This window comes from Eupeodes corollae, chromosome 3 (assembly GCF_945859685.1).
Source record: "Eupeodes corollae chromosome 3, idEupCoro1.1, whole genome shotgun sequence".
In the NCBI taxonomy this organism is placed as follows: Eukaryota; Metazoa; Arthropoda; class Insecta; order Diptera; family Syrphidae; genus Eupeodes; species Eupeodes corollae.
In genome coordinates this window covers 9,369,451-9,441,539 of record NC_079149.1, presented here as the reverse complement: position 1 = coordinate 9,441,539, position 72,089 = coordinate 9,369,451, and the positions used below count along the sequence as shown (strand labels likewise).

The following is a 72,089-nucleotide window of genomic DNA, read 5'->3' as shown; positions in this document are numbered from 1 at the left end:
CATTAGATGATGGATCCTGCCTTGAATCCTCTCTCTTGTCTTCACAACTGGAACTACCTTTCCTCGATAAAATCCTTCTTTCAGGCTTACAGCAAACGAGCTGTATTAAAAACTCTGAAATCGAATTCTCGATTTAGTATTTTCTTCTGACGCCTATTAGTCCCCTTATTCTAGAGTCTACATCAGGAATCGCTTATGTTGATAAATATCTCCTCCTTTTGGAAATAGTACTTGACTTAAGAAATCACCTTACTGAACACAGTAATTGTTTTTTTTGCTTACATAATTTTGACTTCAGAGGAGCTTACTTCCAGTTGTTGTATGAAAAATTTAACATTTCGGGAATTCCTGAAACAAACAACATTGGAAGAAAATTTATCTTTAACTATGAAGAAGGTGTCAACTACATTTTGTACAACCAATTTCCTTGAGTCATTTTTAAAAAGCCCTGAAGTAGTTGATGAAGTTTATATATTTATATATGGAAGACTACAAGCACATCAAAGACCAGACATTCAAATGTTAGAGCAAATCATAAAGGAATCTTACCCCCAACAGCAGCCTCGCGAAAAAGGATGGAATTGATTGAATTGAATTGGAAATGAGCCTTGGTTTCATCAAGAACGCCGAAAAGCTAGGAAGATTTCTTTTGCAAGGTTGAAAAATTTTCGGAGTTCCTCCCAAAGCTCATTTAGGATTAACGACTTAGAGGCCAATAGGAAATTCAAAGAGCTATGCCAAGCCAATGAAGAAAAGCAAGCATGCATATTTGTCTTGTAAGAACGCTATGGGGACTTTGGGAAACTAGCTTAGGAATTAAATGGAAAACAACAGTAATACACAAAAAACTGTGTGCAAATTCACTTTTCCTTCACTTCAAAGATCTACTTAATGCCGAAACAACATAAGCAAACTGGCATCCTTGTTGGATGCAGCGAACTATCGAGGAATCTCTTTTCTAAATGCAACATATAAGGTCTTCACGACAATGTTACAGAAACGACTTGCAAGATGGATTACAACGCAAAATGTGCTAAACGAGTGTCAAGCTGGTTTTAGATAAGGATACTCTACAATAGACAATATCTTTGTCCTCAGGAGCCTTGCTGAAAGCTTTTTCATGCAGGGTAAAAAATTGTATGTATTTTTCATTGATTTCAAAGCAGCTTTTGACACGATCAACACAGGTGCCTTATTTTACAAATTGTACAATCTGGGATTTTCGTTGAAGTTCGGCTTAATACTCGAAAAGTTGTACAGAGGAACACGGGCTGCAGTTTGGAATGGAGCGGAACTTTCGGATTGGTTTGCAACTTCGTCAGGAGTGAGGCAGGGATGCACACTGAGTCCTACCCTCTTTTCGCTCTTCATAAATGATCTTATTGATTTCGTTCCTGGAGGAGTTGACTTTTGCGGGAGAGCGTGTTAAAGCATTGGTGTTCGCGGATGATATAGTCTTGTTTGCTTACTCCCCAGAAACACTCCAACTTATGATAAACAAGATTTACAATTACTATTGTTAATGAAATTTGGTTGTCAACACTCGAAAATCCAAGGTGATGCTTTTTAAAGGAGGAGGTAGACGGAACGCATCGAATGAAAAGTGGGTGTTTAACGGAGAAGACATTGAATGTGTCAAGGAGTACTAATACCTAGGCGTCATCTTTTCGAGCAACTTAAACAAGGAAAATCACCTAGTAGAAAAACTGCAAAAAGCAAAAACAGCTATAAATATAGCATGGAAAAGAGCTTTTATGAACGTCAACATAGCACATAGTATAAAATATAAAGGATTTGAAGCTGCAGCGGAGTGTATTTTTTTACGCGGCCAAGTTTGGGGATGTAAAAAGTTTCCCACAGTGAAGAAACTACTAACTCGCTACGTGAAAAGAGTATTTCATCTGGAATTGAACACACCAAACTATGTTATTATGCTAGAGACAGGACTTTCACCTCTATTCGTCAAAACTCTTAAACTGCAAGCGGATTCCCGACTGGTCAAGTACTAGCAAAGTGTAGCTCTTAAAGAAGTACAAAATCAAAATAGCTGGTACAGGGAGTGGAATTGCCTCGCCGAAGGATGTAACGTGGAGTTCAATTTAAACGTTGGAAGCATATCAAGTTGCAAGGATATCTTATCTGATGTGATTGCGTAAGTAGATACAAATTTTAGAGAAAATAATGTAGCTGAAGCTTCCGAGTCCTTATTTAGAACTATTTATAGAAGGCTAAACCACAATCTTGCTGAAAGATACTACTTCAGTGATGCAAATAGTGTGAACGACATTTCAACAATGGTTAGACTCCGAAGCAAACTTATAAGCCTGAATTTCATACCACATAGACCCGAATTACCATTGGAGTGCAGTATGTGCAATCTTAGAGAAAGTGAGGACGTTATTCATTTCGTTGGAAAATGCACTACTTTAAACGAAACAAGAAGGAGCTTTTTTTGGAAGTGACTTCTTATCGGATGAACAAGTTGTTGCCTTGCTGAATGAGATGAATGTCGAATGTTTGTCGAATATTGCAAAATCCCGTTAAGTTATAGATCTAGAATTATGAACGAAGATTTCTGATTTATCAAACAATAATCCACTTAAATTAATTCAAACTTAAAGTTGAAAAAAAATGTAATCATCTTCTTTTTTAAATCCATATAAATAATTATAAAAGCTTATTACAATATTCGTATGATTTATGTTAAGTGTCAATCTTGCAGACGGCAATTGAAATGTCATAATGATTTTTTTGTATATATGTATTTTTAATATTCTAATAAAAAATCTATATAAATCTTATCTAAATCTATATTTTTATTTTATATTTAGAGAGCACTGAAAGGGTCAGAGACAAAACGGAGCCCTGGGGCACACCAACATTTATTTTTTGCATTTCAGACTTGAATCCGTCTAAAACAGCTCACTTTCTTTGAAACGATGTAAAGATGTGTTCCACTGTTCGGTGAGATGAGCCATTAGATCACCAGTGGAACTTTTGCTACGAAAGCCGTATTGCCGGTCATTAAGAAGCTTCAGTTACTGAAGATATTTCTTAAGCTGACAATTAATCAGAGTTTCCATGACCTTAGAAAGAAGGGACGTTATTGTTATCGGTCGATAATTTGAGAGAACAAATGCAGTTTTCCAAATAGGAAGGAATTTTAAGAATAGGATAGATTGAAAAGCTAACGCAGTGGTTTCCTAGCACGAAAGAACACCTCTTCAGAAATAGCGGGGATACCATCCGGACCAGTGGATTTATAAATGTTATCATAAAATCCTTTACGCGTTCAAGAACTGGGAAAAGCACGACACTATTTGGTATTCGACGAACTACCTTGCAAACAAGTTAGCTTTAACTAAAGGAGTGTCATTGACAACAAGCGTAGGAAGTGAGGTAGAGGAAGAATTCCTCATTTCGCTAATTAGCTGTAGTCAAATTTTGGTGCTTCATAGGGTACGGTTCTTTATCTTCCGTCCTTGTTGAATTATCAGTGAACCCCTTACGTTTATAGTCAAACTTTCCCTTCAAACACTAAAATGTCCCAGTTCACCAAAGAAGTAATTTCTTAAACCAATATTCAAGGAAGTTAACAATACGAATATATCAAACTACAGGCCCATTGCAAAACTTTCTTTCATTCGTAAAGCTTTTGAAAAGGTTGTTTGTGATATTGGTGTATTTTTTTAAGTAAAAATTTTCCTTATGAACAGCAGCACAGATTCGTGAAAAAAAGATCAACCGATTAAAATCTCCTCACATTCTCAAACATTTATTCAAACGCTTTCGAAAAATGTTATGGAGTTGACTTTTCCTTTTGACCAACTAAGCCACGGAGTAACTTCATTCAAACTCAAAGATTTTGGATGTTCACCATTTTTCTTAGCTTGGATCAAATTTTAACTTTAAATTAGAACCGACCAATACCAAGAAAAAATTTAGAAACTGTCTCTCAGAATCTTTTGTTGCTTAATCTGGTGTCCCTCAGGGCAGCCTTTTTGGCCCCTTTCTGTTCATCCTGTCTATTCACGACGACGAAATTTCATGTTTGCACTCAAGTGGAATTTTAATTTTTTGGTGATGACATGAAGATGAAGGTTTTTAAAAATAAAAAGGTATTCATAAAGAATCTGATATTGATAGTTTTACATTTTGGTGTAAGAAAAATAGCCTTTAACTTAAGGGGGTATTCTGGTCTAGAAATTAAAAAAAATCGATTTTTTTTTCTTTCCATATTTTCATAGTTTAACTATTTAAGAATATGTCTACGAGAGGATTTTCCCAAATTCAAATTATTTTCGGAGAAATAAGTATTTTGCTGAGCAGCCATCAAATCGGTTGGGCTGCAACTAATAGAACAAAAGCCATAATGGGGTACTTTAAACGCGTTTTTCTCAGAACTGTCTTTTTGAATCTGATACCCACGATTTCTCAGGTTCTGCCGAACCGATTTACTTGAAATTTTAAGAGAGTCTTCTACTCTTCTTTAGAGACTTGTCTACGTCCGGAACTACGGCCATCCCCCAATTTTCATTTTTACTATTTTTAACAAATCGAAGAATGTTCAAAAAATTGTAAATTTTTTTTATTTTTCTTTAGACAGTCGCCATTTTGTAAAAAAAAATGTTTGTAACTTTTCCGTAGTTCCAGACATTGCGACATTATTGTAGATTAATAATCTTTTTTAGTTTTTGATTTCAGATTTCTAGGAGAGTTAAAATCTTGGGTATGGTCACGCACCAAATTTTTGAGACGCACCGCTCCATCAGCTGATAACTAACGGAATTTGATTTTTTTTTACTTTTTTATTTTTTTTGTATGCTTCTAATGTGAATAAATAATGTATAAAAAAAAATTGATGGTAAAATTGTTGCTTGCTTTTTTCTACAGCACTTCAAAAATTACCTAAAATTCATGTCTCTAGACCAGAATACCCCCTTAATAATTCAAAATAGCAGACATTAAGTAACTTAATTTTAGAAAAAAAATCAAGCAAACTGAAAGAAGCAAAATATTATAAAAACGTATAATGCATTAAGAAAATTCGTTTTATTATGATCACATATTTGTCAACTTAGCTTCAAAACTTTGCTATTACGTAAATAAATAATAATCAACTAAAGATACGTCCGCCTTTTTTTCTATTTGCTTATCTCTCCGTTCCATAGCTCGAAATACGTCACCTCCTTCCTTCATACTTCATCAAGCATTACACATCAATTAAATAAAAACTGTTTTGCTAAACGTTATAAGTTAAGCAAAAAAAACAAAAAATAAATTTAAAAATATTTCATTCGTCCATGAAATGTGCGATGCTTATGTTTACGAACGATATGCTCTGTTTCAAATCCAACTAAACCGGCTGTTCATGTATATGTACATACGTAAACCTCCGTTCCGTACCATATTCGTACATTCACGTCATTTGCATGCATTGAAATTTATTATCTGAAGTTTCGTACTATGAAAATCTATCTGACCAAACGATAATAATAAATTCTATCTGTATCTATACAACGTATCTGCAGCTATACGAAACAGAAAAAACAATCTTATGCAGAATAATGACGGACGCGACGCAAGAAACGGCATCAAAATTCAAAAGCGTTGAATGAGTCAGCCATCATCGTCGCGAGACGCCAACAACGCAGAAAACTTATTGTGAAAATAGATCAGCACAGAAACTGTAACACATTTTATAGACGAGAGATTAGCTTCGAAATAATAAATAAAGCAAATAAAACATCTGTTTTTGTTTTCTTTTGGGTTTTCTATAATTTATGCGGATTCAGGATTTAATTCGAAAAGAATGCGTAAAACCATGTTCTCGTATTTTTGATTGATTTACGATCAACGGAAATATGCTCAAGTGTACTCTCGAATGCGATGTTTGTGCGGTGCGTTCTCAAAAACTTTTGAAACATGTTTTGTTTTTCAATTACTCGTATCGTAGTAAAATAGTTGCACTCATTTTCGCATTTAATTATTGTGTTTATTGTACGTATTATAATTTTGTCTGCGGTGTATCGTAACGTAAATATATAAAATTAAATACGTCGACGAACGTTTTGTGTTTTGTTTGCAAAAACAAGCGAAGATGTTTTTCATAGGAAATGAACAAACAGGAAATTATGGCTTGGTTTGTTTCCTGAAATAAAATGCCAAGGTTTTCAATTTTTTTTTCTACACTTCCTGCATCATGTTTGTGTGTTGTTTTTTTTTCTGCAATCACATAATATTTAGTTGATATTTAAATTTTAACGAGTTAGAGCCAGATTGCTTATCAGGTTTGTTTTTTCTTTTTTGTCAGTGACTTTTATTAGCCATGAGTTGAGATAGAAAATTTGTATGGTGCGATAAGCCGAAGTTTAAATATTTCTATCACGATTCTCTAGATCTTGAATAAATCCAAAATGGACACAACTTTTGAGATTAATAAATTGTGATCGCAATGCTTACAATCATCGCTCAAAAAATACAAACAGAAATGGTTGGGTTTTATAGTTCTTAAATTTTAAGGCCCGATGTTGATTTTGAATAAAATACTAATTTAATATCGGTAAGGTTAAATAAAGAATGGAATAAAATATCAGCCAAATAGACGCCGCGACCTCGGCGGCACACCTCCATCTGATGGTCCAAATTTTTGATGACGCTGAGGACAATTGAGATTATATGACGTTAATGTGCCGATTTATTTCATCATTTAGATCTTGCATTCTTGTTGGCTTATCAACGCACACCTTTTTCTTCCAAATAACCCCAAAGAAAAATGTCCAACATTATCAAATTACATGAACTTGGGGTCCAATTGGCATCGCCACAGCGTGAAAACATGGCCATTAAGTTTGTCACGCCAAAGAGCCATTGTTTTGTAAGCTGTGTGGTAAGTGGCCTCGTCCTGTTGAAACTACATATCGAACAAATCTATGGCTTCCAATCCTGGCCATAAACAGTTCGCTATCATCTCACGATATCGAACAACATTCACAGTTACTGCCTGACATGCCTCATTTCGGGAAAATACGGCACGATGATGCCACTAGCTCATAAACCACAGAAAACAGTCATTCTTTGAAGGTGCATTGGTTTTTCAACAATCACTTTTGGGTTTTCCTAATGTAAGCACATTTGGACGATTAAATTAAATTTGGACCGAACAAACCACGAAGTGCACGAGATGCATTTTCATTAGAACGCCCATTTATATCATAAGCCTGAATAACTTTAATGCGTTGCTCGATTGTTTAAATTTTCCTGATTCAAATTGAATGAGCCTGAAATTGAGAAATTTTAAACAAAATACAGAAAAAAAACCTGACGTTTAGGTTTGGTTCATCTTCATAATCAACGTCGGCCCTTAAAATTACATGTCTTTTATGAAAAACTAAAATTCTAATAATCCTTTTGATTAAAAATATAAGATACGAGTGTTTTTTTATTATTTGACACCAGAATAAACTTCCAAATTGTGAAAAAAAATTGAAAAAAGAAATAAATCTCTTCACAAAGTTCATAGAGGTCATTACTCAATACCCGTGTTTTGTTGGAAAATCTATCAATAGTAAGTAGGATCTAACACGAATAACAAAAACACTAACAGCAGTATGAATACTACCGATAAAAGTTGAAGTAGTTGCTTACTATGGATGGGTTTTTGACATTTATACATGCCTCGAATCTTATGTGATTTCGGTCTCAAATGTTGGTACGATTGATATTGTATCTCGATGGCTGTGTTCGTTGAGTAGTTGTGCATTTAGAATCATGTGTTTTCCATTGGGGAAAAAATCATTCTGTTACTGTTGTAAAATGGACTAACTGGGCTTATTTTGCAACAGAAAAAAAGATAATTAAGTTTTGCTGTGTTTCCAGCAAAGGTTTATTTCAGTTTAGATTAAATAAATCTTTTTGGTGTTTCCACCGAAAACTTTAAATTATGATTAACTTTAACAAGACGACTTTAAAATGATTAACTTTGACAGCACTTTCTAAAATGGTGTTTTGATGGCTCCTATGCAGTGCAAGTGAGATAGTATGATTCGTGTTAAACAATGAAGAACTGAATAGTTCAGCACCGTATAAGAATACGCTTCCTACTCCATGTGCTTTTTTTGTATTTGATTAAAACAAAACTATATTTTTGTGTACACAAACCTGTAAATAAACAGACCCTAACGCATTATCTGTAAAAACAACTCCTCCACACAGGTTTTTCCTCGCAAATTTTGACTCGACTCCGATGTCTGACCGGAATCGAGGTGAATCAATCTCATTTGAACTCTATTCATGTATTTAATTCAGGCGAGCTTCAAGCTTGCTTCAATACTACATGTTAATATAGTAGTCTACGAACAAACCCCCTCCTAAAAGTTTTTATTTTATGTCAAAGCTGCAATTGTTAAATTAATTTTTTGTATAGAATCTTAATTTTCACATGTTTTCTTATCATTTCTTCTTTAAAATTGTCCATTTTATTAGTTTAAGTTAGTTTTTTTTGCTAAGTTGAATTTAACATTTGATTTGCACAAAACTTTCTTCTATTTGTGTGTTTTGTTAACTTCCCATGGGTTTTGCCAAATTCAAAATTTTGACATTTCTCGACGTTTCAAGGTCCCTAGAGTCTAAATTAAAGATTTTTAGAAATATGTCTGTACGTGCGTGTGTACTTACGTTTGTACGTATGTACATCCGTACGTTTGCGACGTTTTTTTTCGTTGTCCATAGCTCAATAATCAGAAGAGATATCGACTTCAAATAAATTTAGTTATACAGAAAAAAAGGCAGAAAGATGCAGAAAGGGCTCTCAAGAAAATTGCATTGGCGTTTATTTCTTCATGACGCTGTTTAAAAAAATGTTGGTTTACCTTAAATATCTTTCGAACCAAAAACGCTAGAGACTTGACTTAAATTGTATATAATGTATCGTATCGCGATACTAAACCAGTATATTTTTGAAAAAAAAAAACAATTAACGGTTTTTTATGAATCGAAAAACTGAAAAAAAAATCTGTCACCTTGAAAATTTTACGAATACAAAATGAATTTATCTCCAAAACAATTTTGTGTTACGGAAAATAAAGATTTTGTCAAATTTTGAGAAAAATCGAATTGACAGTTTTTTTTACAAAAAATAAAAACCTTAACAAAAAAAATTATAAAATTTGGTGAAAATTGATTTTCGACTTAAATATCTTTTCAAAACCTTGGGATATTGGTTTTAAACTACTTTATGTATTACAAAAATATTGTAGCCAATATTTAGTCAAATTTTGAAAATAATCGAATTGACAGTTTTTTTTACAAAAAATAAAAACTTAAAAGAAAATTTAACAAAAGTTGCTAAAAATTTGTTTTCGACTAAAAATCTGTTTAACAAAACTAGATTTTCAAACTTTCCTTGTATGAAAAATTTTGTTGGTAATTTTAAAATTTTTAAGAATAATTAAACTGACAACTTTTTTAACCCAACCCTGCAAACAAGACATATAGACAGACTGGATGGGAAGTTATCAGTGTTCGTCAAATCCCAGCCTATTTTTTTAGTTTTAATTTGACTCTACATGAAGTTTTGAGCAAACCTTAAATTAAATCTAGTATAGTTTTGAGTCATTTTTGATGCTTATTTCTAATCCAATTTTTAATTTTAACTACCCACTAGAATTTTAAAATTTTAAAAATAACTTTATTTTTATATTTTTCAATATATGTATCTCAAAAACTTTATATTTTAGCACAAGTTGTTTAGCTTTTCTTTCGGATTTTTATAAGAAAGATGAAATCTAAGAACTTATGAAGATTTTTAAAAAATTTCATGAGAGGAAAACCACCACAAATTTTAGTGAAAAAAGCTTCTTTTTGAATTTAGATAGCTTCTTAAAGCCTTCTTTATGTGTTTCTTCGAAATTTAAAACAATGTATTAACAATCTTATGTAATATCAAAGTCGATTTTTTATTTATACCATCAAAACTTTGTGAAAAATGCAATTTAATTGCTTGAAACAAAACCTTGTCGACTAGAGTTATTTTGACCAGTTATCCATCATTTCGCTAAGGCGAATTTGTTCGTTAGCCATGTTTTAATATCCAAAAATGATTAAAAATTAAAGAGTAAAGTTGTTGTTAATTGCTTCCGTAAGTATCAAAAAACAAATTCAATTATATACAAATCATACAGAACGGTATGTTTTAATAAAAAATAACAACACCAGAAGAAATTATACAAGCTAATGTATTTTTTTGTTTGGCAAGATTCCAAAATGGTCAACGTAATTGGTTGACAGCCACAAATATCAGATTTTATTGATGGCCACCAACCACAATCTGTGTAGGAATATGCCTAATTGGTTTTGTGTCTCTAATATGTGAAAATTAATTCTGAAGTATATCAAAAGATATATACCTACCTACGCTCGTTAATCCTAGGAATATAAATTAGACTCAAGTCCTCTTCAACAATATGTCGTAGGTATGTACTTATATAGGAATATGTAGGTAGGTCGGTTATACAGTGTGGAGTATACTCTTGTATACTACTTCAACAGTCCTGATTTCAAGAGTGCTGAGTTTTGTGTCGCCATTCATCATGTCACCGCGCAACGTCAATTAATCGTGGCGATGACGACGACGACGAGCGACGAAGGAACTACTTGTCATCGACGGTGTTGCTCCCCATAGTCGAGTCAGATACGAATATACAACCCACAGATGCGATGTATCCAGATCATCAGACCAGATGCTAGTTGAAGCAGCTAGAGATAGATAGGTACTCTACGTATACGTCCACATAAAGCAATCGTTACGTTAACGTTAATGTCGCCATCCGTCGTCCTCATCGTCGTCGTTGGCATCGTCATCATCATCGTTGAATCTAAAAACTCCTGTCGATTGTTTGTTTTGGTTTGGACGAATTCAAGAAAAGTTCCCACTTTTCAAACCCATCAGAGCTCTACCTACAACACTCCAGTCTATATTCGTTGAGTCTCATATTATAAAGTGGAGTGTTTCTCTCATGGAATTATTCATGAGACACGATACAGTGTCGACGACGAAAACGACAATGACGGCGATACAATCACGTGAACGTTGACTACTCTAGCTTCTTGTTGGTGCTGCTGCTGCTACTGCTACTGCCTTTTCCGTTGACAATGTGATGTTGCCTTAGCGAAGCAAAAGCCAAGTCAAGCCAAGCCAAGCTATACCATGCTCTGATGAAACTGGTGTGCTCAAGTCGCTCATTAAATTCCTATAATGAAGGTAATTAACTCTGTCTTTCCCGTTCTTTCTCAAGCCTAGACTATAGCCCGATTGTTTTTTTTTATAGTTGCTATTGTTGTTGTTGTTTTTTTCTCAACAAAACACAAAAAGAGTCCAATGGAACCGGACCGTAACGACGACCAACTACGGACTTCGGTAGAGAATCTACTATACCTACGGTAGTAGACGTAGAGACGTAAAGTATGTACATAATATTGAAGTTGGACAATTTGTTGCTGCCGCTTTCAGGCCACCAAACTACGACTACGACTTGGGTCGGGGTCGATTTGAGTGTAATTATCGTGCATTATGCCGAGTAATTGAGAGGTGTATACCCTGTAATTGTGTACGCACATGAACCTAAATGTCTCGCCATGGCCCCTTGTTCCATTTGAGGGGAAAGTCAACTTTTGCTGGTGCTGGTTCTGTTGCTGCTGCCGCTGGCTATCGCTGCGTTGCTGCTGATGGGAACAAAGACGTGAAAAATTATGTGTATTGAAACATAAATCTCATCGTTCAGTCAATGATCAATCAGTGTTAAAGTATATCTTGAAAATGTTTTTTGTTTCTTCTTGTATCTCACGCACTTGTAGATGGCGCTTTTTAACCAACAAGAACATCAATAATAGTATGACTTTTTGTGTGGAGCTTGTATTTTTTTTACTTGTGTTGAACAATAAAAACAACAGTATTTGGGAAGGAGTTATTCCTGAATTAATCTTTAATTCATGTTTTATAAAGATTGATTTCACTACATTTTTCGTTTTAAATAAGAAATAAATGTCGCAGACAAAATTTGAGAAATATATTTACAATAAATTAAATACAATTACAAAAATTTTATTTATTACTTTTGTTTATTTCTTCTTTCTTAAACATTAATTGCACATGGCAATTGAAATTCTATAAAAGAAGTTCATTTAACAATTGTTGCTTTGACATAAAATAAAAACTTCAAGAAGGGGGTTCGTTTGTAGACTACTACATTAACATGTGGTATTGAAGCGAGCTTGAAGCTCGTACGTTAACGTACGGTTACTAATTTTTTTCTTCAATTGAATAATATATTGTTAGATTTAAAAGAAAACTAAAACAAAAAATATTTCCCCTCAACAATCAAAAATTTATTTTTTCTAATTCATTAAATTCACATTTTAAAAATATGCCTGTAAATTTTCATAATGAATTTGTCATGTTTTATCTATTAAAAGTTTATTTAAGTGATCCTCTTCAACTCGACACTTGAGCGGTATTGAAGTCTGTAACTGACCGCTCGATTCACGCTACTAACATATGTTTCGCATATGTATGACTGTTCAATGTCAGCATATCTATACTCAGAAAATCGTTTGGTTTTAAATCTTGGTAAGCAACCGTTTGTCAAAACTTTAAACGACTTTGTTTTTCAAAACGGTTTATTTTTACATTTCAAGCATAATAGCTCAAAAAGTTCCCAATCTATTCTGTTGAATCTTTGTACACGTCTTTTGTAAATTATACGCTTCTAGCTTAACTTCTACTATTGCATAAACTAAATCTTTTTTTTTTAAATCATTCATTTATTCTCGGGTAAAAGTTCCCGCAAAGAACAGTACCAGTATACAGTACGTGGGTACATGTATACAACATTTAATGTTGACCTGCAGTTCTTTGTAATAATAAATCTAAACTGTTTTTAAAAACATGACGGTATCGTGCTATCAGTCATGACAAACTCTCACATCGAGTTTAGCTTGTTAAATTAAAAAAGATGGGTTTTTGTGAACTTTTCAAAAGATGCCTTCAATGCTATTTAATTACTCGTAGTTGCAAATCAAAGCTAACTCTGGAATTCCACAAGGTAGTCATTTATATCCTATTCTTTTTTATTTTAGCGATTTATCGTCTATTTTAAAGTTCTCAAAGTGCATTATTTATGGCGACGATATTATGATTTTTAAAATGGTTGGAAGTTCTCGTGATTGTCAAGAATTTTAATATGATCTGTTTTTAATGGTGTGTTGTTAACTGTTTGCTTCTAAACGTTGCTAATTGTAAAGCTATGAGTTTGCTTTTCTTTAAAAACATGTTTCAGGGAGTATTATTGTATTGTATTGTATTTAATTCGTGATTGATGTATTTTCGCGGCAGACATCGCTGAAATCCTTTGGGGTTTTGTTCTTTTGCCATTCGAATTTAGTAGCATTCGAAAGCCGTTGACTTTTTGAATATCTACATGACAATCTATTATAATGTACATATGTAAATATTAATTTAAAGATTTTTAATTTCAACAAATTAAAGCTAAACTAGTAGAGGCTTTAACCAAACCACACCATAGAAACTCTGGATCCGAGTGTTTCAATTTTCAATGACTCTTCCGGATAGATACGGCTGAATTTGAGCCATAGCCTGTGTTTTGTTCATCTTTAGATCATCGGTCGATTGTGGTTTATTTGAATAGACCTGCGACTGCACACACAGAAAAAAGCTCAATGGGGTCAAATCGCATTACCCTTAAGGCCAATTCAAATCACAACTGCGAGAGATAACCTACCCTCAAATCGTTTATGCAAAATGTCAATCGTGGCGTTTGCTGTGTGGAACGAACCGAGCGCCGTTCTGCTGGAATCACCGGCCCAAAATCCACACCAAACAGAAATTTGTTTTAAGATGCACTATCACCTGGTGACCTTCGCGTGGGTTGGTGCCGTCTCATATACGGCAATTTTGCTTGTTAACATCCAAAAATTCGGCTCGTCACTAAGATTGATTTTTCGGCCAAAATTGTTGTCCTCTTTTAAAAGATTCCAGTCCAGCCCAGTCAGCGAAAAAAACGGAGTTGTCTATAGTCATGAACTTTGAGCTCCTGGGTCAATTGGATCTTGTACAGGTGTAGGCCCAAGTTTCGACGCAAAATTCACAAAGTTGAAGACTGCGAAAGGCCGAGTTCTTGATCTTGCGTTCCTTGAACAAACGGGTGCTAGCTGATTGTTTACTAAACCCAGTCGTCTCAAATTTGGCCACCAAACGTTGAAGAGTGGACTGTGAAGGGCCACCACGTCTACCGTAAAATTGGCGCAATGCTCCACGTTTTTATAATTAAGTTTTATCCTTCGAACTTTCTGTTGAATCGTGTTCATGTCCAACAAAATGGACTCCACGGGCTGCCAAAATCGCGTCAATTGAAAAACCTTTTATGAAATTGTTACTTTCGGACTAATTATGAACAAAGTTCTCTTTTGCTTATTTAATTACTGTTATTTTAAATCTATGAATTTATTAAGTACATTAAAATATACTTTTATTGATAATTAGTATTGTAGATAAAATTAAAGTGAACTCTCCAATGCTAGAAACTAGCTGATTTTTAAATAAACAAAATCACAAAGCTCCTAAATTACACTTGAATAATGTCCTAATGGCATACCATCAAATTGTCAAATTGGTTACAGGAGAAATTGTTTTTATCGAGTTCAATTTGTTTGCATTGAAAAAGTTCTCTCAAAACCAGTTTTGGTTTCATCTAGTGTGCCCCAAGGTAGCAATCTAGGACCACTTCCTTTCCTAAATTGTATTAATGCTTTACTTAGGTATTTTCCTCAATTCTAGTCAACTTCTTTTCGCCGATGAGGCGATGAATTTAAGTGTTTTTTTTTTGTATGTATAAAATCTATTAATGACTATCATCTCCTACAAGACAATATTTTGAAATTATCCCAATGGTGCACGAAAAACCAATTATATTTACGAGTATATGTCACTAAATGTCAAAGTTTTCCTTTATAAGGCAATTTTTCTAAAATCATCTTTGACTACAAAATTGAGAGAATCAAGTTCTGGAAAGAGTTAGGGAAAAGAAAGATCTTGGTGTAGTTTTTGACAATAAACTTAACTTTGTTAAGCAAATCTGTAGATTTTTAAATCTTATATTGATTTTTTTATAAAAATAACAAGAAATAGAATTTGCGTAAGATAATCTACATGAAAAATAAAAATGGCCTCCATGAACTGATAACTTTTTTCTAAGCTATAAACATCAACAAAAGAAGTAGATATGGACAAATATTGTTGTCTAAGTTTTTATTATCTTATGATTTTAGAAAACTTCTTCACAAAAGAGATTGAACCAATCCCTCAAAAAGAAAAACAAACATAATTTCCGAAGGTTGAAAATATCTTAATTTTAAAATAGACTTCCAAGAAAAAACTGAATAAGTAACGAATATACATAGATTCCGTAACGTAAACAAAAAGTTCCTTTAAAAAATGATATAACAACTCAGATTTATCGACCCTTCGTTCCTCAAAATACACTTCTTCTATTTCTTATTATTTCAAGCCCTTTTCTCACAATTCACGTGCATTTTATCGACTCGGCTGATGATGGTGCAGTTGTTGTTGTTATGTATAAAAAGAATATAAAGAACATTCTCTATAAGAACCACTCAGCTCAGCCAGAGCCAGAGACGACTTTAAAAAGCAACAGGAGGTTCCCCTGGGAATTTCACTTGTGTATGCCATTCGCATAAAGCTGCAATTTCAGCAGAATTCCTTAAGGTTTGAATAAAAAATCCAACAAGAAGAAAATAAAAGAAAAGACAATTTCCATTTTTTCGCTTTGCTTATTCTTATTTTATTTTTATCAGAAATTTTATTGGCTTAGTGATGAAAAAGCAAATAAAAAAAAGAAAAGAAGCTTCTTCAAGAAACCTCATAGCTCGTTCGCTATGACTTGGCTTGGTGAGGTGCAGGATTTTTTGGATTGATGTATGTACGTTCTGAAGATGAATTGGCATAATATGTTATATGCGATGTATGACGATGAAAAACGACAAACGACGAACGACTGACGCGACGCGTCGTCGACGAGAGACGTCATCAATGTTATGCGCAGTCGAGAGACGTACATATAAGGACGAAAGGACGTTAGGAGAGATGAGGGAAATTCTGTATGATGATGGTTAAGGGTAATTCCTTTTTTTTATGATGTGCGAGACTTGGATGCGAGGCGAGGCGAGGCCAACACGTGACTGGGACTGCTGAAAGATTAGCATATGTTCGTGTACGGCAAAATTGGAAATAAATCTCCGTGAAGTTATCCAATTAAAGAGGAAACAATTCGACATTCTTGTGTCGTTTTTATTTATTTTTGCAGTGCAATATAAGGTTTTTATACGATATACGGTGGGTATTGTGCTGAGTACTTTTATTTTTCTTTTATATGAACAAAAATGAAATAAATCCGTGGGATCAAGTTGGTTTTACGTGCGTAGAGTAATTATTATATTATGTTATGTAAGATATGTCTTTTGTCATAATATGAAATTATTTAAGGAATATAGAAACAGGAAAAGGAATGTTAAATGGATACAATGAAAATAAGGATGAGAGGTAATCAATCGTAATGGAAGTGGTATTTAATTTAAGAAAAGAGGGAAATTTTGAATCGATGGATAGAATGTTAATAAATGATGTCTTCTGAAAACCGCAAACAGACAATTTTTGACATATTTCCGTTGAACCATTGGTATTGTGACCTCTTTTTGTCAAGCAAATTGGTATTTTTATGTGTCTTTATGCTACAAGTTTTACTATTATTTCCTCTGACAGAAAACGTGCAAAAAGCGGGCTCCAAATTCTGTCTTTGTGAATGTGCACACTGCACATAGGTATCTATCTTTAAAAATCATAACTATTAAAGGACGCACAGTGGCCCGTTTATGCAAAACTGTTTGCAACATTAATTTTTCGAGTGGGTATATAATACAAAACTTTTTAGTTCACTGGATTCACAAATATTTAAAGCTCGAGTAATCGAAAAAATTATTCAGCAGGCCAAAGTTGAAGATTTTTTAAGATGATCATTTTTTTCCTTAACTTCGTATGTAAAAACTAAAAAAGGGCTTCGAAACGCGTTTTGTTTTTGTTTTCATAATATGCTTTGCCATTATTTAGATCGATAATTTAAAAAAAAGTATTTTTTTTATTGTTTAATTTAATGTTTTTTGAAACACTACTTTTTGCACACTTTTTCGACTTCAAATTGTATAGAAAAAAATGTTCAACGAATGGTGCTAAGATCTCAACTGATTCAGAATCCTTATATATTTCTGAACATAAATCCGAAGGATCAACTGCGTCATTTTGCATCGAACTGAGCTAGGAAGATTTGAATTTATAAAGTCAGTCACTTTTTTTTTCATGAAAAATTCTTTTGTACTATTTCTTTGTTTTGTGTGTGGTGGATTTAAAAAGGATGATTTTATTTAAAAAAAGGATAATCATTTTTGTTTTATGTTTATTACCTAAGATTTTGAAGAGTGTAAGAGCTTTTTTTTTAATCCTGTCGCGACGGTTTATAGGAGTTTTTAAATTCCCATAGAAAACTATTGAAATTGAAATTTCTCAATGTATAAAGGCCGCTTAGATCGAAATTTATATGGTTTTTAGAGATACCGGGGGTAAATTAAATTATGCTGAAAGAACTTTAAGAAAACTATACAAGTGTATATCTATAGTAAAATTACAAGGCTGAAGATTTTGCTTGTTTGTTTGTTTGCTTGTTTGAACACCCTATTCTCAGGAACTAATGGTATAGTTTGAAAAATTATTTCAGTGCTAGAAATAGAAAGCCTATTTATTGTGGAAGCCTATTTGCTATTATTGAGGAAAATTTAACAGAGAGACTTTTGCTTATGATTACCAACATATTATAATATTTTCTCCAGAATAATTTTATATAACTAAAAATTACGTTTTTAAAATCTTTTGTGAATTTCATAGAAAAAAAAAGCTGGGATACGACCCACACTGATAACTTCCCATCCCGTCTGTCAATTTGTCTTGCTTAAAAGTTTGTCTTTTGCGCGAACTATTTTTTGTACATTTTAATTTTTACGAAAAAACGGACTGTTGGATTTTTATATAAAAATTACTGAATATCGAAAACAATATTTTCTGTGAAATATGTTTGAAGCCAATATTTTTAATTTTTGAAAAGCTATTTGAGTCGAAAGTAAATTTTTACCAAGTTTTAGTATTGTTTTTTTTGAGAGTTTTATTTTTTTTAAAAAAATCGAAATTTTATCGATTGTTGAAAACAATATTTATTATAAGATAAATTAGTTTGAAACTAATATTTCAAATTTTTCAAAAGATATTTGAGTCGAAAATCAATTTTTACCAACTTTTGTTAAATTTTTTTGAGGTTTTTAATTTTTTGTACAAAAACTGTCAATTCGGTTTTTTTCAAAATTTTATTGAATGTTGAAAACAATATTCTTTGAGAGATAAAAGTAGTTTAAAGCTAATATCTACAATTTTTGAAAAGATATTTGAGTCGAAAATCGATTTTTACCAACTTTTATTATTTTTTTAGGTTGTTATTTTTTGTAAAAAACTGTCAATTCGATTTTTCTCAACATTTTTTAGAATTTTCAAAACAATATTTCTTATAAGATAAAATAAGTTTCAAGCCAAAGTTTTAAGTTTTTGAAAAGATATTTGAATCGATATTCAATTTTTACCAACTTAGAGTTATGTTTCTGTTAGATTTGTATTTTTTATAAATAAAAAACTGTCAATTCGATTTTTCTCAAAATTTTATCAAATGTCAAAAAATTATTCTTCGTTGCACAAAATTGTTTTGGAGATGAAATCATATTTTAGTCGTAAAATTTTTGGAGGTGCCAAATTTTGTTCTTCAGCCTTTTTGATTTATAAAAAAACCGTTAAATGGATTTTTTTCAAAAAATATACTTCTTTGATATCACGTTACAATATATTATATAAAATTTAATTCAAGTCTCTAGCGTTTTTGGTTCGTAAGATATTTAGGGTTAACCAAAATGTTCACCTTTTTTCGAACTGCTATGGTAAAAAAAACACCAATTTTTTTGAGAGCCCTTACTGCATCTTTTTGCCTTATTATCTGTATAACAAAATTTGTTTGGAATCATTATCTCTTCTGGTTCTTGAGCTTAAACGACGAAAAGAACGTCGCGAACGTACGGACGTACGAACGTAAATACACACGCACGCACAGACATCTTTCTAAAAATCTTTTATTTCGAGTCTAGGGGCCTTAAAACGTCGAGAAATGTCAAAATTTTCAATTTGACAAATCGGACTCATTACAATAACTTCCTATTGGAAGTTAAAAAAATTGACATTTTCTTACTAAAGAATAAAAAAACTACTTAAAATATTTTGGAACAATAAAAGTTATTGACTTTAAATTTATTTTATCTAAAAAAAAATAATAAACTTTGTTAAAGCAGAAAATATTAATACTCATCATCATTACTTTTAACTTTTATTTTTAAATTTTGTAAATAATTCTTAAATATCTTGGATTTAAATTCATATTCTGTTACTATCAAAATTTCCTTTTTAAATTCAAATCTAGCACTCAAATTATACCAATCGCCATTTTTTTATATTTATAAATTCGCCTCAAAACTTAAACTGAAAGTTTAACGTTATCTCTCTTTCGAAATTACAAGAATTTTTTATAAATACCCGTAAGCGAAATAAAATCTTATGACTCTTATTCTACAACCCTTAGTATAATCCCTGTCTTTTTACTTTTAAGACAAATCTCGTCGTTGTATTTCGCTCGCTTTGATTTTCTTTATTCGAAAGTCATTCAAGGTCCTCATTGTATTAAGGGGGTATTCTGGTCTAGAAATAAATTTTTTTCATTATTTTTATAGTTTAACTATTTAAGAATATGTCTACGAGAGGATTTTCCCAAATTCAAATTACTTTCGGAGAAATAAGTATTTTGCTGAGCAGCTATCCAAATTGATTGGGCTGCAACTAATAGAACAAAAGACATAGTGGGGTACTTTAAACGCGTTTTTCTCAGAACTGTCTTTTTGAATCTGATACCCACGATTTCTCAGGTTCTGCCGAACCGATTTACTTGAAATTTTAAGAGAGTCTTCTATAGGGACTTGTCTACGTCCGGAACTACGTCCATCCCCAAATTTTCATTTTTACTATTTTTAACAAATCGAAGAATGTTCAAAAGAGTGGTAAATTTTAATTTTTTTTAGGCAGTGGCCATTTTGTATAAAAAAATGTTTGTAACTTTTCCGTAGTTCCAGACTTTGCGACATTATTGTAGGTTAATAATCTAGTTTATAGTTTTTGATTTCAGATTTCTAGGAGAGTTAAAATCTTGGGTATGGTCACGCACCATATTTTTGAGACGCACCACTCCATCAGCTGATAACTAACGGAATTTTGATTTTTTTTTTACTTTTTTATTTTTTTTGTATGCTTCTAATGTAAATTAATAATATATAAAAAAATTGATAGTAAAATTGTTGCTGGCTTTTTTCTACAGCACTTCAAAAATTACCTAAAATTCATGTCTCTAGACCAGAATATCCCCTTAAGAAAGAATCAGTAAGGGCAAAAAGCTAAAGTCGCTTTTTTCTCTACCGTTGATAATAATCGATTAACGCATCAACCATGATCTACCTATCCTTGCGACAAAGGTAATAAAAGAGATTTCCAGGTTGTAGCTCAAGTTATCTGATCGTTCAAACTTCGAAAAATGCAATTATACATTTTCAAACATTTCTTAATGTTTAGAATACTTATCTTCTTCTTTTCAAGTTTATACAAAATATTGTTTTTAACATTTAAAATTAAATTAATAGTTGTAAATCAAAAATGTTAAAGTAAAAAAACTTAAAGTTATTTTATCCTTCGCAGAATATTGTCATATAGTTTTAACAAAATTTTTAAAAAATGGATAGCTGAGGTGCACGTTCATGCTCTTGTATTCAAAACAGTACCATTATTCTAATTTTTAGAAATATATCTGCGAAATTAGTTTATCTTCAAAAATTAAACTGACATTTTATTTTTAAAAACAATCCTTAATTTTTATATTTATGTTTTTTTGTATATTGGTAATATTTTATAAAAATTTTCTGCAAACAGTTATTTTGTTCTTATAAATATACATTTAAAATTGAATTTAATTGAAAAATGTTGACCATGTTTAAGATTTTAAGTTTTAAATAAAAATTTAATCCAAAACAAAATTTGACACTTTCGGTTTCCAAATATCATTTAGACAGTTTGAAAGCTTAATCAAAATATTAATATTGGTTCATTAGTTTCTGAACTCTTTATTGCTTAAAGGTCATCGAATAGAGAATGAGAATGTATATACATTTTGAATTTTTGAATTTGATCTCTTGTTGCATGATATCGAAAATTAGTGTCTTGCACCGAAAATTGGTGTGCGATTGTGCGATGTGTATGGGCCACTTTAGAATATTTTCTGTAGTTAAATTCCAATTGAGAATCAAAAGACTTTTAAAGTTAATGCAAGGACTTCAAGCGAATGCAAAAACCTTCAGTGACTACAAAAAATGAATACATTTTTAAATGATTTAAAACAAAATAACTGCGATATTTTTAAGGTCAAATCAATCCCAAAAAATTAAATTCTTTACAAGCCTGTTCTAAAACATGGTTATGTCATATTTGGTCATAATTTCAAGTTCGAATTTTTTTAATGATGCAGTTCTTGAAACATAAGTAGTTCATACATGTCCTGACAAAAATACCACACTAAAAGTTTGAATGTCTTATCATAGTTGCATACTTTTCGAAGTGAAATAAATGACGATTTTTAATATAAAACTGCTTCTATAATTCAATTGTTTTTCTTAAAAGTAGAGGTTACAAAAATATTAGTTTCTTTGATTTTTTGCATTAAATGTTTATTCTTAAATTAGAAAATTGTTTTCATTTGTAGTCCTTCTTATATGTTTTTTTTTAAATTTATAAGAATATGCTCTTAACAAAACTTCTTTTCATATATTCCTGGGCTTTAAATGATTAAGAAAATTGACTTACTCTAACAAAAAGCCTTCAAAACTGTCCTTGATTTTCATATTTCCCAGGCATATTTTATCTGTGTGCATTAGTAAAACTTAGACAATTCTCAATAAAAGTGGTTCACTTAATATTTAAAATCGATGTGAATATACCTACGTTATCCATTGTCATTTGTATATCTGAATAAGAAACATAATCTTCACATCATCGCATGCTTTAGAATGAAATGCTCCTGATATCCTATCCTAACACTAAATAACAAATAAGTTCGTAGCACCACAAATTCATATTTTATGAAGTACACACACAAGGCCTAAAGCTTTGGCTATTGTTAGAGAGATTTCCTTTTGTTAGCTCAAGTTCATTGTTTGCAACTGCAACCGCAAACAAGTCCACATATAAACGAGTCATACAACCTATACATACCATAGGTATAGGCACAAGGACATGATTTAAATTCTATTACCCAGAATACATGTATAGAACATATAGATTTATATATGCATCTAAGTACATGACATATTTAACAAACAAACAAACTACCAGCAGTAGAATTATACAAATACCTATACAAATCGTCCTTTATATGGTTGAAGGACTTCATACACACATTGACATAAGTAAACATTATACCTACGTATAGAAATAAGGAACCTACACTCTCTTCCTTCCATTTGCAAAATTGTGTATACATATACACAATGAATTAATAGCCCTGGACAATGTCACTTCGTAAATAATGAATAACACAGCAACACAATAAAAACCGATTGACACAACATGACCACTTAATTAATATTTAATAATAATAACCAAACCCATTTTCTTTTTTTATATTTTGTTGTCATGGAAATGTTAATTTTATTTTGTTTGTATCGTAGACGTAGAACATTTTTTTGTTGTTAAATTGATTTCTTGTTACATAAATAAGGAGACTATCTAATTAGATTATTGATAAATTAAATTTGTGTCATGTAGCTTTTTGTAGATATCATATCCCCATATATTTAATAAAATAAATTAATAATTATTTATTATTTAAACAAAAACATCATGTGTTCTTAAGATATTTCTAGATTTTGTTTTCATAAGAATTGAATAAGGTGCCAGTTATTGCTGTCACTGGAACTCACCATTGAGTTTTGTGTTTTGAGATTTAAATGCGTTCATGAAACTTAATTTTGTTGTTTTTGGCATCTAAATAAGGATAATGAGTTTTAGAATTTATTTTAGTAAACAAAATACCTAATTTAGCCCGGACATTTTCAATTTTTCAATGATGAAATCGGTTTCAATAAACAGCTGATTATTGATTTCATATTTTGGAACAAAATCATTCCATTTTCTTTGTATTTCCACCTGTCAGTTTCAATAATCAACTTCAACATCGAATGCTTGATTCCAATCAGAAAATTTGTGTCTAATCAACTTGAAAAAAAAATTAAAAATATAAGTAGCCCCTAACAGTTCTTAAATTCGAAAATAATGATTTATCAGTTTTCAAGGTTCAAACAACAATTAGTCTATTTGAAGCCAAATTGAATTAATTCTACTATTTTTTCACAAAAGTTTAAACCATCATTTAGATATTTAGATAAAAAGAAGTGTTTGCTTACTTTAAATTTGTTTAACTATCTGTTTAAGTATTTACTAAAGATACAATTACAAAATGGCACCTTTAACTTTTAGTAATTTTTTAAATCCGTATATGAATTTTAAATTTCTGACATTTACATTAAGATCTGGTTAACGTTTTTTTTGCTTTGATTTCTTTCTCTAACCTAGTATCGTTTATAAGTTTTGAATGTCCAGTTTTTTTAATAAAAAGCAATTAGAATTTGTATTTTGTTATTTAAAACACAAACTGATTCCCGATTCCGCACCACCGATAAGATCGTTGCCGCAATTAAAGCACTTAAGAACAACAAAGCGGTAGGACTTGATGGAATTCAAGCAGAGCTTTTACGCGCAGCGCCAACGTCATCAAGCGAACTGATTTATCCGTTCATAAAAGAAGCCTGATCCACCGAAAGTTTCCCCGATGAGTGGAAGAAAGGAGTTATCGTCAAACTCCCAAAAAATGGATCTTACAGAGTGTAAAAACTGTAGAGGAATTTGCTTTCTACCAGCCTTTGCCAAAATAGTTGCAAAAGTTTTACTGGAACGCATCAGAGAACACCTTGAGGCCACACTCCATGCCGAACAAGCAGGATTCATTTAAAGCACTTAGATAACACGGACGATGTTTGCTTACTCACTCATTATATAGTAGATGTCCATCAAATGACAACAAGTGTGGAGAGAGAAGCAGAAGTTGTGGGAATGAACATAATTTCCGGCAAAACAAAAATGATCAGCGTCGGAACCCGACCATCCTCTCAAATAAATATTTCCTAACAACAGGTGGGAAAAGTGGAGAGCTTAATACCTTGGAAATATCGTCTCCATCGAAGGCGGAACCGAACAAGACGTCAACTGATAGTAAGAATGACTCTACCAGCTTAAGAACAAAGCTACGACTGTTTCGCACAAATGTTGAATCTATGCTTCTTTATAAGTGCAGCACTTGGAAGGTTACTTCAGCCATTACAAAAAACTTTCATGAATTGATGTCTTCGTAATATCCTTTCCAGCCAAACTGTATATCAAATGAGGTCCTTCATAGAATGATAGGTCAGGAACCTAAAGACTATATAACACGGAAGCGTTAGTGGCAATGGATTGGACATACGCTTCGAAAAGGTATCGACTGCCACTGCATTTCAGACCAAAAAATGCAGTGCAATTCGCTCACACAAGAAGAAAGAAGAGCTGGACGACCGAGGAGCACATTGCGCAGGACATTCGTGGCGGAATCAGCGTCACTACAGGCAAAAGTAGGCGTAGTAGAGGCCTATGCCCCTTAAAGGGTTCCCAACGGACTTAACAGGTCTGAGGACCTAAGTAAGTAAGTAATTTTGCCATTTAAATGTAATAAAACTTTTGGATGAATGGGTATGTAACTATGTGAAATTGTATAATTTAAGACAATGCCACACCAGATTCACGATGCGTCAATGCATCCAAATAAAGTTATTGTTTGGTGTGGATTTTGTGCTGGAGGCCGTCAACGGCTATGGCTATAGGTCGGTCATCAGCCTAAATTGGATAAAATGGAACCGAAGACAAATGGTTTCGTCAGAATGGCGTTACATGGAGCACAGCTTAAGACACAATCGATATTCCTTCATGGCATCTTGTGCCAAGCCAACACATGTGAATTGGCAAACAAAATCATGTGACCCCTTTAATGGAAAAGCCTTTAGATGTTTTAAATTTGAGGCTAAAATCTACGTTCTTAAATTTGTTGATGTCCAAAGGTTCTAAATTTTCAATTTTAACAGATTAAAAACTCCCAATGCATTGAAAGAATTTCCATATGGATATTCCGTTGAAATTTAGTTTCATTTACTATGACCTGCAATCTCCATATTCTTTTTCAATCGCTTTAAGTTGTTATCTAGAAATTCGAATTATGAACTGCATATTATTCAAAAGTCGATTACTTCCTCATCAATTACGTAATTATAATTGAAAAAAAGTAATGATAAGAAAAGCTTTGCTCATTGGTTTTTCTAGCCATCATTACACAAAAATGTTATTAACTACCCATATCATGTTATTGTAATCGGTTCGATTTGTCGAATTGAAAATTACAATGGCATTTCTCAACGTCTCAAGATCCCTAGAATATAAATAAGACATTTTTAGAGAGATGTGTGTCCATATGCCAGTTAAGTCCGTACGTTAGAGATACCTTTTTTCGTCGGTAATATCTCGAGAACCAATTGAGTTATCGACTTGGAATAAAATAGGAGAGTTTTTACTAAAATAATTTAAATATAAATTGAATAAAATGGTTCATCCCAAATATCTTTCGTGACAAATTTGTATCAATTTGATTAAATCATAATTCGGTTTTTTATAAAGTACATTCATATATGTCACTTCAAAAATCTCACGAACAAAAAATTAACGTGTGCAACGATAAACAATGTTTATGACATCTGGTAATATTGTGAAAAAAAGTTGGTAAAAAATGATCTTTGACTCAAGTATCTTGGCAAAATTTAGTGATATTGCCTTCAAACCTAAAATTCGATTCGAATATTTAGGAAAATATAAAAGTATTGATTTCAAAATTTTGTTGTTAACGTAAGATAATTCTGTTATTACAATCCATTTTTTTAAAAAGAAATACAAACTTTCTGCTTAAATTGAAATAAATTTTTTTTTCGATTGAAAATGTCAGGAACAAGAAAAGATATTGAATCATATGTTGTTTTTTTGTTGAAAATTTCAATTGACAACAAAACATAAGAAACGACTAAAAACAACAACAAACTGAGAAGAAATGGTTTTCGACTCAAGTATTTTCAGACAAAATATTGTTATTGGTTTACATAAATCGACAGATGTGTGAGTTACATCTCAGCATCTTATTTAGTTTGTACTTTCATAACACGTGCTTTGTAGGAGAATCTATCCATAGTATAGTAGTTTTTACACGAATAACAAAAACAATATACATAGTATGAATACTACCGATAAAAGTTGAAGTAGAACCTTACTTCGGATGGGTTTTTGACATTTATACGAGAATCGAACGGATCTTATGTGATTTTGTTCTGAAATGTTGGTACGATTGATATTGCCTTTGTATCTCGATGACTGTGTTCGTTGAGTAGTTGTGCATTTGGAATTATGTGTTTTCCATTGGGGACAAAGTCAATCTATTTCTGTTGAACTGGGCTTATTTTGCAAGAATAGAAGAAATAATTAAGTTTTACTATGTTTTCAATAAAGTTTAAACACTTTTTGGTGTTTCTATCGCACAAGAAGATTTAAAAATGATTGAAATGAGTTTGAAAGCACTTTCTAAAATGGAAATGGTGTTTCGATGTTTCTTATGAAGTGCAAGTGAGATAGTTTGATTCGTGTTAAACAATGAGTAACTGAATAGTTCAGCAACATATAATTCCGATCCTCGGCCGGAATTGAGTCGAATCAAGCTCATTTCAACTCGATTCAGTTATATAAAGAATTGACACGAGCTTCAAGCTTGCTTCAATACCACATGTTAATGTATTAGTCTGTAAACGAACTCCCTTCTTGAAGTTTTTATTTTATGTCAAAACTACAATTGTTAAATGAACTATTTTTATAGAATTTCTGTTTCCAGATGTTTTCTTACCATTTCTTCTTGAAAATAGTCCATTTTATTAGTCAGTTTAATTAGCTGTTTTGCTAGAGTTAATTTTAACTTTTGATTTTCTGAAAACTTTCTTCTATTCGTGTGTTTTTTGTATTATTATTTTGACAGATCTTCTTTCAGTTCTTAGTGTCAATTTTTAATTACAAAAATCTGGATACTGACGATACGTTTTCTTGGGAATGTTCTACTATACTATTTATAAAATACTAACAAATTATAGGTATTATAACAAAAACTCTTTAAAAGTTTATAATTGAAAAACTGCCAAATCAAGACTTAAACATTTTTAATCTCCATTTTATTATTATAAAATTCAATTAAGAAAAGAGTTGTCGGTGTTTAAGAAAGTTATTTAATATAATAGATACATTTTTTACCAGTTCTTTAACGTTTATCGAAATGATGATGATGATTGCCTTAAAATTTCAACTATTGGTTGGTTGACTTTTTATCACCTGGACGCGCTGAAAGTTTTCATATGATTCAACATTACTAGAAATCAGACAAAAATTAAAACACTTTCGGTATAGTGTTTTCAAAGAACTTGAGAACAGTTTAAAATTATGGATTTTTGTGGTATTTTAAAATGGAAAAAAGTTTGTTCTAAATTTTACAGTCGAACACCTGAAACAAATAGTTTTAAGAGTAGTATGACCAATCTCCTATGCATACGTTCGATGACTTTGGTAAGTAACATTATGTAGTTTTTCTTTAATAAATCTAAGCTTTATGGTTAAAAATATCATTACAAACTTAAAGACAATGTTTTCAAAGAAATTAAATTATTTAAAAAATTATACTCTATATTTTTTGTTTTAAATAAACACAACCGTTCGAGCATTTTTCAAATATTTTTTTTACTCAAATTTAGCAGCTGGTATTTTGTGTAAAAAATGGAATTGATAAGTTTTTGAAGCTTCATTTAAGTAAGAATGAAGTCTTAAAAATATTTCAAAAAATATTTTGAATTGAAATTTGAAACAAAAGAAAAGAATGATTTTAAAGGCATACAATATTCATCATGTAATTAATTCTAATTTAAGGTAATATCATTAAATAATGTTGGCCTCATGGAAGCTTGAATTATATACTTATTTACAGCATAAATGAAAAGATATCTCCTTCTAACTATGCCAAATTATCCAACTATGAGTAGTGATCATCAAATGAAAAATTAACAAAACGAAATATGTAACTTTCGTAGAAACGTTCATTTAAAACTTATAGCAAATTTCTAGTTTAATCTTCAGATCAAGTCTATAGATTAATTTTGTATATTTTAGATAGTGTGGAAAAAAACTTAGCAATAAAGTCAAGTGAAATAAAATTTTTAGAATTAGCCTTATTTAACTTTTGTAAAGTGTACCAAAACCAATTTCCAACAGTTTTTCTTATGGGTTTTATTTTGCTTTTAACAGTATGGTTTGCCAAAGTTGGTCTTATTTCACTTGGTGTTATTTCACGGCACTGAATCCTTAATGTCAATATCTTCTGGTGCCGTGAAATAAGGCCAAGTTTCAAAAATTGGACTTATTGCACTTTACAAAATTAAAACTTTTAACTTATCCAAAAACCTGCAATGAAAACTTTTACCTTTATGAAAAACAATCAGTGCGTGTCAAATACGGTTGTTAATTTTGTTCTTAAAAAAAATAACTAGATATGATTTTATGTCCCCCTTTATACATATTTTTCTTTAAAGTGATGTCTTTATTGCTGATTTGACAAAACTGATAACCAACCTGAACTTTTTTTTTGTATATTGTCTTCAAAAATATCTTTTTAATACACCACATGATGATGATGCGCTTGTCGTCCATTCACTTAATTCGAAGCCACCCTCCATAATGTTTAGCGTTCTGTTTTCCGCAGTTATACAAAGACCGATGGGAACAAGTCACGTGCAGAATAAATGTGAGCATACTAACGTATCTATACATATAGCTAAAGGTAAGGTAGTTTTTTTTGTTGTATGTTGTCAATTTCCACCCCAATTAGGTTGTGGTTTATTCAACCCTCCTCACACTTCAGACATGAGGAAGGAATGAACATAGACAAACAAAATATAATTGAAGTGAATTTGTTTTGTAGTTGAGGTATAGTGACGTTGTGAGAGTCGGCTTTTGTTTTGAAAGCTTCCAAAATCCTTTTTACCTTCTTTGTTTTGTCCTGGCATTCAAGCCAACTAAAACACGACGGTGGTGGTGTGGTAGCCGTGGGACCACACTACTTGGGGAATTGCGTGAATCGCCACCATCACCCTACGTTGCGTATACATGTAGGTATACCTTAAGGCAAGTTAGTGGTAATAAAACAACGTAAAAGACACGGAACGCTGCCGCGCTGGCCGCCGAAAGGGCACCACATATTGAATCGAACCGAAACAACAACAGTCCAAGTCCTACGGTGCCGACTATGTGGATGGACTACAACGTCATAGCTGTTCCACACGGCACTTTGTTCGATTTCCAGGTCGGTCGCCGCCGCTCCACGCCGCTGTGCCGTGACGTGCGTACATTTTACATGCATGTTTGTACGTTTTTATTGTTTCCTTTGCGTTGTGGGCGGAACATTTCATTTGATGTGAAATCCATGCCAGGGCCATAAATCTCGACAGCAACAGTCAGCAGCTATAGAGGCAGAGGCACCAACAACAACATCAGCAGAAGCAATAGCCCATCATCCAGCAACAGCAAGCAAAAGAGTCGCAACCCAAAACAAAGGCGGCAGCTGCAGCACCGACAGTACACCGATACCGATACCAACAGAACCACGATTGGGGTACCCTATAGCAGAGATGGCCCCATATCAGCAGCAGCACAACCAGCTCGTTGGGGGCACTGTTGTTTCTTGTTGCTGGTTGATGGGTTGCTGGGTTGTTATATTGCTATTGCTGATGCGGCGCGGCGTATTGTGACGGTGGCAAATGGAGAGAGATGGTGGCTGGAGATCTCGGCTCTTTAATTGGTGATGCGGTGCAATAAAACGCAAATTAGCATCCAGTCCGGGCTCTGGTTCTCCGATGAAAGACTGATGGTATCCCATCTCCTACAAATATATGTTATGTGCTTGATGCTTGGGTTTTAGAATTTTGTTTCTTTTGCTTCTTTGGCGATGATGTTGCATCGCGCATTTTTTGGATTTGATATTAATTGGTGCTCTTGAGGCTTGGTTAGTGTTTTCCTATGAACTAGGTATTTGAAGGAAATGTATACATATTTAAAGGGCTTCTTGGTGGAAAAGTTACAACAATGGAATGAAATGCTAAATGGTCTTCTCAACAATCTCTAATTAATAAGACATTCCTGTCATCAATGTTTCCGTTTTCTTGAAGGATATTTTTTTAAATTAAAATACTTTTGTCGATGAAATTTTGCAGAACCTGTCTTAACTAGACTATAAACTTAATCTTTAATTGTTTCAGAAAATAGACTTCAATCTTCTTCAGTTATTTATGCGATCCAGAAAAAATGATTACAACAAGTTATCACATTTTTGGAGAACCTTAAAAGTTAATTTTATAAATGTCTTTCCGGTCGAAAAGAAATATAAGAATATGGGGCTCAAAGTTTCAAGCAACTCTTTACTAACTGAAAGAAATCAAGAGTGTTTTGTATAATTTTTGATTAAACTGTATTCTTAAGTTTCAAATGGAACATCATTTCTCTTTGTCTCTTTGAAACGAACTTTTTCCTTGAGTTAAAATATCTTAATTTTTGTTTATTATTCACAACTTTTGCTTACAATTTAGTAAATTTCTTTCATTTTTATTGCTACGAGACGTTCTTAAAAGAATCCGTTAAGCAGGAATCAGACACAATTTTCTCACTGCCAATGACAAATAATAGTTTATAATCCTCGAAAGTAATTACTTAAACAGAGACGTCCATTAATCCAAAACATATGGAGAAAACAATTAAAGTTTAATCACATTACCAATCTTCTTGAAGAAGCAGATGAATTATTTACCCTCAGGGTTAGCAGTGTGGGAAATTTAAATACCATGATTGAGAACAATCGTTTTTGTTATATTTTTAAAACATTTGTACAGTCGCCAATTCAAGTTGTTGTGCGTTCATATTAATATATCTTATTTATCCACTACAGTGTTCTATATTTCCATCTCTGCAATTACTCGCACACAAGAATGGTTGAGAGTTGTAAGTCACTAGGCCCTGGTTCTCTAATGACTAACTATTGAGCTACCTAATTTATTTACTTTTAGTCTTCTATAGTATGTAGCTCTCATAAATAAACATCTACCTTTTATACAGGAAGGACAGTGATCAAGAGATAAGTACTCATCTCAAGGACTATTGAATCTGATTTTTTACTATTCAATAAGATTTTTTATATTTTTTTTTATTCAACAATCAACAAACAAAGTTCTTTTATAGACTAATAGATAACAATATTTCAATATAACTGCAATAATATGTACAAAAACAAAAATTAAAATAATATATAAATATATACAAACGTCAAGTAGTTCTAAGTACATATAAAACATACATTTTAAAGGTATCTCTAGAGCAAATTCTAAAAAAGTCCAAACTAGTACAAACTGAATTTGCTTCTCTGATGAAACGAGAAATCGGTTCATTACGACCATAGTTAGATCTTTGAAATTGCTCGTAAGAAAGAACATTATCTCTGGAAATTAAACCAAGAACACGAATAGATATAAGTGCAAAAAGTTGAGCACATTTAATATGATTACTAAGTATTATCGCAAAGTATGCACGCCGATTTGCAAAACTCTGCAAACCAAATAAGAGACGTCTAGTTTCATACGATCGAATAACAACACCAAAATGAAGCATATAATACATAAACCTTGAAATGTTTTTTTGGATTTTCTGGAGTTTCTCGATTCATACAATTGAGTTATTATGGCAAGTGTTTCAAACTGTGTTGCAGTACTCAAGTAAAGATCGAACGAGAGAAATATAAAGAGTTTTTATGGTATACGGATCTGTGAATTTCTTACTATTTCTTTTGATGAACCCTAACATTTGGTTAGATTTATTTCTGATAAAGTCAATATGAGGAAGAAAAGAAAGCTTAGTATCAAGGATAACACCTAAATCTTTCTTTTGTGCTACACGATCCAATATAGAACTATCAATTTGATAATCGTAAAAAATTGCGGAAATCATACGACAGCAAGACATAACTTGGCATTTTGAAATATTAAGATATAAGGAGTTAATATTACACCAATCCGCCAATTTGTTTAAGTCATCGTTTAAAAAACACAATCATCACAACATTTAATGCAACGATACAGTTTAAGGTCGTCTGAGAATTTTGAAAAATGTTGGGAATATCGTTTACAAAAGTAGAAACATTAAAGGGCCTAAGTGGCTACTCTGAGGGACACCAGATGGAACCAATATTTGATTAGAGTGATACTCGTCAATCTTAACGACTTGAACTCTCGATGTTAAATAGGATTTCAACCAATCCAGAAACTTAGGATGAAATCCTAGTTTTAAAAGTTTGTGTAATAGAATATGATGATTAACGCGGTCAAATGATTTAGCAAAATTAGTAAAAATTATATCAGTTTGATTTAAGGATTAAAAATTATTAATTATATAGCTCGTCATGAATGTAAGATTAGTAGTTGTAGATCTTCCAGATATAAAGCCGTTTTGGGAATTCGGATACAAAATCTTTTAATTGAAAAGTGAGCTCCTCACAGACTAATTTCTCAAATAACTTAGGAAGAGAAGATATTTTGCTGATTGGTCTATTACATGTTATTTCTTGTTTAGATCCAGATTTAAAAATTTGTGCAATATAAGACAGTTTCCAACATTCTAAAAATTCATCTTTCAAGAGCGAAAGGTTGAAAATGACTGTCAATGGAATAGCTAAAGATGAGGCACATTTAAGCAATAAAATTTGCGAGATCCCATCAGTGCCTGCATTTGTGTTGGTATCTAAACGCAGTTATGCTGATTCTACTTCAGAAACCGTCAGAACCATAGACCCTATGTTAACTATAAAAGAAACTCTTGGTATACAAACATTTGTTGTAGTGTTTGTTGAGTACACAGACTGAAAATAAACAGCAAATAAGTTACAAATTTCTTCAACAATTCTCGTTGATTTATTCAGATACTTCATACAGCTTGGATTCCCATTGATTTGCGCTAAACGTTATTGTACTTCCAAAAACTTCCACTTTTAATTTTAATATTTAATAAGACCGATATAAAAATTTACTAAGCGTATTGAATTCTTTCTGTGCTTAGATCGAAAATTTGGATCATGGCTGTTCGTTTTAATTAACTTAAAAGATTTTGTTTTTTTTTTAAGATTTATAAGTCTCTTGTTAAACCATGCAGGATTATTTCTAGATTTGGCTTTTTTATTTGGAACAAATCTACGTACAGATTCGTTGACAATAGATACTAGAGTAACATTAGCGTTACTTAATTTACTTTTAGATAAAAGCGATTCCCAATGAACAGATACAAAATACTCATTCATTGCATCAAAGTTAGCTTTATTATAATTAGGTATAAAAGTATTATTATCCAAATCTTTTTTCATAAAAGTATAAAAACATGAGTTACCTTCAAGTGCAATATGATGGACAGAATTATTCAAAATTGGAGTATCATATTTTTCAACATAAATATTAAATTCTTTATCTACAAAAATAAGGTCAAGGACCTACGCTATTAGAAATATGATTTATTTGTATCAAGTCAAACTGACTAAAAAAGTCTATTAAATTAATCTCAATTTTAGAAGTAACTTCGAATGGAACTAACAAACTATGATCTGATTCCAATAACCACTTAATATTTCCTAAGTTAAAGTCACCAATACAAATAACATGTTGCGATGGATTTAAGTTTTTAAACATAATTTTACAATTATGTATGTAGAAATATATTATAACATTCACAAGAACTACTTGAAGGAATATAATTGATTATAATAAATAATTCAATATTTCCATATACATTCATAGTAACAATCAATTGATCAATATCGTAATTACTCGTAGTTGAAGATATAATATTTGAATTAAGCTGTACCTCTTTACATGGCAAGGACGAACGAATGGCGATAAGAACACCACCCCCTTTGTTCTTCTCACTAATTAAGTATGATCTATCTTTTCTGAATACAGTATAATCTGAGTTAAATAATTCGGATGTTACTTGATTTTCTGTTAATAATATAATATCGTATGAAAAAGATCCAAAATTAAGATATAATGATTGTAGCTTAGGTCTAATACCTCCTACATTTTGATAATAAAACTAAAAATTACATGGAGAAAGGCCCGTATCTACGTTTTTTGGATGGTTAATGCACTTTTTCACCTTAATGAACATAGGCCATATAGGCCACTCATGAGTTTATTGTAACCATCCAAGGGTACAGTTTAAAATTCACATGAAAAACTTCAGTTAGAGATAAACCTTTTTTAATTAGTGTGAAACATTTAAAATAGTTTTTGGGAATGGTAGACTAAACAGATATATGATTTATTATATCTTCAGGATTGGTATCGACTTTAAATTTCGAAATGTGTAACCGAACAGAAGATGTCAAAGTATTTAAATCACTAATTCCACTACCCAAAAACAGTCAGTTTGATGGTGCTTCATTCTTTTCATTCTCTTTGATTTTTTGTTATTAAGGATCAAGTGCAGTAACAAGTTCTGAAGTTAATGCTCTTATTCAAATATCTGTACAGATCTAATATTAATAAAAAAAGTAATTAGTTTAATCAGAGCAAGATAAGCATAACATTTGAATGAATTGTTGACTGTGGCGTATACTTGCTTTTCTATGTAAACTTTTGTATTAATTATATAATATATCATTGTTATAAAACTAATACAAGAGTAATTTGTTTTTAATAATAATTCAATTAAAGTATATTCCCGTTCTCTGTTAAGGCCTTAGGTAATGTTTGCGTTTGGAATTATGAAATTTGAAAATCAAAAAAGATCCTTTAGGACAAAATTGGTCTGAAATTAATGCGAAAACTAAGTTGTTTTGGTCTTTAAAAGTAGAAGTTATTGCATCGTTCGTTATCTGTGATTTTTAAATTTGATTAAATACTTTAAGTTTTCACTTACAAAAAAATATAATAAATGATGATTTTTTGTTTAAATTAATTAAAACGTAAGGTGTATCTACATTAATCTACATCTCAGGAAACATATTGTTTTAAAAACATTTCAGAAATTGTTCTGATTTGTTGTTGATTTGGACGCTTTGAAAAACATTTCCGAAATGTTTCTTTGTTTCAGTGAAAATGGACTATTAAACAAGTGGCACGGATACGCAAATACTTTCTGCCTATATGCAAATCCTTTTTAAACAAATAAAGTTTTCCACTCCGAATTGAAAATAGAAAAAGATTTCACAAACATTTCAGAATTGTTTTCCAAACACCAAAGAAAACTTCTCAGAAATGTGTCTCTGTTTCTGAAAAGTTTTTTTTGTAATGTTTTATTAAATATTTCTGAAATGTTTCAAACAAATTTTCTTTGGTCTGGAAACACTTTAAGATTTAAAACATTTATGTTAAGGTAATTTCTTTTTAACTATTTTGCATTTTGGAACTGCAGAGGGTGTACTCATTCATATTTGTAGAATGATGAAATGTGAAAACTCACCACCATTTTCAATCATTAGTGGCCAAGGTGCAAACCAATTAAAATTATAAACTGTATCCAAATCAATTTGTGGAAATCTATCATAGATATTGTTCTATTATTTGTTTTGTTTGTTTCTTCTTTTAAACAAATATTAAAAATTATTAGAAAAAAAATTAAGACTTTCAACTCGTGCACGTGTAGAAATAGCTCGAATGTAGTATTTTTATCCAATAATATAGTATTTGATACAAAATAAATATGCGGTCTGTTATAACTCTTAAAATGTGTAACTTCTCTATCACGACTTTTTCTATCTTAACACAACTACAATAAAAGTTGCCTCACGAGTATAGAATGACAAGCAACTTTAAAAATATATCATTGATGAAAGACAGCGGCTGTGCGAGCAATGTGTATTTCAATATCCGCATGGTTTCATTATTATGCAAATTATCTGTCTATAAGTATATTTAGGATGGATCTATGATGATTTAGACTATCACAATGCGAAACCGTCATGGTCATAATCATGAGTAACTTATTTTTACTTTAAATCTCGTCATCATGGTTATTTGGTTACCAATTTTTATATCCCATATGGTCTAGTGGCTAGGATATCTGGCTTTCACCCAGAAGGCCCGGGTTCGATTCCCGGTATGGGAAATTTTTTAAAAATTCATTTTCTGGTTTAGATAGTCTGTATTTATAAATTTCTTACCAACCATTTAGTAGCTTTCATTTAAAAAACATTTGGATTCAAAAAACTGTGTGTGGCTTAGTTTTGACGTCTATTTATGATAACTAAGTTGAAAATTCCAAATTCAAACGCCCTTAAGTCGATTTAAGTGGTTATAGCTTGCTTTTGCTTTTCCCTTATATTTGCCCATAGCCTATTTTCTTTCTCACTATCGTTGATAAATCGATAAAAGGAAGATACGTTTAACCAATTGAAGAACAGCTTGAATTAACTTTTGACATAAATTTGGATCAAAACTATCACATTCTGACGAAATAGACTTGCAAGCTTTTGCCTTTGTGGGCAAACAAAAATTAAACACTTAACTTAAATTATTAGTCAGGATTTGATCCTTAGTGACAATAGGAAAGTTGTTTAATTATTATGAACGAAACAAAGACTAAGTATTTCAAACAAAGGAATCTGATAATTTGAATCATAACTTTGAGTAAGTTAGATATTTGAATTCCATTAACTAGGATCCGGATATTATATTGAATCTCTTTTATGTTTACGCAGTTTTTATTTTCTATACAATTTTTTGAATATTAAAAAAAACTCAATTTTATAGTATAGATGTTCTATTTTCTATATAGTGAAGTAAAGTAATGGTTTCACCTCGGAATGGTGTTTGTCTTTCTTAATATTGTGGAAAAAGTCTCATAAAATCTCATGTCTGCTTCATAATAACAGGTTGCGAAAAACTCCTTTTCTTGATGGTCTCCGTCGTTTCTATAACTCCACCGAACACAACTGACACTTCTTTCCAAAAATGCGTACACTGTACCTCGATTCGCGCCGTTTCGTTTTTCGAAGTTGCGTTGATGCTGAATTAGTACTAATTTTTAACTTCCCATAGGAAGTTATTGTAATAGGTCCGATTTTTCAATTGTAAGTCCGTACTTCTGTACGTCCGTAACTCCGTACGTTCGCGACGTTTTTTCGTTGTCCATAAATCATGAACCCGAAGAGATATCGACTTATAATAAGAAAGATGCAGATACAAAAAGATGCAGAAATTGCTCTAAAAAAAAATTGCGTGGGTGGTTTTTTTTACCATAGCAGTTTAAGAACAGGTGCGAACATTTTGATTAACCCCAAATATCTCACGAACCAATAACGTTAGAGACTTGAATTAAATTTTATATAATATATTGTAACGTGATACCAAACAAATACATTTTTCGAAACAAATCCAATTAACGGTTTTTTTAAAGATAAAAAAATCTGAAAAAAAATATTTGTCACCTCGAAATTGTAAGAATAAAAAAAAGATTTTGTCTCGAAAACAATTCCGTTTGACGCAAATAACGTTTCAACATCTGGTACTTATTTACAAAAAATAATGTTTTCAATATTCAGTAATATTTTGAGAAAAATCGAACTAACATAACTAAACAAAAGTTGGTAAAAATTGCTTTTTAACTAAAATATCTATCAAAACTTTGAGATATTGACTTTAAACTAATTTCATCTTATGAGAAACATTATTTTCAATATTCAGTTAAATTTTGGAAAAAATCGAATTGACAATTTTCTTACAAAAAATAAAAACCTTAAAATAATTAATACAAATTGGTAAAAATAGATTTTCGACTCAATTATCTATTTTAAAATTAAAAATTTTAGCTTCCAATTGATTTTACTCACAGAAAATATAATTTTCGACATTCAGTAAATTTTTATTAAAATCGAACAGTCAGATTTTTCATAAAAAAATAATATCTACAAAAATTTGGTAAAAAATTATGTTCGGTTCTTGATATTTCCTACAAAATAGAAATTATTGACCCAATTTGTATTTGTTACATGAGAAATAAAAACTTTAAGGAAATGCTACTAAAATTGGTAAAAAAATGTTTTCGACTAAAAATCTCGTTAACAAAAACTGATTTTGAAATCAAAGTATTTCATTATATGAAAAATCTTGTTTGTAATTTTTAAATATTTGAGAAACAAAACACGAAACTCTACAAATTTTTAAGCAAGAAAAATCGATAGACGGGATGGGAAGTTATCGATGTCATCTCACCTCTCTTTTTTTAGAAGATGGCCATGACTTTTGATGCAAATTAAACGCCATGCCATCAAAACTTGGGGATTTCCTTCCTATTGTAAGCTGTTTAGCAAACATTGGACGGGTCATTTGATAAAGAAAGTAGATTATCGACAGCAAAAGTTGATTCATTTTTGTTTCTTTTTTATAAATCGATTGAATATTTTATTTTATTTTTAATGTATTTATTGTTTTGTTTTGTTGTATTTAGAATTTAATATTATTTTTACTTCCAAAATATTTAATTTGTTGAATTTTCTTCTTAAAAAGAAGTGTTTTCTTAACTCTGGAACCTACCTTCAATCTTAATAGCTTCCTATAGAAAATTATAATTCATTTTTTGGTCCTTTCAATTTGCGTCGTGTTTTTTTTTGAAACGTAACCACTACGCAAATAATGAGGTATTGTGTATATGGAAATTGTTTTAGACACAGAGAAAAGCAAGCTACAGGAATGGAGATTGTCACGAAGAAAGACGTTCGTTTTATTTTAATGGAGCAAAAATATTAAGGAGGCTTAGCTTAGTTTAAAAAAAATCGTTATTTTACTAATATCAACTTTTGATAAACAAAAGATGAATGTCAATCAACTTGAATTTAAAATTCTCAAGCATTCAGTTATTTTTTTGTTCGCAAATTCCTTATTCTTGTACCAAATTCCAATATAATACAAATCAATTGGAATTCTAAAAGTATTCTCCATGTAATTGCAAATTAAAATTTTCGATTTTTTCTTGGTAATGCACTATTTTGCCGCAATTTTTGTAAAGTTTTTGAAATCTAACATTTAGATTTAGTGATGATTAGATGAACAGTTTGTCAATCAATTAACACTGAACCGTGATTCATTTACGAGATAAGGAATTGTTAAGTTCCATTTTAAAATTCTTCGTGAAACTCAAAATCATTGTTTGCAACGTGTTTACATTTTTAATTTTACAAAATAGAACATTAATTCTATGAGCTTAAAGTATCAAAACCGAAAGGAAGAAATAATTCTAAGAAAATGGAGCAAGAAACCATGTACATTTATGATTGATTTTATCTTTAGTATTTGTAAACATTTTATATGTATCCCTACATTTACGATTATCATAAAGATCACATCTACAATAATAATTTGTTAACAATTTATACTTACATATGTATGTATGTACATTATGTACATTTAAGGAACAGAATATTGAGTCCAATATCACAAACAAAATCAATTACCAAAAAATTCAAAAAAATAATTAACTCAATTTTTTGGAAAAAGTTCTCAGCTATAAGTTTAGAGAATTGAATATGTACGCTAGAATAACTTAAAGTTACAAAATGTGTCAAGAAATTAAAAGCATACTTGAACATTTTTGAATTCCAAAAAAAGTCAATAAAGGTGTTTATCGAAGCTTAGGAAAACAGATGGTCATGGAAACTGTTGTAAATGATTAATGATGAAGTGATGCTGTAATTTGTAACCATTTTCATTTGACAAATTGTATATCTATATCAAATGTACTTTAACTTTAAAACTATAAGCCTCTTAAACATTGCATTCCTGAATAAATGTTATAAAATTAAATCAAACATCAATGTCTCATTTCTTACACATTTTTAACACAATAAGATCAACTTAACCGACATTATATTTCCATTGCAAATTTTTTAATATATAAAAAATCCATAATAATAAAATAATCTTTAGTTTTAATTTGGCGCACTTTTCTTGCTTTAACATCATCATTTCTATCTTTTGTCTACACTCGTATCTATCACACATCTGTAGATCTCAATTATTTGCACTTAACATGACATAGAAATGCAAATTGCATTCGCGTTCGTTGCAATAAAATGATTATACACCCAGCATCAGAACTGCAACAACTAACTAAACTCAAAACTCAAAACCCAACCCATGTGTCGCATTCAGGTTCGTTGCATTGCATTGTATCTGAACGAATAGGTACGAGTATAATGACACCACACAATTTGTATCTGACAGATAATAGATGAACTTGTGCTATAAAGTGTGCTCAGAAATAGCCCATTAGACAACAACAAAGAACATCGAATGAAAAACGAATGCAATAATAATAAATTGTTGCGCGGTAACTCTTAGTATATTATTTTTTTCTATTTTAGATTAAAATGATAATTTTATGACCAATTAGTTTTTGAAATAAATTAAATACTTTAGTGTTTAAGATGTAATTATTAAGTAGTAAAAAGTCCATGTTTTTTCTTCTTCTTTAAATTATAAAACTTGTAATTCTAATATGAACATTTACAATAATTACAAGATGATTCGTAACGCTTCGTTGTAATCGATTTAATTGGGATTTGCATAATCGATTGATAAATACCAATATTATAGAGATTTTTTTAAACAAGAGATTATTAAATATTAAAAATAGATATTTGTTTTTCTTTACACTCGTAGTCTTTTCTTCAATAGACTGTTGCTTTTAATAGGTGTTCTCTTAAGAGTGATACAAATTTAAGTTGGATTCTTTTTTATTAAAAAGCCATTTTGTCAACTGTCAAGCGATTTATTTTAAGTTTCAACACTTCCAAACTCTACCAATTTATTTTGAATATCATAGTTTTATTCAAATGTATAAAACCCTATTTTATATTGCGATGAAGCACACTTTTGGTTTAACGGATACATAAAAAAACGAAACTGCCGTTTTTCGAGTGATGATTATTTTCAAAGTGTATCTTGTGACTCCGTAATATTCACTGAGCCTGATTGTTTCGTACTTCCTTAAAAGCGTTTGGGCAGAAAGTCAATGGTAACAATATGTCGTTTATCGTTTGACAACAGAACGGCTGTGGTCGCACATATCATGTTACAATTTAGTTATTGAAGGAAACGTTTTGTAAACGCATCGTTTCACATTACGGTCCCGTGAATTGGCCTACAAGACCTTGCGATTTAAGGTCGCGTTGCTCACCATTTTCCGTGGGATGTGTAAAGTCGCTTAATAACAACGATAAACTTGAAACCATTGACTACTTAAAGCGCAACATTCGTCGCTGTATTGCCGATGTACGGCACAAATGTTTTGGAAAAGGTCATCGAAAATGTATCCTCCAATCTTATGACTGAGCCAGCTGTCACGGTCATATGCCAAAAATAAAAAACAACAAAAAAAAGATTATTTTTCGATTAAAGTAAATTTTATGTCATTTAAGAAAGAAAAACACTTATCTTAATTTATCTCTTAGAAAACTCTTTTCAATTTCAAAAAAAATAAATTTCCCACATTTCGGTTCTGAGGTTTTATTAACTTACCATTGGAATCTGTCCGGTTCGCCGAATTGAACATTTTGACATTTCCCGAATTTTAGAGATACCGAAAAGATTTTTAGAGAATTAACGGGTTATCCATTTATCACCATCTATAAGACACTCATCATCCCGGTTCTCATTTATAGCGTTGAGGCCTGGACCCTGTCAAAGAAAGATGAGAGCGTCTTAGGATGCTTCGAAAGAAAAATTCTGCGGGTGATTTTTGGTCCCGTTTGCATAGATGGAGAATGGAGGAGAAGATATAACGAACTGTACGGGCTGTAAAGCGACACTGACCTAATTAGCAGAATTAAAGTCCAACGGCTTAGATGGCTAGGTCATGTAGAGCGGATGGACATCAACGCTCCAGCCCGGAAGGTCTTCGAATCCAATCCCGAGGGACGGGTGTCGCAGTAGAGGAAGACCGCGACTCAGGTGGCGCACCCAGTTGGGAGAGGAACTCAACCAACTTGGCGAGCGAAACTGGAGACAGCTAGCTAGGGACCGAGCTGGCTGTAGACGCTTGTTGGTTGAGGCCCAGGTCCGCCCCGGACTGTAGCGCCACCCTAAGTAAGAGCCGGTGCACGGCGATCTTTCGAATAAAATTTTCTTCAGCGTAGAAACAAATTTCTCAATCGGTGGGTACGTTAATAAACAAAATTGCTGTATTTGAAGTTCTGAGAATCCTCAAGTAATTGAAGAGACATCCACAAAAAATCACTTTTTTTGCGCTCTTTCGACCGGAATTGTGATTCACTTCATCGAATTCGATGGAACGACTGTCACCGTCAATTCAGAGCGTAATGGTCATATGATAACCGCCTTTTTTTGCCTGCTCTAAAAGAATACTACTTGGAGAATATGTGGTTTCAAGAAGACGGTGCTACACAACTCGAGCGAATATGGTTTGATTGCAAAATACATTTCCTGGCAGCATGATTTTTCGTCTTGGCGATATGAACTGGCTAATAAGATTATGCAATTTAACACCCCTGGATATTTTTTGAGGGAAAACCGTCTGTATGCAGAAAAACCTTTAAATCTTAAGCACTTAAAAACAAACTTTCATCAACTTGTGGCTGAGATAGCGTGAAATATGTGTCAAAAAGTAAGGGAAAATTAGCTTAAAAGAATCGATGGTTGCGATAATTTGCGTGGTGAAAATATCATAACAAAAAATATTGTACGTATGTTTTATTTACATTTACTTTTGAAACCGCAAAATGGGTAACCCTGTATAACGTGACCAAAGTAAGAAAATTTATTTTTTTTTTATAATAAGCGCACACTCAAAGGGATAACTACCCTTATTATGTAGACACAGTGTAAGCACTAGAAAATGGAGAGAGGTATTGAAAGGAGATGTCGGTGCACATTGGTTTTGAATTCGTGAATATTGCAATAGCTGGGAAAGACAGAGTGTGGCAAGGCATTCCACATTCGCATAGTACGGCTAAAGAACGAATCTCTGTACTTGACAGTACGACCGAAGTTGGGCTCAAGGGTATATTGATGAGCATTCCTAGAAGCGCGAGTATTACGGTTGAACTGTTTAAGGGGAGGAATGCAGCTGGCTATTTCTCTAGAGCATAAACCATTAAAATAACGGTAAAACAGGGTGAGACAAGAAACATTTCGACGATGTTCAAGTGACGTAAAGCACCAGCCTAGATATGGGAGTTATACTCAAGCTTTGGACGTATATAAGTCTTGTAAATAACAGCCAGATCAGAGGGGGAAAAAAACTTCTTGCATCGCCTTAGAAAACCCAAACATCTTTTAGCATTTTTGGCGACATCGCGTATGTGATCGTTCCACAAAAGGTGGTTGGTGATACGCATACCGAGAATATCGAGATGTTCAGTTTCCTCGATGCAAGTGCCATTTATGGATAATGGAAAGGGGGGTATACTTCGCTTTAACGATACAAGACAGAATTGCGTTTTCGAAGCATTAAATTCCACGCGGTTATTTATTCCCGCTGTTTAGGTCGAAATTTAATGAGGTTATCATATTTTGTCGTTGCAGTTCCATATGCGAAGAAGAGGGGTGTGAATCTGAAAACGAATATGAAAAGCTGAGAGTGCTATCGTCAGCAAAACAATTTATAGGATTATTTGTTGCAGACAGGAGATCATTAATAAAAATGAGAAAGAGTGTTGGAGATAAAACAGAGTCCTGGGTCACACCAGCATTTATTTTGTGGTTTTCAGACTTGAATCCATCTAATACAACTTGTATTGAACGATTCGAAAGGTAATTACTATTAATTAATTTTGACGGTCTATTGTCTCTCACTGACAAGGTTGGTCACATCCCTTAAATTGTGTACACCCAATACAATGTACGAATATTTCAGTGCCTAAATACGTCTCATTGTCTGTCATTCTAGAGGAGGAACTTATCCAGTCCCTCATGAACCGCAACCCTGACTCGTAAATGCTTACACGGGCCTCTGTCTCTGCCCAGCATTAGTCTGTTGTCTGTCCCAAAATGGGAAATTTGCAAATCTGCTCGAAGGACCACAAGTGTCTAAAGATCAAATTAATGTCTTGCGATGAATAAATTACAATTTTCTGCAACTAAGAATAACGTTTTTGACATCTGGTAACGCTTTCTCACGAAAAATAAGAACCTAAAAAAACACTACTAAAAGTTGGTATAAATATATATTTCACTCGAATATTTAACCAAAAATTAAAAATATTGCCTTCAAACTAAGTTTATCTAAAGCAAAATATTGTTTTTAACAAACATTTAATTTTTTAGAAAATTCAAAATACTGCGCAATATGAGTAAAAACTGATTTTCGATTCGAATATCTCAAGATTAAATGGAGGTATTGACTTCAAAATTTTGTTATTAGGTTAAGAAAATGTTTTTTAAAAAATCCAACTTTTTTCATTAAATGCTGCTAAAATTGATAAAAATTGGGTTTTGACTAAAAATTTTAGGGAGAAAAACAGATATTTGATTTGTCACACACAAATATAAACTTTAAGTTAATTTTTTGGAAAAATTCAACTAACAACATTTTCTTCTACTACAAAAGAACAAAAAACTGAAAAAAAAGAACAAAAAACTGAAAAGAAATAGGTCTACTCTTAAGTACTATGAGAACATAGAAAGATATTAACTTAAAATCTGTTTATCTCACACAAAATATTGTTATTAATATTTTGTTAAAATTTAAAAAAATGAGTCACCTCTTAGTTACTTTTTTATTTTATTTTCAAGATTTTTATTTTTCAATAATATTTTTTATTTTGAAAAGCTTTCTGTTATGGCAACTGTCAGTTTTCAATTGACATTTGATAAGTTAATTCTACCCCAGGTGTCACTTTTGAAGTTGTCATCTTTTGACATTACATTACTTAAATTTGCCAGATAAACTTAATATGGTCCAGAATTGATCTTAGACCTTCAAGATGGAATACCGAAATACAGTTTTAAACGTGCGAATTAGTCTTGGGAAATTTCATGAGAAGGAAATGGCCTATTTCATGAGAGCCAGAAATACATAAGTTTCTATCATTGGTTTTGTTCTCAGATTTAAAAGCGAACAAAATTTCGTTGATGACAAAAACCCTTAAGGGGTATTATTTTACCCAGCCTGTTGTATGGACAGCTGTCACTTACTTTTTAAATTGCTATTTTCCGACTTTTGACAAGTAGGTATTATCAAAATTGTCAAAGTTTCAAAAATTTAATATGACGACGTTATCGTGAAGCACCTTCTTGGAAAACTTTTGTAGCTATTCGGACAAGAAAATTATGTGAAGAAAGGAATAAATAATGAATACAACATCAGTAGTAGAATCACTATCAATAAAAGATAAAGTGAAATCCTGGATATTAATCGTACAAATTGACGGCCGACAATTCTACAAATTTGTCACACTTTTCTGATAAATCAGAATTTCTTAAAATATTGGCAGGTGACAAATTTGTCAGAAAAATACAATGACAAATTTTTCATGATATTACTGAACATTTTTGAAAAACACTTGACAATGACAATATTCGTTTATTTTCCTAAAACTCTACAAATTGACAAATTGTTTATGAAACAGGTTTTGACAATTGTAAAGATGCAAATTAAAAAATCTGTCGCAATTTCAATGTTAATAAAATAGGAACTTGCTGTGGATAGAGATTCAAATTATATTCGATAATCGGAAACAATTATTGAGGTTTTCATTATTACACTTGATATAATAATTAATACTCGACGACTGTGATCTTACAAAATTTTGTCGCGTATAGACATATTTTTCTAAATCGTACAGATACAGATTTTAAAAACTTGGCAGGCGGCAATTTGGCTGATATTGTTTCCATTGTTGATGGCGTTTTTCTTCTTTACAATGAAATGAATATCCATTGATCCGTTTTAAATATTCCTATTTTCAAATGAAATTGAAACCTCTTATTGGAAAACCCTATGATTAAAACCCAATTGTCATTTCTATTTTCTTAGGACAGACGGCAGCGGAGAGTTCAAAGTATGAAATTAACTAACTTCTCTTTCATTATTTTGGATAAAATGTTGACTACAAATTCTTAATTCTCATCCATGCGATGGTTTCTTATAAAAGAGCCCATTTTAAAAAGAACCAAATTTATGAAAATCAATTTGAATTCAGCAAGAGAGTTTTCACTGTATAAATACATAATATTTATTGACTTTAATGAAATAAATTTATTATTGCTCGGGGCGACATTTTTTTGTTGTGTTTTTTTTTTGTCGTTCTAAGTTCTTATCTTTATTGCTTCCAAATTGATTTCATGAGCATAAATAGTTGTTGGGCAAGTTTGATCAGTCAAGAACACAATCAATAAACACTTAACTTCATCGTTTCTTCAAAATGTATACATATATAAATTTAAGTACATATACATATAGATATGGATATTTCTATATTTAGGTACCTGTTTCTATTGTTGAAATGTTTTATTGACAAATGATTGAGCGGTAACTTATTTGTTTGTTTTTTTTTTTGTTGGTTTTCTTTTGACAGGCAATCCATTAATATTATTATTTTTTTTGATAGAAAAATTTATTTAACCAATAAATTGTATCAATAATAAAAGTTATCTATATTTTTTTTTTTTTTGAAGTGGTTTGTTTACTTTATTTTAATTATACGGGTTATTTGGTCTCACAAAATGAAACACTGCTGATCAAATATTAAAATTTTAAATTGATTGAAATAATGTTTTGGTGGATTTTGATGCTGATTATAAGTTTGTCAATTTTAAGAATATATTTTTTATGGGTTGAGAATAAGGGTGAAACTTAAGGACTCAAAATATCATGATTAGATTTTTGGAAAGATTCTACAACATTACGTTTGATTAATTTATAACAAACCTGCGTTGATATAAGCTTATATCACACTCTTGCTGAAATTGCATATAAACAAACCTCTGTGTCTTCAAAAACTTCGTCTTTATTATTTTTTTTTACCAAAGTCGTTAGTTGTTTCAATTTTCAAGGATTCTATGTGACGTATGGTTTTTGACACGTTTGGTTTTCAATCTGGCAATACTTTTTTCGAAATTGGTCTTTTGACAGTTGTCACTTGATTTATGTTCAGTTTGGTTTGCAATTTTATAGTACATAGGCTAAACCCTTAAAAAAAAACCACCTTAAAACCTTTGATTTCTTCAAGACAGCGCTAAACACATAAATAAATGAAACGTAACAATACATTTATAGAATTAATCTTTTTTAAGGGCATAACCTAGCTTGAAGGGCGTTCGTCGTGGCCTCCAAGATCCCGCGATTTAACACTGTTGGACAATTTTTTATGGGATTATGTGAAGTAGAGTCCTAGACATTGGACGCCATTTTAAGGGAATATTAAATTTCGCATTGGCTAAGCGTCTTCAGGGTTTTGGGGTTCTCATGGAGTGTGGATCATCCGGGTTTTTGGTTTTGTATGGATTTTGAATTTTTGGAATTTTATGCATTCGAGATTTTACAATGGGTTTGCTATGTTCTAGAAATGTTGCTGCCATTAATTTGGGTTTTGTATGGAATTTGAATAATAAGATATTTATTGGGGTTTTTATATTTCAGGTTTCTATTTATTTCGGGTCTTAAAGGTTTTCGGGTCTTTAGATTTTCACTTTTCGGGACTTTGGATTTTTTATATTTGGAATTTCGGGATTTTGTTTACTAATAATTTTGGGTACCTATTTTGAACTTTGGTTTTTGAATGAATGAATGTTTTTGAGATTTTAATTTTCTATAGATTTTGATTATGGTATTCAAGATTTTGTGTTGTCGGAAGTTAAAATTTTGGAATGATATTTATCTGGGATTTCATATTTTCGGCATTCTATTTATGTTTTAAGTTAAGATTTGGGGTTTTTGGATTTTCAATGGATTTTTTGGATTCTATTTACAAGGGATTTTATTTATTTGGCATTTTGAGTTATGCCAACATTTTGATTTTAGAGATTTTTAGTTTTTGAATTTTGGATTTTCCTTTAAATTAGAATTTTTCACTTCTATCAAATCGATATTAAAAGGTTTTAATATTTGGGGTTTTGGATTTTCTTTGGAGTTGGAATTTTTCAATTCTATTAAATCGATATATAAGGGTTTTCAGGAATTTGGGTCGTCGCGATCCTAGGTTTTGGATATATTTCTTATTTTTATGGTTTTATTTATTCTGGAGTTTCTATTTTTCAGGATCTTTGCTGCATAAGTAAACTAAACGGGATAAAATTTTGGGAAAACCTCTTTACAAAATTCCAATATAATGGTCAAGAATATTCTTTTAAACCAATGGACTTGCGTTAATTTGAAATAGAATATATTTTTTTCATAAATCATCAATATTCTGTCTTTTTTTCAAAATTCCTGTTTAATGTTTCGAAGTCCTTTAGGCCTTAAGCCAACCCAAAATCTTCAATAAAATCGATAGGATGATGGCCAGGAAAAATCTTAAAGTGCTTGGTCTTCAAACTTTAGTGTTGAAAGTATTGCAAAATAAAAATCATGTTTTACTTTTCAAAAAATTGATCTCAATATTTGTTTTTAAATTGCCCACACTCTTAGCTCAGATAATTTTCAATCTATTGACTTGTAATTTTGAATATATTTTGGAAAACACATTTTATTTGGAAGTACGTGTACATTTATTTATATTGCATTGTTCATTTGCTATCGACATTTATCTACCATATTTTTAAGGCTATTTCTCCTCTTTCTACCCTGGAAGTGCACCGTTAGCACTAACAAAAATGAGACGTCGTCATTACAAAAACGATTCACAACAATTTTTAAAAAAAAATCACTTGACTATTGTGACTGGTATGTTGTATAAAATCCCGTTTCTGTTACTTCAATTTATGTCAATGTATTTATTCCGGCCTCTTTGGCTCAATATCTTTAAGTCTTTGTTTACCCCAAAATAAAATTTTTTAATCATTTTCCGAAAAGAGAATGAATACAAAAATAAATGTTATTTCTTTTCAAAACTTCTCTCTTAAAGCCTAATGCTGAAAAGTTGCAGAAAATCATATTTTTCAAATGCAGTTTTATCAAAATTGTTTGTAGAAATCCTCCAGTCTATTCTTAAAAGCGGGTTAAAAGTAGTTTAACACTTAACAATAAAAAAGAAAAGATTCCAATACCTTCTGTTTAATTTGTTTTGATTTTTTAAGTATTACACGATTTCGTTGAATTAACAAACAAGTCAAAAAAATCAAACCTCCTTTGAAGGTCATTTTGTTAAAATATACAAGATATCAGATCATCCCATATCAACTTTTAAGTTATTGATTTCGTAACACCTATAGTCTTCAATACAAATTCAAAAACACCCTTAATGCAAATTCTTTGTAACGAATATTAGATTACAAAATGAAAGCACGTCATATAACATTTACAGGTGTATCATGTCTAAAACTCAACATCCGCATAAAGATTTGTTCACATCAAGTACCTATCAGTACTAATATACCTTGTTGTTTTATTCACGTATCACGAAACAAAAGAGAAATGTTTTCCATTCAGTACATTGAATTCAGAATATGGTGTTTTCCCAGCCTTGTCATCTTTTCACTTTTACACAATTTGTACAAAAATACAAAAACATAAAAACGAATACCCTTCTTCAGATGTTGGTGTTCATGTCAATGTCAACATTATACTAGAGGATGTCTTTCAACTTTAATCCTCTGTTTTATTTCTGACGGCAGAAAACATGTAAAGAAAGTTAAAAAACAAAGATTTTTTCTTTATCCACGATGAGATTCGATTTGCTAAAACCCTAAGTGAAACATATAACAATTCTTTTATTAAATCCACTCTTGGAAAGTTCAAAACTTTTGGAGTGCAAAAACAAAAACAAAGACAGAAAAAAAATATGAAAAATAAAATGTCAAAACTTTGTCAATCTGTTTCTGTTTCTGTTGTTTTTTTCTTTATTAAATTTTATTATAGGCTCCACATTCGCCACTCACTCCTCCTCCTGGTCTGGTGTGGAAGACTTTCACAACTTCTGATTCTTTGAAATTTGCGAAGGGGTGAGTCTTGAGCATTCAATAAACTGCCTTACCTACGGGTACAATGCTCAGCTCATACTGAAAGAAGCCTTTTAAGAACCGAAAAATTGCTCGAATGTGATCGGCATCACTCTTGCTGGCATGCTTGTGGTTTTGGAGAAAAGTAAGAAAGCATTTTTTTTTTTCATTGCGAAAACCTTTTTCTCTAGCCGCAAACTTTTCAAATTTCAGAACTTTCCACTTCGTTTGTCATTGTCTTTCTATTTCTATATGAAATGAAATGAAGTGAAGTGAGTTTGGAAAAAGTTTTTCATCCCAGCTCAGGCTGGGTTATTGTATAATTTTCTACTACATCACACTCTTCATTATTTCTACGAGACTCTATGAAAGCTATACTGGGGTTACATCTTCTATTGTCTATTTCTAGGTAGCAGCTTACGTCGTCGTTACCATCCCTTCTTTCATATAAAAACTAATAAAGGTAGCCCCTTGTTGGTTAAAGCAGGAAGGGTTAGTTTATGCTTGGTGAGCATCCAATTTTAAATAAATTCATAAAAGGCTGCACTTTGAACATAATTGTTTAAATACAAAGAATTTGAGGGAGAAGTTAAATTTGAACATTAAAACTTAAGGTGAGTAATTTGATTAAAAAAAGAAACTCTTCGCAGTCGGTAGGATTCGAACCTACGCTCCCAGAGGGAATCTGATTTCTAGTCAGACGCCTTAACCGCTCGGCCACGACTGCTTGCTGAAAATTTATGTAAAAATGACAAACTGGTAAGATGGTTTTTAGCCAATCTTATGTCTTAAGATTAATGGCTTAAACTGATTGTTGCCATTATTTGTGAGGAAGGAAATTAACGGTACATAATACAAGCTTCCTTCTTTTGCTATAAGTGACACAAATTCGCTATATTAACGTCTTTTTCATCCAATTCTATCTCATTAGCAAAATTTTGTTCGTTTGAGGTAAAACTTGTAAATATGTATCTTTTTACAATGATGGTCATCTTCTGTAAATCGCTTAAACGTTCTGTGGACTTTCTGTGTTTCAAAACAACGATTATTAATTTTTCGTACACTCGGGCGTATACGTACTTTTTTCATTTAAATTCTATCTCAATTCTATCTCATTAGCAAAATTTTGTTTATTTGTGGTAAAACTTATTTAATGTATCTTTTCTAAGTGATGGTCACTATCTGTAAGTCATTTTATTATTCTGTGTTCTTCTTCTGTCAAGAAACAACTATTGTTAAATTTTTCGTTAACTTGGGCGTATACGCACTTTTTGCATCTACATAGATGACTTCTGTCTGTTTAAAGATTTTTATCAATAATACCACAAATACTATCAACAAAATGGTGACGCTGGTATTGATTTGAATATTCTAGGAAACAAATGTGCATAGGGTGTTTTTTCAAGAGCTTGATAACTTTAAGTAATAATACAAGACATGAAAACTATCGCTGTGATTTGTGTTTTATTTTTTCCACTATATTTTTAATATGATTTCAAGCCACAGACACGGCTACGAATTTCATTTACGTAGTCAAATTTTTCATTCACAATTTTTCGCAACAAATCTGGCTTGTTGGTGGCTTAAATATTGGCTTAAAATGCTTTGTTATTTTGTTAGTATAAACAAAATACCTTAAAATTAAAACTAAGCGTTTAGCCACACTTAACCAAATTGCAATAAATTGATGGTTAATCATTCATTGAGACAAGCTTTCGTCATTCTATTAAACCCAAACTTCGCCGATCCTTCCTAATTCGAAAGTAATAAGGGCCAATAAAACAGCCAGAATTTGAACGGTACAAAAAATCAATTTTAATTGGATTAAATATTTTTTCTTTAATGACTTGGGGATTCTCTTCATATCTCTTCAACCAGAAATGAGCTTCATAGAAACCCAAATTTCTTCAAACAAAGTGCTTTACGAACTTCGAGAAAAAAATTACTTTTTTTATATAAAAACTTTCCACAATTTGGAAACATTTTTCCAGTTTTAAACGATTCATGATCAATTTCTTAACCTAACTGAACAGAAATTTCAACAGAGTTTGACAATCTCAAAAAGCAGTCAATAACCCTCGACACGTCTCATGCAGCTAAAAAATATAAATGCATGCTTGCAGTATTAAAGTCTTAGTTTTGTATTTAAAACAAATTTGTAAAGTTAAAGGGTCTTTCGTCAGTATTTATTCGAACTCTAACAACATTAGAAATTAAAATTAAAAATTCAGGTTAGGTTAGGTTAAAGTGGCTGTCCGTGATGGAATAGAACACATTGAGGCCAGTTTAATGGCCCATTGTGATACCACATGAATCTTGAGTCTTTTTCCTAAGCTCAATGAAACCAGTTGGAGTCCCTTACGAAACTTAAGAGTCTGATTATGCTTATATGATTAAGATCATTTAGATCGTTATAGAAGAATTCTCCTAAGTAATTCTTGCATTTTTGACCTAAAGCAAGGCATGTACAGAGAAGGTGAAAAACTGACATCTTTTATCGAGCTTATATGCGATCTGCTTAGAGGTAGCAAGCACCTTGATAAATCTAGTATAGGCCAGATGTTTTTTGTGACCTGACACCTGATGTTGTTCCACCTGGTATTTGCCTTCTTTCATAGCTTCCTGCATTAGCAGTAGTTTACAAGTAGTGATTGGTATACCAACATTTGCCAAACGTTATAGAATGGTTTGTATTGTACCTGGAATGTCTCTACGGCCCGGCACCCAGTAAAAGTGATTATTAAACTGTTGTGCCATCTTCTTAAGAGAGGATCGATAGTTTTGGACTGTTATAGAGTTTGTAGAGACAGAGTCCAGAAATTTTATAGCGGCCTGACTGTCTAAGAAAATACGGATATAAGAGGTTGATATCACGCCAGCACAATATTTCTTTTATCGCCAAAAGCTGAGTCTGGAACACGCTATACTGATTAGGAAGGCAGAATCCGAGACTTGATTTCAGTCGTTCAGAGTACACACCTCCATCAACCCCTTCTTTTTTTATGATCCATCTGCATACAAATGGATTGACTCCTCTTCCAGGAATCAACTTTAATCAACCAAATAAATATTGTCCTTAGAAAATTATCTTCCAATGAGTCTACCAATCTAATGTTTTTTTTCTAAAGATTACCGTGTAAGTTTTGACAATTTTTGGTCTTCCAATCAAAAGTCGGCAATCGTTGGCCGATTTTCTACCATAAATTGTCCAATATTTGGAAAAATCAAACATATTTAGGTAATTTAGTGCTTTCGCAAAAAAGGAGGAATTTTTGATAATATTATTTTATTGAAAAAAGTTAACAAAAAATGCTTTTTATTAAAAGAGACAACAAGTATTTCTTGAACTAGCAAAAGTGAAAACGTAACATTCTGCTACACTGCAGACAAAAACTTCTAAATTCAAATTCCCCAAAGGATACTCTTTATAAAAAACGAAATACTTTATATGGAAGTTAAAAATTATTAAATAAAGAAATCTAGGTTTCCCTTTTACCTTCCCCAATGGCATTTCTAAGTCAGAATTGTATCTTTTCTGAACTTCATGTACTTATAGTCTTATCCGTTTGCTCACTTAAGAGATTAAATCAAACCAAAATGTTTCAGCAAAACTAACTTTTTTATATACCATATATCCCAATTTATTTTTGTTTTTAAAACAATTTTTACCCAAGCAACCAAATGCAATATAAGCGAGGGTATATTGTCAAAAGATTAACAATCCTGAACTGCACGCGAACGACCGACCTGCCCTGATGATGTCCTTCTCACCCTTATTCCACTGTAGAACTTTGCTATACGTACCTTTAAGTTAAATATAAATTCACTCTATACTCGACGCTCTTTCGTGTCTACTGGCCATTTGTCATGTGTCACCTGTTTTGACACTTGCAGTGGTCGGTTTGTATATACGTATTTTTTATTTTTGCAGTTTCATCGTTGGCGAACGCAAAGTCATCCACCACACCACCATACCTACTCTGTTCCATATGAGAGGTTTATAACATCCCTACCCTAACTATAAAAATACGAATGCAGTCATCACAAGTCACAACCATGATATTCCTACTCAAAAGTAAGGTTGTTGTTGCTGTTGTTGTAAAATAAAGGATGTCCTTTTGGTGCGAATTTTTTGTATCGAACCAATTTCTAACCCCTCTGTGTTTTTTCAAATCGATTGTAATAACATCAAAGTTCCATGTATCGATAGTACAGGAACGATAAATGGTTAAAAATGGAAGTGATGGCAAGAATTCAGTTCCGCCAGCACCAGTCCTCCAGAGAGTCAATTTGATTAAATTCCCAGTGAGTGCGGAGATGAATGAAGTTGATTCCAACGTCAGCGCGACGACGACGAGACGATTAGTCACGCCTGGTTTGGTTGGTGCTGCTAAAAGCGCCTTAATTGGATTCCACCATCATTCCCCCTTTTGAAAATTGTTCATTTTTTGTTTTTAATCGTTTTTTGGTGTTAAATATTTATGCCTTTTTATCGGAATGACATGCATCCGATTAAACTGACCGCCCTCCCAGCTCGATGACAAAAGTAAAACAAAAATCCATGACAAAGCTTTAAACCTAATCCTCTCTCCAGAGTGTCTTAAAAATAATAAAAATATAAAACAAAAACAACAACAATAAGATCGCATCCGAGGAGATAATCTTTGATCTCTGTCTCGATTTATAGCTATGCGCTGGTTCTCATTATGGATCCACCCACAATTCGGGACCTCTTATGGGTCTTGGTCTTAGTCTTGTTCGATATGAACGATGATGCTGCCTCTGCTTTTACTGTTGTTGCTTATGGCTTGTCTTGCCTTGCCTTGCCATGTGGTGTCTCTCTGATGGCATATATACAACATTTTGAATCTTTGTATCTCAAGTCGCTGCGCTGCTGCTCTGGTCAAACGTCTTTTGTGTTGTTAGTTGTTGTTACCTGATGATGATAATGTGGTGCTACCCGTGTGCAGTGTTACTGTTTTACCTGCTTGCTCCGTCGTCGCTTCGTTCGTCGTCGTCGGTACTCGGCGAGGTAGTATGTAGTTAATTTTGTTTTTGTAATTTGCCGTGGCTTTATAGCTAGGGCTCTGGCCGGGCTTATAACTGACTCTCTGTGGCGTTCCTTTCTTGGGCGAGGTGATGATCTAACAGAAAGATTTGCTGCCCACCCGCCATTTTTATGGTCTGGCTACTGGAGTTGCGCTGCCGCCACTGCCACAGTCACAGCCGAAGCCACAGCCACCGTCGCTGCCGCCCGAACCAGATAGTATCTGACAAGGCAGCAGCAGCAGTTCGCTGGATTGGAATAAGTAGATGTTAGTAAGGTAGGTACGCAAAATTCAAGCCAAGTTGTTTTGTTAGAGAGCATATAGAGATAAATTAATGCGATAGCACGATGATCATTTAAACGACGAGAAGCTAAAGTTATTCTGACGGCCATAAAAAGGAATGCGGAAAGTAATTTGGGTAGAATATTGTTCAGCATGGCGTAAACAAAAAAATATCATGTTCTCATACGGAATTTTTAACATATTTAAATAAAAATAAGCCTCTAAAGCGAAAGCCCTGCGGCTAATACAATTGAAATAAGAGTCCACAGCCTACGCTTAAAGTTTTTAAGAACCTTTTTGGTTGAAACTTAATGAATAATTAAATATTTCTCTGTATCAATTCTTAAGTTGAATAAAAAACAAAATGATATAATAAATGTTTCAAGTAAATTCCATTACCAAACCATTAAACTGAATTTGGATTTATATATTTTGTTGTTTCAATGAGAAACACAATTTTAAAATTCTCTACATCCACAATAATCTTTGAATCCTTGTTTAATATAATCTCTTTCAAATATACCGTACGGTTTTCAAAGCTTTTGGCTTCTTTTATGTAATTCCATTCAAAAATGTTGTTATGTTGTTGTTTCAAAATATATTTTATTTTTAATAGATTATATCTTCTAATTAAATAAGTCAAAACAGGTACCTAAAGCTGGGAACACCATGATCGAAACACTTACTGTGCTTTATTTGAGCTTATTTTTATTTTGACATCTTGGATATATCTGGAGGAGTACCATTCAAATTTGAAATTTGGACAAGGATCATTTAAACCCCTTCGGCGGAGTTCATAAGCAAAATTATTAAACTGTATTCAAACACCACTATTCTATCAAAAAGTAACTGTTTGGTACCGGTTGATGTGCTTCTTAGCCATCACCGAGATGATTAATTTATTGATTTGGAATGGACTTCGTGTACTCTTTTTTCTGTGGGCTTATTAAAAAAATATTTAAGCCATCTACTAGCTACTGTTGTCCAAAATACTGGCCAAAACCATGCCTAATGTCTGCAAAAACCCTGCTTTTTGTGTATGTTATTAATGGCAATATCCTAAAACAACTTATGAATAAATACATTATGAATATACATTAGTAGAAAAGATTAAAATTATAAAAAAAAGTAACGCAAAACTTTTAAGAACACTTTTCTCAATATTTCAAAATAGTTGCAGTTCTTTAAATACTCAGCAAACAAACCTACATCTGTGGAACGATACTTTAAAACTTCAGGAACTTATATGGAATTATTAAATTATGTATACTAATAATATGTCTACTTAGTATTTAAATAAAAAAGATCCAAAATTTAATTGAATTGTTTAAAGTTGAAAGCCATTTATTTGTTTAGGGAAAGTGTTTTTATTCATTAATAATTATAAAAGTTCTTATAATGCTACAGAAAAGACCATAGCTTGAAAACGGTATATTAGATATTTCAAAATATTGTAGTTGTTACTAGGACATAAATATGAATCTGCAAGCACTGAAGGTGCTCAGCTTATATTGTTTTTTAATTTGAATCGCATTTTACGTTCAATTTTAAATGATCACTCCCAGTAGTAGTATATTTTAATGAGAAGTAAAAAGAACAAAGTAGAATCAAACAAAGTCAAATAATATAAATATATGTAGACTACGTTGACCTCAGACAGATGTCCAATTAAAGAGCAGCAGTATAGTTTTGAAAGTGAACTTCGAATAAAGATATCAATAAATTAAATTTATTTGATATTAAAGACTCTCTTAAACCTTTTGAATTTTAATTGTACTAAAAATAAAACGAATGCTAATTGTACATAAAAATGCTGACCGATAAATTAAACTAGCAACATTTCTTAGAACAATAAAAAAAAGTAACTAATTATATGATCCAACCTACATTTTTATATTTATCATAACTTGTAAAAAAAAATAATCATTTGACCACAAGTAAATGAATCCCAGGAAGCAACCACTTAAAACCCAGACATGTATAGAATTATCTTAATAGACAGTCTAATCAGCACGTAAAATCCATTTAATTTTATTACAAATTCACTTTGACTTTCAACTTAATGGCAAAACGAAAGAAGAAAAATAAATATACAAAAACCAAACAAAAAAACAACAACTTCTTGTTTGTAAATTAGAATTTTGAAATAATAATATTTTATTTAGGAAGTTGTGTGATATCTCGAATTACCCAAGTCTTTGCCTTTGTCATGCAAAAGTAATAAAATTTTCGTAGTAAATTTCTGTTGTTATCCCAAATTATTTTCTTTTTATTACAGCCACAGCCTGCAACTCGCTCTGTATATTCCAAATCGCCCACTAAATAGGAGAATTATAATAAAAGAGCCAAATGTGAGGTAATAAAAAATATTTTATGGAAGAATATGGCTTCTTTTTGGATAATGACGAGATTGCTCTGCTACTGATTGTTGTTGTTGGTTTTATTTTCAGAAAAAAAAATTAAACAAAACACAAAAAATAAAAAATATTGTTGGTTGCCAAAAATTCAAAAAGAATGTTAGGAAGTTTATTTACTTAGGTGCTAAAATTTGTAAGAAAATACACGAGAATCATTAAATGAAGCTTTTGCTTTTATTTGTTTCTTTTATAGAAAAAAGGTGCGTTTACTCTTTATAATTAAGTATTTCTAAAATGTTTATAATTTTATGATTTCACTAATGAGTGATAATGATCAAAAGCATCATTAGTTTAAGTATTTTAAAAGAGTATTTTTAAATTGAAATCTATGGATTTTTATTTTATGATAAAATAAAAGGAATTCCAAAAACAACGTTAGATGATATCAGCCAAATGGGCGCCATGTCTTTGATGCTTTGTAATGGTCAAAAAGTGCTTTAGTTTTTTACGAATTGATGACTAAAGGCTTTTTGTCAGCTTTCAAGAGATTTGTTTTAAGTTTGGTTTGGAATTTCAATATAAATAAACTTACACCTAAACAAATCTCCAAAATTATGCAAAACATGGTTTCGTTCGAAATACGTACGCGCACTATTGAATTTTAGGATGAAGCTCACTTTTGGTTGAACGAATGTGTCGAAAAAATAAAACGGCTTTATTTGGTATAATTGGTCCGTATTTTTATTAAAACAGTTGCTGGCCAAAACGAAACGTTACAGATATATTTTGGCCGCTATAGAGTATTGATTACTTTATTCAGTTTAAAAATTGAACAACTATGATGTGCGAGACCTGCACAATTGTTTGATTGAAGGAATGTTTAATAGCCGAAAAATCAGCAAACCTTATACGGATCCGTTAATTGGGCTTAAGGTCTTCGTTTGACTATTTTTATGGAGATATATAAAGTCGCTAGTATATGCTGATACTCATATACCCGAAACTATTGACCACTTCGAAGAACAACATTCGCGATATTGTCGATCTAAAGCCACACATGATTTGAAAAAGCCATCGAAAACGTGATCTCCAGATTAAACTACGTGGCGGTAATATGTCAAATAAAAAATATATGTTGGAAAAGATCTCAATGATGCATTTGATGTCAAAAAAGGTTTTAGACAAGGCGCTGCACTGCCATGCGACTTCTTCAACATCGTTCTGGAAAGAATTGTGCAAAACTCAACCGTCAACACTAGAGGCACAATCTTCCAAATATCCATCCAATTACTCGGATACGCAGATGATATTGACATAATTGGAAGATCAAAGAGTGATGTCAGTGGAGTGAGGGCAAGACCAAGTATAAGCTGTCATCAAAAACGGACATTGAACAACGACTTCTTGGACAAAACGTCACCATGGACAGCTAAAACTTTGAGGTAGTAAAGGACTTTGTCTACCTAGGCTAGGCACCGCTATAAACACAGACATCGACTTGCAAATCGATGCTTCTTTAGACTTAGAAGGCAATAGAGAAGTAAAGTCCTCTCTCGAGCATCAAAAATCACCATCTATAAGACACTCATCATCCCGGTTCTCATTTATGGCGTTGAGGCATGGACCCTGTCAAAGAAAGACGAGAGCGTCTTCGGATGCTTTGAGAGAAAAATTCTTAGGGTGATTTTTGGTCCCGTACTGATAGATGGAGAATGGAGGAGAAGATATAACTACGAACTGTACAGCGACACTGACCTAGTTAACAGAATTCAAGTCCAACGGCTTAGATTTCTAGGTTATGTAGAGCGAATGGACATCAACGCTCTAGCCCGGAAGGTCTTCGAATCCAATCCCGAGGGACGGACGGCGCAGTAGAGAAATACCGTGGCAGGTGGGTGAAGACCTCAACCAACTTGACGTGCGTAACTGCTAGGGACCGAGCTGGCTGGAGACGCATGTTGTTTGAGGCGCAGGTCCGTCGGACTGTAGCGCCACCTTAAGTAAGTAAGTAATTAATTAAAGATGCTTTCCAAACTGAACAAAAAAAAACAAATTATTTTATTTCTAAAGCTTGGGTTTCTTTCTCCATTTTTTTCACATTCTGGTATATATGAAAATGAGAATTTGTATATTAAAACAAACTAAAATGATAAACAAAATTAAAATTAAATCGTTAACTTGTTCAAATATTACAAACTTTGCAAAAGAAATTATCAATCCTTACACACGCGCTTCAAGGAATACACATCATTGCAGAGATTCATTCTAGACTCTTACTAAACGAATATAGAATGCTTTAACATTCTGTTCTGTTTTTCGTTGTCATTGCAATATTCAATGATTCAGAAGCAATGTACACCGACTGTACTGCTTAACACTTTAAAAGTTAAAAACTGTACCTACATTTAACAATAAATTAATTATATATTTCAAAAATTTTAATTATTTGGTAAAGTGTATACAGTGACAGTTCGTGATAAAAAAAACATAAAAACAAAACAAACAAACCTGAATTTTTAAATAATTTGAAGTGTCAGAAATACAGAAGATATCTTCATCATCTTGAAAACTTATAGTAACTTTCTATATTTTTATAAAATAATATAGTCAAAAACCATTAATATAAACTATAGCCCAAAAATTAAAGCAGTAAAGCATAAAACTACCGGTGGTGGATTTCTGCACGATTATTGATTTACAAGATGCTCTCATTGGCGAGATATTTCCCAATATACGCAGACAATATACAAGTCAGGAGTGGCTGGAAGAAAGAGCAATTTTAACAGCAAAAACTGTGGAAGTCAACGACTTAAATCTCAAGATACAACATTTGTTACGAGGAGACTTGGTCTCATACAAATCTATTGATACAGTTTGCGATCCTACCGAAGCTGTAAGTTATCCAACTGAGTTTTTTAACTCATTTGATTTACCGCATAATTTCTCTAGAATTCACTTATATGACAAAACAAAGTTTGTCGGGTCAGCTAGTTATTATACAAAATACTATAATTATTTCAACTGAATATTGAAGAAAGGGATTAAAGATTTAGAAAACCATCATAGATATTTTGTAAAAGAGCTACTTAATAAATGTAGATAGCCTCAAAAAGGTTTTCTCAAATTTGACGTGATACTTCAATTTTTAAGTTGGATTTTAATTAAGGCCATCAAAACCCATCGAAAAAGGCTATTTTATTGCTAGTTAGAAAAACTTGTCGACTAGTGATATCAATCTCACTTTTAAACCAGTGGCACGATCTAGAAGCTTGGATGATAAAACATAAAAAAGTAATTTCGTGTTTCTAGGGATAAAATCACCAAATTCGTGATTTTACTTTGCTCATAAATAAAATTACCCGAACACAAATCTTCTTCATTTTTAAATTTGTAAGAAAAATTAAAAAAGAGTAAGTTGGTACAATACACTTAACAGATTACAAATTAGGATAACAAAATAGGTTTTAAGAGATAAAACATTGATGATTTTGTTAATTTGTAAAATTATAACTTCGTTGATAATAATTTGGACAAACAAATGATATGTATTAGAATCTTAGCATGAAAAAAATCACATCTGTTTGCTTATTAAAAAACTAATTCTGCCATCATGGTTGGTATTAAATATTAATGCCTTATTCCTGATTTTACACCCTAACTTCCATTATATGTAAATGAAGATTATGTTACTATGCGTTTAAATAAAGTAAAATGCAATCAAATAAGAAGACTATTATAGTCAAAATACCTAGAGTATTAGCGTAAGGAACTAATATATTTTCAGTGTATGGACCCTAATAAACATTTTTATTGTTTGTAACAGAATAAAATATACTTTTTCATTAATATGAAAGGGAGGGATGATTTTTGAATACTTTTATAAAAAGCAACGGAGACAAAAATAACAATGGCAGGGGATGTATTTACCTCTGTCAAACAAAATTGACTTTGACGGACACTTTATGGCACTATCCAAAACTGTATGTGTCAGATTTTGTATCTTATTAAATTATCATCGGTTTTCTAATTTTAATATTGAAAGCATTGCAAAATTTGTCATGGTGCTGTACTACTCAATACTGAATATTACATTTTTTTATAGGCCGAATTTACAACCAAGACAATGAACCAAATGACCTCAAATTTGAAATATATATATATCTTAAAAACACATATGTTAACCTTTTCATATTGTTCTATAGCTTTAAACATCAAGAGCAAAAATGTCAGACATGCATACACCATTTTAAAATAGATAATTCAAAATAAAAGTATTGCAGACACTGATTGAATAATGAACTCACGTTATATTTAAAACCTTGATATATTTTGCAGACTTGGCTTCTAGTGTGCCCTGTGGCCTAAATCTATTAAGTTGTCCTCAAAAAATATGTTTGTAAACAAAATTATAAATATTTGTAGTTTTTGCAATACAAAAATTAGTTTAAAAACTACAAATCTGGTCCACTGAAGTCAATTTAAAAAAATATCTTTTAAATATGTTTAAGTTTCTTGCTACTGTATTTTATAAAAAAAAACTCTAATTTGAAGCGCAAATATTTTCACAGAAAGTATCCACAAATGTAAGTTAAGTCTTCATCGAATTTAAGAGGAATTTGTAATAAAATTTAAGGATTAAACTTTGAGCTCAATTTTCACAGTAAATTATCGAACTTCAGTAAAATTCAAATGAATTGAATTTTTGTATTTTTTCAACAACATTAGTTTTCCGCCATATTTAAAATGTTGAAAATGCTATTTATAATTATAAAATAGTTAAAACAGTTTAATATCCCAGCGACTCTTATTTAATGTTACACACGTTTAGTAAAAGTGTCTTCTTGGATGAACTCAATCAAATTCTTTGTAAATATAAAACTTGTAATTTAATTTTGATTGGTGAGAGATGTTGAAAATTACCTATTTCTTATGGCTTCAAATGGTCTCAAATATTACATTAAAGAGGCAACCCGCGTTACTTGAACTTCTGGTATTTGTACTAACCTCATTTTCTCGCGTTTTAGTAGGAATAATAAGTTTAATTTTTCTGGAAAATATTTCAAATTCCAATAATAGTCCGGTCAAATTAGACCAAAAAATCAGTAAACCCACGACTGAAAAAGTATATGGGTGAGGTATTTAGGCATATTATTACGCTCGCAATTTTTTGCATCGTTATATCTCAGAAGCGGTGGCTTTTAGGGAAAAAATTATTGATACCTTTTTTATAGGAAATTTTCTGATCTACAAATTATGTCTGGGGTAATTTTGCGATAAAACTTACCGTTTTCAAGAAAATCGCGAAAAACTCATTTTTTGGACATTATTACCCCGCTAAAATTTTTTCCTTACATGGGATCGGTTGGGACTTTTAAGACAATGTTTATAATTATAATTTAAACAATTTTAAGAATTTTCAGCTTCCCCTGAATTTGTCGTGGGTCAAATGTCTAAATTGACCGGACTATAATGATAAAGAGCGCCTTATAATAGATGATACTTTTTTGCTTAGCATTCTGAAACAATTTTGGGATCAAGTTTATTCTTCTTCTTCCTTTAATGTTCTTAACTCAATCTTGCAAAAGTATATCAGTACCTTACCTACATGTTCTTTTTTCTCAATTAAGAATAATAAAAAAAGCCTTGGATGAGCTTTACTTTCTTAAGTAGATACAAAATAAAAACACAGCTGGTACTAAGCGAAAAAAACACCCAAATAATACAAAACTACCCAATATTATGATTGATTCGTTATGTAAAGCTTTTAAAATAACATTGAATCAACTCGTAAAAATTATTATTCTAATTTATTCAAAAGTTCGAAAGGTAATGGAAAAAAGGAATGGAAAATTATCAACGATATTTTAGGAAAGAAAACGAAATCTAACACAATAGGAACTATTGTCCAGACGATATTTCACTATGCAATTCAAAATGTATTTCAAACAAATTCAATGAATTTTTTACGGAAATCTCTAAAAAATTGAAGTCGTCTTTTGATTTGTGTATTAATTGCAACTGTTCTAATCAACGCAGTTTTAATTCCGAATATTTACAACCTAACAGCTTTGCTTTCGATACTATTTCCTCTTTTGAAATGTAGAAAAGTGTTTTATTGAGAAAACAAAAATTCTTGTACTTCAGATGGAATATCTAGTAACTTACTCAAAAAATTGCTTTATATGTTTCAGATGTGCGAAGTTATATATTTTACTTAATTGTTGAACAAGGTTGTTTTCCTCAACAATTTAAATGTGCGGAGTTAATCCCTCTTTATAAAAAGAAGATAAAACAAATATGTCTAACCATAGACCTATTTTTCTTCTTCCCACCTTCTCAAATTTTTTCGAAAAATTAATGGAAAAAAGAATTACTTCTTTGCTAGATAAAAATTGTTTTTTAAAAGAAAGAGAGTTCAAAAAGTAGTAGTTAATGGTGTAATGAGTGAAGCATGATATATAAAATCTGGAGTACCTCACGGCTCCGTACTCGGCCCCTAACTAACTCACTGTTTAGGTCGCAGTTGAATGGCTTTGCAATAGCTTTTGCGGATGATATATAGTTTACCTACCAGTCAAAATCAGAACATAATTGTAACATTCAAATTGAAGCAGGTCTCGAAATTCTAAGAACTTGGTTCTCGGTTAATAAGTTAATACTTAATGAAAAAACTAAAATAATGTCATTCAAAACTTCTAGTCATCAGCTTTGCAATTACAATTTCCTTTACAGAGTTGTGGTAGACCTTCTTTTCTAGCAGCTGGTTCTTGTTCCGATTCTTGTTTCAAAATTGTTTCAGTGTACAGTTTTTAATACCTATGAGTTACAATTGATTTGAATCTTAACTGGAAAGATCTTATTTTCAATATAAAAAATATTTGATGTTTATTACTAGAAAAATATATCTGTTAAAACCATTCTGCTCAAAAAAAGTTTTAACTTCAATTTATTTCGGGCTACACTATAAACCACAATATGGTTTATCTAACTGGAATGGTTCATATGCTAGTACTTTAAAACATTTGCTTATTGATCAAAAACATCTAATTAGAATCATTTACAACAAAAATCGATTAACTGAAAGTTGTCCCTTGTTCAACGATTTTGGGATTCTACCTTTGAGATACCTTTACATTTTTAAAGTATTGAAAGAATTTTTCAAGCATAGTGGTAACATTCCAAGTAGGAACTCGCAGTTATATAATCTAAACCCATAAAACTCATTACTCCAACTTTTATACTGTTGCATTTAATAACTTACCAACATCTATACAAACTTTTCAAAATTTTAACACTTTTCTTAAAAAAGTTGAAGACTGCCTTTTCACGATTGATTTAAATTGGATTGATTATTGTTCAAGAAACTTTGATGTAGAAAAACTGAGTATTTTCTTTTTATTATATGTCTTTTTCTCTTAATTTTTAAGAATATGTTCTAATTCTAATTCTTTTTATATTTTGTATGTAATATCTGAAATTAAAAAATAACTCACCACTTGGCTTAAACAATTTAGTATTATTACAGCACTGAATGTCACCCCACATCAGTTTTTAATTTAAATTCGATATTTATCATTCAACAATAGCCTTAAAGCTAAAGGATGATAACTATTATTTATTCTTTATTTGTTGTAAAAATGTTATTAACTTGTTGTAAAATGAAAATGAATTAATAAAATGTATTTCTAATTCTTATTTTGTAATCCAAAAAGCACGTCCATCAGAGATGAAATTCAGAACTTGACGTGTCTCTCAAAACTTGGAATTTGTATAATCTCAAACCAGAAACAAAATAGACATTAATCAAGCATATTTGAGACAAGGCCCAGAGATAGAAATTTTGATGTTTTTGGTTCTTCCAATTTCTTCAAAAATTACTTTACTAATACTTCCTCCAATTGTATTGGAAATTACTTATTTTAGACTAATTTTGTGAAGCTGGACCTTATAAATGTAATGAATTCTGCAGATGTATGACTGTAGTGCATTAAACCGAAAAAACTCAACCATTTCGCGTTTCTTTAATCTTAAACCTTTACGGCTCCATAGATGATATAATTCAATGAAATTGTGTAAATATTGACCTAAACTGAGTTTTTATTCTAGAATTATGTCTGTCAAGAGAGGTGGCCATTAGATTACTATTAATTATGTCAATATAATAAATATATGATGCATTTGAATCAAATTGCATGAACAGAACTAGAATTTAAGATGAGCTTTTAAACAATAAAAAAAAAGTCTTTGATTTAAATGTTAAGGTGTATAAGAAACTGTAAAATGTCGAATCAGAAGAGGAAGAAGACCAGGAAGCTTCGTGGTCATGTCAGTCATGGACATGGTGGTATCGGTAAGCATCCTGTAGGTCGCGGTAACGCTGGTGGTATGCACCATCACCGCATCAACTTCGACAAATACCATCCCAGTTACTTCGGTAAAGTTGATATGAGAAACTTCCATTTGAGGAGACAGCACAAGTTCTGCCCATCAATGAATTTGGATGAATTGTGGTCTCTTGAAGCTTCTTGCTGCCGAGAGTTATTGGTCTTTTACAAAGAAAACTACGCAAAGGGTTCATAGACAAAAACTTGAAGTTAGTGTCAATACTGCTTTTAAAAATATCAATATGAGTTCAAATGAGATCGTTATTAACAATGTTAAACAAATGTGTTTAAATTTTGATCAATTTTCGTCTTATGACTGTTCTTTTATTAAAAACATCAATTAAGTCTTACCTCAAGTTTTCATTTAACGCACTTCCAGAGATGCTCCCACATTAAAAGACTTCAAGGCCTCGTGTTAATTGAATACCATTACTTTAATTTCAAATACAAAAAATATTCCGCATAAAGCTCACGTTTTTGCCAAACAGGTTGTTCATAATTTTGCCTAAAGGTTTCTAAGATATCTACAATAAAAAAAATATTTCCGTCTATGTACTCTTACACCTCCCCCCAACACCTCTAGTCTAGTAGTTAAGTCTAGTCATCCGCTTGCTTGAATTTCAATTAACTCTCTAGTTACCTGCCTCCAACTTATTTTTTTTATTCTTTTCAATACCTTTACTAAATTATTAACACCTCCAATCCACGTGCTAAGGAAATACCTATCGTTCAAGGCAGAAGAAGAAGAGGAGGACAAAACAAAATTAATTAAAACCAACGAAAGTTTACGAAAGAAAATCAAAAAAAAAAATCAACGAAGAAAAAATGGAAAATTAAATGCTACCAATTAATTTCCATAAGCGATCCAATTACAATTCCGAGTGCTTCCAAATTACCGATAAAATTACTTTCTAAACTTTTCATGCCTTTTCATATACCGAGAGCCCAACGAAAATATCGCCCCTTATTTTGTTATGGGGCTCTGTTTGCTTTATGCTGTTGAAGTTTTGGTTTTGTTGTTGTTGTTGTTTTTGTTTTTGGAGCCCCATAGAGTCACGAGGCAGTAGGGTAGACGCTGTATGACTTTTGAGAGCCCCCATTAACACAAGTTTCAGAGAACTTTTTTCACTGAGAAAAGTTTGTACCTACATCACATCACCCACCCCACCTTAACGAAAATATGTATCTTTCTAAATACAACAACAACAACAAAAAACTGAAGAGGGTAGAGTTCGAGAATTTTGCTCTTAAGCTGCCAAATTCATCTCGAGTAAGCTTGAACTTCAAAACAAAAATGTACTCATTCTGCACGGAAATTAAAACCCAAAAACAAAAAAAAACAGGCAATTATTGTCATAACGTAATTATCGAGATATATAGCCACCCCCGTCTCAGCCACCACCAATCTGATACCGAATTTGATACCAACCCCCTCTAGTGGACGGTGTTATTTTTCTTGTTTCAGAGAAATCGGAATTCGTTTTCGTTGTCGCTGTCGATGCCTGCCGTGAAATTGCATTCATACCAAGTCCCCGGGGAATTTATCCCGAACATATTTTCATTAGCGTCAAGCGTGAAAAATCTGATGATCAGTCATCTGTGCCGGGGTACGCGTAAAGCAATATAACAGTGTAAATCATGCACTTAGCGCGATGAGGGTTGTACTAAAACTACACTACTTCTCGACTCATCTATTTATTTATGAAAATTTTGCACATCACATACTTTTTCTATACGCTCTGTAAAAAGGGGTGCTGTTGCTCTATGCTTTCAGCCAGCACTTAACCTCGAACGACGAAGGCTTTTGGCAGCGTGTGTGACGGAAGAAGAAACTACCCTTAAATGGTTTACTATGGTAGGTAAGGTAGTAGAGCTGCGAAAAAATACGATATGGTTTTGGTGGTAGTTGAAGTTAGATGATGGTTATTTGGACGAGAAAGCATTCTTGTTAGCTATTCCAAGTCGTCTTCGTCATCGTTGTCGGTCGGGCTAAAGGCAGGAAAGGAAAGGACAGGACAACTTGTATAAGGTGGAACCAAGCAAGAAACACAAAACACAGTATACGGGTAGGGCATCTGTTTAGGGGTACTCATTCGACTGCTCGACTCAACTCGACTCGACTTCCCTTCCACTTGCCTAATTCGCTTTATGTTTCAACCCTCTTGCTGTTGTTGTTGTTGGGTTTCGTAGCTCTGGGGGCTCTGCTGGCTGTCAGACGATGATAATGATGAAAATAGAAACAAAGCAGACACAACACAAAAAATTGTGTGTTTTTCACCCCTCTCTGTTGGCATTTCTTCTTTCTTTTTCTGTGTTTTGTTTGTGTGTTGTAAATGGAAAATGTTTCTATTTGCCATTTCGATTTATTTTTATTTTGCACTTTGTTCAGTTTCGAGCTTCATACTACTTTTACTTTTGTACCGCTCCGCTCGCTATACGAGAAAGTACTCACGAATTCAGAGTCACTGTACTGATGGCAAGTGTCTGTAGTGTGCCCACCCTTTTGAAGGGAAGTTTGGGTTTCGTATAGGTAGTTATACGACTCGAGTACTTTCTGGTGGGGATCGGTTTTATGTTTTTTTGTTTTGCTATCCCAGCGGATTTTATGGGGTTCGATTTTTATGTTGGTTATTTTTGTTGTGCTTATTTTATGTTTACAGTGTACTCATATTTTGGGTTGACTTGTTGACTGCGGTAACAACTTGCAATTCAATAATCGTTTGATTGCGACCCCAAAAGCAATATTGGGAAAAAGGTTGTCAACGGCAACTGCAGGATGATTTGTGTTCGGAATGGGCGATGGTGGTGGCGGCGGGGGTGAAGTGGAACTGGTATGAGATGAGGGTTTGAAGTTGTTCTTATGCTTGTTTTAACTGATGGCATGGAATACAAAAAAGGTATTTTGTGGATGTTGTGAAAAGTTTTTCGATGATTGGCTTTAAGCGAGTTTTTATCGGAGGTATATATGGGAATTTTTAAAGCCTTAAAAGAAAATATAGTAAAAGTTTAAAAACTTATTGGGAATTATGTTATGTAATCTCATTGTCTGAATTTTCATCAAATACTGCGGTACTTTTTGGAAAAGATAAAGAAAATGGATCTGGGAAGTTTACATTACTTCTTCAGTGGAATGTTGAACATGTACTGCTCTTAATATACGACATCCACAAGTTAAAGATCTTAAAAAAGGAGAATTTTGAAAATGCGGCCATTTCATTAAATGACATCTATCATTTATTTATTCATAGTGTAGAAAAACACGAGCAAATTTTCATTTTTTTATCAAAAATGGTTTTATGTTTGGGCCATATTTCACACCATTGTGCTCATTTCATGGTAGAAATAAGGACCCACTGAGAGCACTTTTCACATAAGATCAAGCACTTAAAGTAAGCGAACAACAAGCACCTGTCCTTCAACGAAAACTGGATCTACCAAAAACATCTGAACTTGCCGTGCAAGTGCTTTGGAGACTTCGAAAAAATCTATTTAACGTCACCTACAAAAACTCGATACCAATATTACCGAACATTTGGGAATAAAATTTTTTTTTAGGTTTTACGAATTTCCAAATAAAATGAAGCTTTAAATGGAAAGATATGACAAGTCTTTATCGTCCAAAAACAGCCCTATCACCCAAAAATGTTTTCAGAAGAAAATGTCCAAAATTAAAAAAAAAAAGTTGTATACCTAGCCCAAATTAATTTTAAAGTATTATAACGCCCAAATCAAACGATTCTTATCACCATAAAGCCCAAAAAGCAAAACGTCACAAAGCCCAAATAAAATGTCATAAGATCGAAACCAACTTTCAATGTCGTAACGGCCAAATTTATAAATGCCACAACGTCCAAAATTTGTATTTATCCAATATTTTGGTTTTTTGCGGACTCTAAGATGCTTATAAACAGTTACATTTTTAAATATTTCTTTAGAAATTAAATGGTATTGGTATTTTTGAAGATAAACTTATATTGCAGGTGTATTTTTAATAAGACTCATTTTATAAAACAGGAGCAAGTTGTACATTTTTGTTGATTGTTAAACTTTTTCCTGTGGGGTTTTCTGAATAAAGTTGGAGTTGAAAAGCGCCGCTCGAAGTCATTTTCTTTAAAAACTCTAGAAGAAAAAGAGTAAACTAATTCTTTTTTTTTGAAATCGTTACATATTTCAAATGTAAGACATAGCCTCGTCATTCTATAGAATCTAGAAATTAACATTGTTCTCAAATTCTTCCAGTGCTGATTCACATCATCTTTTCGTCCCCTCTAAATTCTTGAAATCTAAATCATATAACAATTTATCAGTCACCGAATATGCGTCATTAACTTAGAATTCATCCCGAAAAATTCAACTTCATCATCTTATCGTTTCGGTTTTGGTATCAGTCACTCGTCGTATAAGTTCCAATCTTATATTATAACCCAGGGAACAAAATAACGCAAACGAATAAATAATATCTTAGATCTTAGATCTTTTTAAAAATTCAAATTCTTCATAGGTCTTCATTTTATTATTATGTTTAAATGTATGTATTCCTTGGCGCGCTCATTAATTTACATTCCAGAGTTTGTTATACTCGTCGTATAATATTTAAAATTCTCTTCACACCCGAACTGACGCACGCTCCTTGAAATCGCTTTTGAATAAATTTTCTAATCCATTGAACACCTCATGAATCGGCCACCATATTATACCTAGGTATACATATTATACAATCGGCGGTTCGGTTGGCGGTGGCGGCTGCTGCTCTGACTCTGAATATGAGTCTGAGCGGCTGTGGCTATGGCGACACGGCAGTAGAAGTATATCGCTATAGTGGCCGCCAGTGCCAGGCCAGGCCAAACCAAGCCGCAACAAACTCTAAATTACACACAAAGCAGCCCACCAAACCGATTTATTATGCGCAAAAATGTCGTTAAAAAATTCATAAACGTGATTTGTGTCGGCTATGCATTCATTTTAATCGCTTCTATACTCCTCACTTGGCACAAATTCAAATTCCAGACAAGAATCAGCCTTCATACTTCATATTATATACGAATACGAGTCGATTATTAAAGATGTAGATATGAAGGTACATATATGCTATAAGAAAACTTCATTCAACTGGGCTGGCTGCCCTTGTCCCGGAATGTGAGCGCTGAGCAGTGATGCATAGTCTTACACTATGTCTGACTTAGCCTTATGCTTGGGTATTGTAATGTAACCCAATCATCCAGATATATGAAATGGAAACAACTCGCCGCCGCCATTCTGTCAATCAGTATCACAAAACGCAACAGCGATTTTTGTGCATCATCTCTAGATATTATATAGAGAGGCCTAAGTCGATCCTATAGATGATGATGCGGAGCATTGGATATTGGGTACGGCGGCGGCGCTGTGGAATATAAAATTGGTTTTTG

The 72,089-nt window shown here is 32.0% G+C and overlaps 2 non-coding genes across 2 annotated transcripts; one reads left to right on the top strand and one right to left on the bottom strand.

Moving 5' to 3' along the window:
• Positions 1 to 36,592: 36,592 nt before the first annotated feature.
• On the top strand, positions 36,593 to 36,664 carry Trnae-uuc (transfer RNA glutamic acid (anticodon UUC)). Its single transcript has one exon. It is a non-coding gene; the product is annotated as a tRNA-Glu (tRNA).
• Positions 36,665 to 51,255: 14,591 nt separating this feature from the next.
• Trnas-aga (transfer RNA serine (anticodon AGA)) lies at positions 51,256 to 51,337 on the bottom strand. Its single transcript has one exon. It is a non-coding gene; the product is annotated as a tRNA-Ser (tRNA).
• Positions 51,338 to 72,089: the final 20,752 nt, after the last annotated feature.